Source organism: Microcebus murinus, chromosome 14 (assembly GCF_040939455.1).
Source record: "Microcebus murinus isolate Inina chromosome 14, M.murinus_Inina_mat1.0, whole genome shotgun sequence".
In the NCBI taxonomy this organism is placed as follows: Eukaryota; Metazoa; Chordata; class Mammalia; order Primates; family Cheirogaleidae; genus Microcebus; species Microcebus murinus.
Genome location: NC_134117.1, coordinates 73617674 through 73689762, shown reverse-complemented (window position 1 = coordinate 73689762; position 72089 = coordinate 73617674). Strand labels below are relative to the sequence as shown.

The following is a 72089-nucleotide window of genomic DNA, read 5'->3' as shown; positions in this document are numbered from 1 at the left end:
CTCAGATGGAAAACAGGTAAAAATTATTGTGACATTGAATTAGGCAACAACTTCTTACATATAAAACCAAACACACAGGGAATCAGGGGAAAACAGATAAACTGAATCTCATCAAAATTAAAACCATTTGCATGTCAAAGAACAATATCAATAGAGTAAAAAGACAGCCTATAGAATGAGAGAAAACATGTGCAAATCCTATATCTAATAAAGGCATACAATCCAGAATATATAAAGAACTATTACAACTCAGCAACAAAAAAACAAAAACCATTAAAAAATGGACAAATAATCTGAAGAGACATTTCTCCAAAGAAGATAAACTAATTATCAACGTTTCATAAAAAGATGTTTAACATTCACTAGTTATCAGGGAAATATAAATCAAAACCAAAAAAAGATATGCATATACCCTAGGATGGCTAAAATTCTAAAAACAGATATTGATAATAACAAGTGTTACCAACAATTGGAGAAAATACAACCTTCATATATGGCTGGCAAAAATGTAAAAACGTTGCAGCTGATGTGAAAAAGTTTGGCACTTTCTTAAAAAGTTAAACATAAAATTACCTTATGACCCAGAAGTTCCATTCCTAGTTAAAACAAATATTCACACAAAAACCAGTAATATAAATGTTCATAGCAACATTATTCATAATAGTCAAAACATATTATAGAAATAGCCCAAATGTCCATGAAATGAAAAATAGATGAACAAAATGTGACATATCCATATAATGAAATACTATTCAGCCATAAAAAAGAATCAACTATTCTTACATGCTAAAAGGATGTTCCTTAAAAACATCATGCTAAGTGAAAGAAGCCAGAAACAAACAGCCACATAGTATACAATTCCATTTATATAAAATTTCCACTATAGGCAACTCCATAGAAATGGAAAGTAGATTTAGTAGCTGTCAGAGATAAGAGTGAAGGAATAATTGGGATTAGCTACTAATAGTTATGGGGTCCTGAAATAGAAAAAGGACATTAAGTTTTGAGAAAATTAAATAAAATTGGACTTTAGTTAATAATAATTTGTTAATATCAGTGCTCTAATTGTAAGAAATATAACATTTTAATGTATTACATCAATAGGGAAACTGGATATGGAGTATATGGGAACTCTCTGTACTAGCTTCACAACTTTTGTAAATCTAAATTAAAACTTATTTTAAAACTTTTAATTTAAAACTACTAAAGATGGTAAGAAGTATAAAAAGTGATCCATAATCTGTACAAAAAGCAGAAAATAAAAACAAAAAATGGGGGGAAATGATGGTGTTAATTTTTTATAAAAAATTTAAATCACCTATTATAAATATGCTACATATGTTCAAGAACTAAAAGAAAAACAATGATGACAGGAAAGAAAAATAAAAAACAGGAACCAGATGGAACTTTCAGAGGTTTTATGAAATCACTAAGTGTAATTAATGTAAAAGAAAAGCCTTGTGAGCTCGATGACAGAGTAGATGTCCAAAATTTTAAAATATAGAAAAACTTTTAAAAAATAAAATTAGAAACCAAAGCCTCAGTGTCCATGACACAATGGTTAGTCATCAAAAATATATGTGAGGTCCCAGAAAGAGAGAAGGGAGAAAGAGGAAAATATTTTTAAAATAATAGCAAATCATTCCCAAAATTGATAAAAACTATGACTGAAAAGGATCCAAGAACCTTAAGCACAATAAAAACAAAGAGAAAATACACAAAGGCACATAACTAAATTCCTTAAATAGTTATGGGAAAAAAATGTTTAAAGGAGCCAGGGAAAAAGCACACATGTCCAAAGGAACAAAGATTTAAAAATTATCTCTGACTTCTCATCACAAACTATCCAAGCCAAAAGAAAATGGAATGGGCTGGGCAAAGTGGCTCACACCTGTAATCCTAGCACTCTGGGAGGCCAAGGCAGGAGGATCGCCTGTGGTCAGGAGTTTGAGACCAGCCTGAGGAAGGGCAAGACCCTATTTCTTTTATTTTTAATAGAAAAAATTAGCCAAGCATGGTGGTGCACACCTGTAGTCCCAGCTACTTGGGAGGCTGAGGCAGGAGGATCTCTTGAGTCAAGAAGTTTGAGGTTGCTGTGAGCTAGGCTGGCACCACAGCACTCTAGGCAGGGCAACAGAGTGACACTCTGTCTCAAAACAAAAACAAAAACAAGACAATGGAATGTCATCTTAACAGTATTAAAAAAATAACTACCAACATACAATTCTATATCCAGCTAAAATATCCTTCACAAAAAGCAAAACATATAAAACCAAAGTCTGAGAGAATTCATCATCAGAAAAGCTGCATTAACTTGACTAGCTTTAAAAAAGAAAAGAAAACTGCATTACCAGAAATGTTAAATGGAATTCTCTTAGGCAAAAACTAAAAATAAAGAAAAAAAAAAGAAAATTTAAATATCCATAAAAGAATGAAGAATTCACCAGAAATGTTAAATAAGAAGACACACACAGGCCGGGCGCGGTGGCTCACGCCTGTAATCCTAGCTCTCTGGGAGGCTGAGGCGGGTGGATTGCTCGAGGTCGGGAGTTCGAAACCAGCCTGAGCAAGAGCGAGACCCCGTCTCTACTATAAATATAGAAAGAAACTAATAGGCCAACTAATATATATAAAAAAATTTGCCGGGCATGGTGGCTCATGCCTGTAGTCCCAGCTACTTGGGAGGCTGAGACAGAAGGATCGCTTGAGCCCGGGAGTTTGAGGTTGCTGTGAGCTAGGCTGACACCATGGCACTCACTCTAGCCTGGGCAACAAAGCGAGACTCTGTCTCAAAAAAAAAAAAAAAAAAAAAAAGAAGACACACACAAAATATTTCTGATTTTAAAATTTGTTTAAAGAAGTAATTTGTTGATGGATTTTTTTGTTTGTCTGTTTGAGACAGTGTCTCACAATGTTTCTCAGGCTGGTTCAAAACTCCTGGCCTCAAGGGATCCTTCTACCTCAGCCTCCTGAGTAGCTGGGATTTTATGCACGTGCCACCATGTCTGGCTAAAAAGGTAATTGTTGAAAGCAAGTACAAAAGTATATTTTTGGATTTATAAGAAACATAGAAATAGAAATTATCACCGTAGTGTAAAGTAGGAGAGGGGACACATAAGTATACTTTTTTGTACTTTTTGTACTTTAAGGTTAAATTATTTATTTGAAGATAGACTGATAAATTTTAAAAACATAATGTAAATTTCAAATAAAGACCTACATGATGATTTTTTAAGTCAAGCCAATATTACTAAAAAAATGGAATATGAAAAAAACACATTTAAAAAGGCAGATAAGGAGGAAAAAATAGATGAGGCAAATAAAAAACAAAAGCAAATTATTGGTCTGGACAAAATGACATATTCCTCCTTCTCCCTGTTCCTCCTTGCTAAACATTTCCTCTGGAAATAACAGACAAGCAAAGAAAGACTCTGCAAAGTACAAAGGTAAACTGTCATATGATCCCAGAACTGGAGGAATGACTCAACAGTCAGCACTTGATCTCCCTCCACTCAACAGAATAAGGCAACCAAGACCCAGCATTTCCCAACTCCCAATCTAGCAACAGAAAGCAGTACTAGTAAGCTCATTCTCCCTGAAGTAAAAGGGAGTCCCTTTTTACAACTTTAGGCCAGCCTGAAACCCTGGCAAGGGCACTGATCTGGATAACCCCCCAACAATAAACAGGCTGGGAAGTGCTTCCCTTTCCCAAGAGACTGAGGCAGGTGAGACCCAGCCAAGACAAGTATCGCCCAGGAAGCCTCTTGGTCTTCAGGAGGCCTAAGAATCTCCCTCATCTCCATCAGGGGTCATCTCAGGGCCTGGCCTGGAGAAACCCTTTGGCTCCCTCAGGCAGCAGCACCACCAGAGCAGTGGGAGAACCAGCCACACTAGATAAAACAAACAGAGCAAAGTAACATGAGAAAGACTCTGAAAACTGTACTTTCATTGGAACCACAGACCACAAAGAAACAATCACCAAAATGAAAAGGCAACCTATGGATTAGGGAAAAACCATATATCTGATAAGGGATTACTATAAAAAATTTGTAAAGCTACATGAGTCGATTAATAAAATGTGGTATATGTATACCATGGAGTACTACTCAGCCATAAGAAACAATAGTGAACTAGCACCTATTGTATTATCCTGGATGAAGCTAGAGGCCACACACTAAGTACCACAAGAATGGAAAAACAAGCACCACATGTACTAACCATCAAATTGGCACTAATGGATCAACACTTCCATGCATGAATGGAAGTAGCATTCATCAGGTGCTGGGCAGGTGGGAGGGAGGTGGAGGGGATGCGTAAATTCACAACTAATGGGTGCGGAGCACACTGCCTGGGGGATGGGCACGCTTGTAGCTCTGGCTTGGTTGGTGCAGAGACAATATATGTAATCAAAATGTTTGTACCCCCATAATATTCTGAAATTTAAAAATTAAAAAATTAATTTTAACAAAGACCAAAAAGATTAGAATAAATTTAAGAAAAAAACTTGTAAAGAACCGATACAACTCAATGGCAGAAAATGAGTCAACCTGGTCAAAAATGCACAAAGGACCTGAAAAGACTTTTCTCCAAAGACATAAAAATAGTCAAGAAGTACATTAAAAATTGTTCAACATCAGTAATCATCAGGAAAATACAAATCAAAACCACTAAGAGATAGCACCTCACACCAGTTAGGATAGCTATTATCAAAAAGACAAGAGAGGGATCCATCAACACAGGCCTTTACTTGAAACCTATACCATGCTCATGGGTAGGCAGAATCAACATTGTTAAAATGTCTATACTACCCAAAGTGATCTACAGATTCAATGCAATCCCTATTAAAATACTAACATAATTTTTCACAGATATAAAAAAAATAATTTTATGCTTCGTATGAAACCAGAGAAGACCCTGTATAGCAAAAGTAATTCTAGGCAATAAAAAAAATGGGAGGTATCAATTTTCCAGATTTCAAACTATATTACAAGACTATAGCAATTAAGTCAGCCTGGCACTAGCATAAGAATAGGGACATTGACCAGTGGAACAGAACAGAGAACCCAGATATAAAACGATCCTCATGTAGCCATCTAATCTTTGACAAAGCAGACAAAAACATACACTGGGGAAAAGGATCCTTATTCAATAAATGGTGCTGGGAAAACTGGATAGCCACATGTAGAAGATTGAAACAGGACCCACACCTTTCCCCTCTCACAAAAATCAACTCACGCTGGGTAACAGACTTAAACCTAAGGTGTGAAACTAAGAATTCTAGAGAAAAACATTGGAAATACTCTTCTAGAGATGGGCCTAGGCAAAGAATTTATGAAGAAGATGCCAAAGGCAATCACAGCAACAACAAAAATTAAAACATGGGACATGATCACATTAAAAAGCTTCTGCACAGCCAAAGAAACTGTCACGAGAGCAAACAGACAACCTATAGAATGGTAGAAATTTTTGCATGCTACACATCCAATAAGGGGCTGATAACTAGAATCTATTTAGAACTCAGGAAAATCAGCAAGAAAAAAATTAAACAACCCTATCAAAAAGCGGGCTAAGGACATGAACAGAAACTTTTCAAAAGAAGACAGAATAATGGCCAACAAACATATGAAAAGATGCTCAACATCTCTAATCATCAGGGAAATGCAAATCAAAACCACAATGAGATATCACTTAACTCCAGTGAGAATGGCCTTTATCAAAAAGTCCCCAAACAATAAATGTTGGCATGGATGTGGAGAGAGAGGAACATTCCTACACCACTGGTGGGACTGCAAACTAGTGCAACATCTGTGGAAAGCAATATGGAGATACCTCAAAGTGATACACGTAGATCTACCATTTGATCCAGCAATCCCATTACTGAGCATCTACCCAACAGAACAAAAGACACTCTATAAGGAAGACATCGGCACTCAAATGTTTACAGCAGCACAGTTCACAATTGCAAAGCTGTGGAAACAACCCAAGTGCCCATCAATACATGAGTGGATTAATAAAATACGGTATATGTACACCATGGAGTACTATTCAGCTATAAGAAACAATGGTGATATAGCACCTCTTATATTTTCCTGAATAGAGCTAGAACCCATTCTACTAACTGAAGTAACCCAACAATGGAAAAATAAGCACCACATGTACTCACCAGCAAATTGGTTTCACTGATCAACACCTAAGTGGATGTATAGGAATAACACTTATTGGGCATCGGGAGGGTGGGAGGGGGGAGGAGGTGATGGGTATATACATACATAATGAGTGTGATGCGCACTATCTAGGGGATGGACATGCATGAAGCTCTAACTCTAGGGGGAAGGGGGACGTGGGCAATATACATGACCTTAACACTTGTACCCCCATAATACACTAAAATAAAAAAATAAAAGACGAGAGATAACAAGTGTTGGTAAAAGTGTGAATAAAAGGGAACCCTTTTTCACTGTTGGTGGGAACATACATTGCTGCAGCCATTATAGAAGACAGTATGCAAGTTCCTAAAGCAATTAAAAGTAGAACTACAATATGACCCAGCAATTCTTCTTTGGGGTATATACTCAAAGGAGATGAAATATGACCTCATAAAGGTATCTGCAGTCCCTGTTCATTGTAGCATTATTCACTATAGCCAAGACATAGAAATCAGAGAAATGCAAATAAAAACCACAATGAGATATCACCTAACCCCAGTGAGATTGGCCTCTATCAAAAAATCCCAAAACAACAAATACTGGCGAGGATGTGGAGACACAGGAACACTCTTACACTGCTGGTGGGACTGCAAATTAGTACAATCTCTGTTCGAAAGAATTTAGAAATACTTAAAAGAGCTAAAAATAGAAATACCATTAGATCCAGCAATAAATAGCATTATTAGGCATCTACCCAAAAGAGCATAAGACATTCTATAATAAAGACATCTGCACCTGAATGTTTATGGCAGCACAATTCACTATTGCAAGGACATGGAAACAACCCAAGTGCCTGCCAATTCATGAGTGGATTATTAAAATTTATTATATGTATACAATGGAATATTACTCAATTATAAGAAATGACAGTGATCTAGCACCACTTATATTTTCCTGGATTGAGCTTGAGCCCATTATCCAAAGTGAGGTAACACAAGATCGGAAGAATGGGCTCCACATGTACTCGCCATCAAATTGGTACTGACTGATTAACACTACAAGTGCTCAGATGGTGGTAGTGCTCACCAGGGATTAGGGGGTTGGGTGGGTAGACTCACAATTGAGGGATACAGTGAGCATTGTGGAGGGGAGGGCATACCTCTAACCCGTGCTAGGGAGAGGCAAAGATATAAAAATGTAACCAAAATGTTTGTACTCTCATATTTTCCTGAAATTAAAAAAAATTTAAAGAAAATAAATTGTGGTATATTTATACAATGAAATATCACTCAGCGATAAGAAAGGTCTTGCTACTTGCTACACCATGAATGAAACTGGAGGACATTAAGCTAAGTGAAATAAGTCACATACAGACATAAAAATATTGCATGATCTCACTTAAATGTGGAATGAAAAGAAAGTTGACTATAGAGACAGAGAATAAAATAGTGATCACCAGGGGCAGGGATGGGGGGAAATAAATGGGGAGATGTGGGTCAAAGGATATAAAGTAGCAGATATGTAGGATGAACAAGTCTAGAGGTCTGATATATAATATGAGAACTATACTTAATAATATAAGATTGCGTTTGACAATTTTGCTAAATGGAATTTAGCTGCTCTTGCCACAAAAAAAATGGGTATGTGATATGATGGATATATTAATTTATTACTGTAATCATTTTACCATCTACATATATCTCATAACATTATTCTGTATACCTTAAATATATAGTTGGCCCTTGAACTACGTGGGTTTAAATTGCCTGGATCCACTTAAAGGTAGATTTTCTTCCACCTCTGTCACCCCTGAGACGGCAAGGCCAACCCCCCCTCTTCCTCCTCGGCCTACCCAACATGAAGATGACAAGGATGAAGACCTTCATGATAATCCACTTACACTTAATTAACAGTAAATATATTTTCCCTTATGATTTTCTTAATATTTTTCCTAGCTTATTTTATTGTAAAAAGACAGTATATCATACATATAACATAAAAAATATGTGTTAATTGACATTTTATATTAGCAGTAAGGCTTCTGGTTCAACATTAGGCTATTAGTAGTTAAGTTTGGGGGAATGAAAAGTTATATATACATGAATTTGCAACTACACAGGGGTCCATTCCCCCAACCCCTGCATTGTTCAAGGGTCAACTCTACTTATAAAAGAAAAAATTAACTATATAACAGCCTCAGACAGGGCTTTCAGGAAGTATTCCAGAAGAAGGCCTTGTTATAGATGACAGTTCCACACTGTTACTACTCCTGAAGACCTCAATGGAACAAGATGTAGAGGTGGAAGACGGTGATATTGATGATCCTGACCCTGTGTAGGCCTAGGCTAATGTGTATGTGTCTTCATTTTTTACAAAATTTTAAAAAGTGAAAAAAAAACAGTAATAGAAAAAAGCTTATAGAAGATGCAAAGAATGAAAATATTTGTGTACAGCTGATAATGTGTCTGGTTTTTAAGCTAAGTGTGATAACATAGTCAAAAAGTTTTAAAATATTAAAAAGTTTATAAAATAAAAGAGTTATAGTAAGATAAGTTTCATTTGTTATTAAAGAGAAACATTCGTTATAAATTTAGTGTAGCCTAATTGTACGTGTTTATAAAGTCTACAGTAGTGTACAGTAAAGTCTTAGGCCATCATATTCATTCACCACTCACTCACTGACTCACTCAGAGCAACTTCCAGTTCTCTAAGGTCCATTCATGGTGAGTGCCCTATACAGGTGTACCATTTTTTATAATTTATACAATATCTTTACTATACCTTGTTTAGATATCCAAATACTTGCCATTGTGTTACAATTGCCTCAATATTCAGGACAGTAACATGCCATACAGGTTTGTAGCCAAGGAGCAATAGGATATACCATATACCCTAGATGTGTAAGTATACTATATGATGTTTGCACTATGAAAATTGCCTAATAACACATTTCTCAGAGCATATCCTCATTGTAAAGTGATGCATGAATGTACATAGAAAATCTTAGGGATTTAAAACAGCTACCAAAACTAAGTTTGTTTATCAAGCTTAATGGAAATAATCTCAGTATACAAAGATCAACTGTATCTCTGTATAATAACAAGGAACTGGAAATTAAAATTAAATAAACAATGTTATTTACAAAAGCATCCAAAACCAAGATATATTTAGGGATAAATTGACCAAAACATGTGCAATATCTGTACACTGGCAACTACAAAATATTGCTGAGAAAAAAATTAAAGATACAGGGAGGGGGAAGGGGGAGGGGTATATACAACCACAACGAGTAAGATGTGCAACGTTTGGGGGATGGATATGCTTGAAGCTCTTACTCGAGGGGGGAGGAGGGCATGGGCAATATAAGTAACCTTAACACTTGTACCCCCATAATATGCTAAAATAAAAAAAAATTAAAGATGCAATTAAAGACACAATTAAATGGATATATCATATTCATGGATAAGAAGCATCAATGTTAAGATGTCAATTTTCCCAAAACTGACTTAGAGAATAAATGAAATCCTACTTGAAGCAGCCTTTGTTTTTGTTTTTCTTGGGGTTTTTTTGTTCTTGTTGTTTTTAGAACAACAAGCTCGGCCAGGCGTGGTGGCTCATGCCTGTAATCCTAGCACTCTGGGAGGCCGAGGCGGGAGGATTGCTTGAGGTCAGGAGTTCAAAACCAGCCTAAGCAAGAGCGAGACCCTGTCTCTACTATAAACAGAAAGAAATTAATTGGCCAACGATTATATATAGAAAAAAAATAGCTGGGCATGGTGGCACATGCCTGTAGTCCCAGCTACTTGGGAGGCTGAGGCAGAAGGATTGCTTCAGCCCAGGAGTTTGAGGTTTCTGTGAGCTAGGCTGATGCCACGGCACTCACTCTAGCCTGGGCAACAAAGTGAGACTCTGTCTCAAAAAAAAGAAAAAAACAAAAACAAAGAATTTGACAAGCTCATTCCAACATTTATGTGGAAATGCAAAGGACTTAGAAAAGTCAAAACAATTTTGAAATAGGACAAATTTGGAGAACTTATACTACCATAATTAAGAATGTACTTGGCCGGGCGCGGTGGCTCACGCCTGTAATCCTAGCACTCTGGGAGGCCGAGGCGGGCGGATTGCTCAAGGTCAGGAGTTCAAAACCAGCCTGAGCGAGACCCCGTCTCTACCATAAAAATAGAAAGAAATTAATTGGCCAACTAATATATATAATATAAAAATCAGCCGGGCATGGTGGCTCATGCTTGTAGTCCCAGCTACGCGGGAGGCTGAGGCAGCAGGATCGCTTGAGCCCAGGAGTTTGAGGTTGCTGTGAGCTAGGCTAACGCCACGGCACTCACTCTAGCCTAGGCAAGAAAGCGAGACTCTGTCTCAAAAAAAAAAAAAAGAATGTACTTTAAGGCTAAGGTGATTCAGTGTAAGGAAGATATACAGGTCAGTATAAGAGAATCAAGAATAAAGAGAGAGAAGCAAGATAGCGGATGAGAAACAAGGCCAGACACAGTGTCTCTGCAGAAAAGACAGATTCTAGCAGAAATTAGAAGAAGCAAGAAGATGAGAATACATCACATAAGGGTTGGAAAGAGGGATACCTGAGACCACGGGAGGAGGTTGCGGAGGAGAACTGGAAGCAGAGACCTCCGGATCAGCCCAGAGACCAGTGGCAAGGGTAGGTGAAGTAGTTTAACTTCCCCCTTCCTTGCATCTCGGACTGCTGGTGGGCTCCCCAGTGGGTGGAGAGAACTGTGGACACCAGCCCAGAGACAGCCACCGCCAGTGAGTGGTAAGCCTGTAGCAGACGTGGCACCAGGCTCCCAACTCCCTCCCGGCACCTCCCTGTGCACAGACCCGAGCCATGCGGCAGGTGCCATATTGCCTCCTTCTCCCCTCCCTCAACCCTATCCGTGGCTGCGAAGAGAGACAATATACCCACCAGCCAGAGGCACCTCCAGGGAATGGGACCTTCCCTTTTGGGGCCATACAGCTCACTGAGGGGAACTCAGACTGTGAGCTCCCTGCCCACCAGCCCTCCCAGGTGCTCCTAGCATGGTGATCCCAGGAAAACAGGGCAGACCCCAAGGCTGAGAGTCATAGACCCAGCGTGGGCTCCCCATGGGTGAATTGGGACTGGCACTGCTCTCCCTGGTGGGGATATAGTTTGAACTCTGGGGCCCAGAGGTCAGACCTGCAGACCAGATCCCATGCACCCAGGTCTCTCATTGCCCAGGGCACAGAAAGGATATATGCAAACAGCCTACTGAGGTGTGTGTGCCTTAAGGGGCAGATCAGCATCCTAGGGGCAGATCAGCAACTCTCCTCCCAAAGAAGGGCCGTGCATCCAGCCCAAGTGGTGTTCCTGCGCAGGGAACATCCCAGCTGGCATCACAGCCAGGGGGGGCTCGGTGGCGTGAGGTCTGGTCTGCTGGCAGAGGCCCATGAGTAGCTGTGGAGTTGGGGAGGGTGGAAAAGAGCGAGGCCTACTCCAGACTGCAGGTCTCAGATGGCCCCACCCCACACGTAGACTTTCTGGCTGAGCGAGGCCATTCCAGCCCCTCCTTGGCAGCTTTTCCTGGAAGCAGAGAACAGAACTTTGACCCCTACTAATGGCATTTGTGGTGCCTCAGGGCAGGCTTAACCAACCCAGCTCCGCCCAGACTCATTCCTAGACCAGCTCTCACACAGGGGGAGAAAAGGACACACCTGGAAGTCTGAGGGCCCCATCCACCACCTGAGGCACTAGAGTGCCTCTCTAGAGGAACAAGAGCTGGTTACAGGACACAAAAACAACAGCGTACCCTGTTCCTCCAAGCAAGTGCCACCTACTGACAGGGAGGACACTCTGCACACCCCTTCCATGGCACCTACTGACTCAACATACAGGGAGTGGTTGAATCTCATCCACAGACACCACCTACCAGCCAAGAAACTAAATAAGGCGTGTAAATACCCAAATGAAAACCTAAAGGAAAGAAGCAACAATTGATTGACATGAGAATAAATCAGTGAAGGAACTCCAGAAATATGAAGAGCCAAACAGAAACCACACCCCCAAAGAGGAGCACCAGCCCCTTGGAAACAGACACCAACCAAAATCAGGCAACCAAAATGACAGAAGCAGAATTTCAAATGTGGATCATAAGAAAATTCAACGACCAGCCAGAACAACTCAATAACCAACACAAAGAAACAACAAAAAGCCCCCAGAAGCTAGAATAAAAGTTCACTAAAGAAATAGACACAATGAAAAAAAGTTTAACTGAACTCCTGGAAATGAAGAATCAATTCAGAGAACTACAAAATACAGTGGAAAGTCTCAAGAACAGGGTAGATCAAACAGAAGAAAGAATCTCAGAGATTGAAGATAACATCCTCCAACTAAAAAAAACCATCACAGAGATAGAGCAGAGAAACAAGAGAAAAGAGCAAAGCCTACAAGAGATGTGGGATTATGTGAAGAAACCTATTGTGAGGGTCACAGGGTTACCAGAAGGGGAAGAAGACAACATTCAAGGGTTGGACAAGCTGTTTGAAGATATAATAGAGGAAAATTTCCCAGACCTTGCTCAAAATCTTGATATACAAGTTCAAGAAGCTCAGAGGACCCCTGGGTCAATGCAAATAGGAAGACCTCACGACATGCAGTCATCAGACTGACCAAAATATCAACTAAAGAGGCCCTTCTAAGAGCTGTAAGACAAAAGAAGCAAGTAACATACAAAGGAAAGCCAATCCAAATAACACCAGACTTCTCTACTGACACTCTACAAGCAAGGAGAGACTGGGGCCCCATTCTCACTCTCCTGAAACAAAACAATGCCCAGCCTAGAATCTTATTCCCTACAAAACTAAGTTTTGTATATGAAGGAGAAATCAAGACATTCTCAGATAAGGAAAGACTGACGGAATCCACCAAGACAAGACCAGCCCTTCAAGAAGTACTCAAAACCCATGGATCAGCACAATAAACACTCATGAATGTAAATCTACTCGAAGCCAAAGATCAAAGCCCAGATACTACAATGGCTCAAGAGAAAAAACAAACCAACAAAGTTCAACCCAACATAATGAACAGATATCTGCCTATCAGTTATCTCAATAAATAACTGATAATCTATCAGTTATCTCAATAAATGTGAATGGCTTGAACTCCCAACTCAAGAGACATGGCTGGCTGAATGGATAATAAAAATAAACAAGCCAAGTATCTGCTGCCTTCAGGAAACACATCTAACCTGGAAGGATGCAATTAGACTAAAGGTAAAGGAGGGGAGAACAATATTTCAAGCAAACGGCAGCCAAAAGAAAACTGGCATCAAGTTGCTGATTACAAATAACTTAATTTTTAAATCAACAAAAGTAATAAAAGACAAAGAAGGTCAGTATATAATGGTGAAGTGTACAGTTCAACAAGAGGACATAACAATTCTAAATATATATGCACCCAACCTTGGGGCACCCAGATTCATAAATCAAACTCTACTGGATCTAAACAAATGGATAAACAACAACACCATAATAGTTGGAGACTTTAACACCCCACTGACAGCACAGGACAGATCCTCCAAACAGAAAATCAACAAAGAAATAATGGATGTAAACAGAACCCTAGAACACATGGGCCTGACTGACGTTTACAGGACATTCTACCCTAAAACCACTGAACATACATTCTTCTCATCAGCTCATGGGTGATTCTCTAAGATTGACCATATCCTAGGCCACAAAGCATGTCTCAAAAAATTTTAAAAAATATAAATTATACCATGTATTTTTTCAGACTACAATGGAATAAATGTAGATATCGATCCTAACAGGAGTCCCCGTTTCCACACAAAGTCATGGAAACTAAAAAACCTTCTGCTGAATGATCACTTCATAAATGAGGAAATCAAGATGGACATCAAAAGACTCTTTGAACTAAATGGCAAAGGTGACACAAGTTACCAATACCTGTGGACACAGCTAAAGCACTCCTGATAGGAAAGTTTATTTCCATAAATGCCTATATCTAAAAGTCAAAAATATCACAAATAGACAACCTAATGAATCATCTCAAAGAGTGGGAAAAAGAAGAAAAGACCAACACCAAACCCAGCAGAAGAAGTGAAAACAATTAAGATCAAATCAGAACTAAACGAAATTGACAACCAGGAAACTATACGGAAGATTAATAAAACAAAAAGTTGGGGGGCGGAGCAAGATGGCGGACGAATAACACCGCCAGACAGAGGGTCTCTGCAGAAAAGACAGATTCTAGCAGAAACTAGAGGAAAGAAGCAAGAAGACGAGCATACAGCGGACAAGGGCCGGAAGGAGGGGTACCTGAGACCCCGGGAGACTCCACGGGAGGAGGCTGCGGAGGAGAACTGGAGGCTGAGACCACCAGAGCAGCACGGAGAACAGCGGCAAGGGTAGGTGGATCTGCTGTTTTCCCTCCCCTGCATTCGGGACTGCTGGTGGGCTCCCCAGCAGGTGGAGAGACCTGCGGACACCAGCCCAGAGACTGCCGCCGCCTGCCAACGGTGAGCCTGTAGCAGACGTGGCACCAGGTTCCCAACTTCCTCCGGGCACCTCCGTGTGCACGGACCCGAGCCGCGCGGCAGGCGCCATATTGCCTCCTCCTCCCCTCCCCTGACCCTACCCGCAGCTGCCCAGAGAGACAATACAGCCACCAGCCGGAGGCACCTCCAGGGAACGGGACCTTCCCGTTTGGGACCCCGCCCGCCCTCCCAGGTGCTGCTGGCATCGTGTTCCCTGGAAAACGGTGCCGACTCAGAGGCTGAGAGACATAGACCCAGTTTGGGCTCCCTGTGGGTGAATTAGGACCGGAAATCCTCTCCCTGGTGGGAATACAGTTTGAACTCTGGGACCCAGAGGTCAGACCTGCAGACCAGATCCCCTGCACCGAGGGCTAGCATTGCCCGGGGCACAGAAGGGTTATACGTCAACAGCCTACTGAGGTCTGTGTGCCTCCAGGGGCAGATCGGAGTCCTAGAGGGCAACCCTCCTCCCAGGAGGAGGCCGTGCGCCCAACCCAGGTGGCGTTCCTGTGCAGGGAACCTCCCCGCCGGCATCACAGTCCGGGGAGGCCTGGTGGCTTGTGGTCTGGCCTGCTGGCAGAGGCCCAGGAGTAGCTGCGGAGTTGGGGAGGGTGGAAAGAAGCGAGGCCTGCTGCAGACTGCGGGTCTCAGACAGCCCCACCCCCACACCCAGACTTTCTGGCTGAGCAGGACCATTCCAGCCCTGCCCTGACAGCTTTCCCTGGAAGCAGAGAACAGAACTTTGACCCCTGCTAACGGCCTGAGGGCAGGCTTACCCAACCCAACTCCGCCCAGAACAAGAGCTGATAACAGGACTCAAAATGAACACCATAGCCTGTTCCTCCAAGCAAACGCCACCTACTGACAGGGACGGTATCTTGCACAGCCTTTCCACGGCACCCACTGACTCAATATACAGGGAGTGGTCCAATTTAACCCACAGGCACCACCTAACGCCTCAGAAACTAAACAAGGTGTGTGAATACCCAAAAAATAACCTAAGGAAAGAAACAACAACTGATCGACATGGGAAGAAATCAGCGAAAGAACTCAGGAAATATGAAGAACCAAACGGAAAACACACCCCCAAAGAGGAGCACCAGCCCCCTAGAAATGGACACCGACCAAAATCAGGCAACCAATATGACAGAAGAGGAATTTCGTATGTGGAACATAAGAACACTCACCCAGCTGCAACAACAACTCAACAACCAACACCAAGAAACCACAAAAAGTCTCCAGGATATGAGAAAAGAAATAGACACATTGAAGAAAAGTGTAACCGAACTCCTGGAAATGAAGAATCAATTCAAGGAACTACAAAATACAGTGGAAAGTCTCAAGAACAGGGTAGATCAAACAGAAGAAAGAATCTCAGACCTTGAAGAAAACCCCCTCCAAATAAATAAATCAGTCACAGAAATAGAGCAGAGAAACAAGAGAAAAGAGCAAAGCCTACAAGAGCTGTGGGATTATGTGAAGAAACCTAATGTGAGGGTCATAGGGTTACCAGAAGGGGAAGAAGACAACACTCAAGGGTTGGACAAGCTGTTTGAAGATGTAATAGAGGAAAATTTCCCAGACCTTGCTCAAAATCTTGATATACAAGTTCAAGAAGCTCAGAGGACCCCTGGGAGATTCAACGCAAACAGGAAGACGTCACGACATGCAGTCATCAGACTGACCAAAGTATCAACTAAAGAGGCCCTTCTAAGAGCTGTAAGACAAAAGAAGCAAGTAACATACAAGGGAAAGCCAATTCGAATAACATCAGACTTCTCTAATGAGACTTTACAAGCAAGGAGAGACTGGGGCCCCATTCTCACTCTTTTGAAACAAAACAATGCCCAGCCTAGAATATTATTCCCTGAAAAACTAAGCTTCATATATGAAGGAGAAATAAAAACATTCTCAGACAAGCAAAGGCTCAGAGAATTCACCAAGACAAGACCAGCCCTACAAGAAGTACTTAAAACAGCGTTATGCACGGAACATCATAATAATAACCCACGAATATAAAAACAACCAAAACCCAAAGATATTAAAGGCCACATATTACAATGGCTCAAGACAGAAATCATAGCAACAACATCCAACCCAACAGAAGGATCAGTAATCTACCTTACCTATCAGTTCTCTCAATAAATGTGAATGGCTTAAACTCTCCACTCAAGAGACATAGGCTAGCTGAATGGATAAGAAAATACAGGCCAAGTATATGCTGTCTTCAGGAAACACATCTAACCTGCAAGGATGCATATAGACTAAAAATAAAAGGGTGGAGATCAATATTCCAAGCAAATAGAAGCCAAAAGAAGGCTGGTGTGGCAGTTCTAATTTCAGATGATTTACTTTTTAAACCAACAAAAGTAGTGAAAGACAAAGAGGGTCATTATATAATGGTGAAAGGCACAGTCCAACAAGAAGAGATAACAATTTTAAATATATATGCACCCAACTTAGGTGCACCCAGATTCATAAAGCAAACCTTACTGGAGCTAAGCAAATGGATTAATAGCAACTCCATAATCGCCGGAGATTTCAACACCCCACTGACGGCATGAGACAGATCCTCCAAACAGAAAATTAATAAAGAAATAATGGACTTAAACAAAACTCTAGAACAATTGGGTCTTACAGACATTTACAGAACATTCTACCCAAAATCCACTGAATATACGTTCTTCTCATCAGCTCACGGGACATTCTCTAAGATTGACCATATCCTAGGACACAAAGAAAATCTCAAGAAATTTAAAAAAATAGAAATCATACCATGTACCTTCTCAGATCACAGTGGAATAAAACTAGAAATCAACCCTAACAGAAACTCACATTTCTACACAACAACGTGGAAATTAAACAACCTCCTACTAAATGATTACTTCGTAAATGAAGAAATCAAGACGGAAATAAAAAAGTTCTATGAAGAAAACGACAATGGAGAGACAAGTTATCAACTCATCTGGGACACAGCTAAAGCAGTTCTGAGAGGAAAGTTTATCTCCACAAATGCCTATAACCAAAAGACAAGAAGATCACAAATAGACAATCTAATGAAATGACTCAAAGAGCTGGAAAAAGAAGAACAGACCAACCCCAAACCCAGCAGAAGAAGTGAAATCAACAAGATCAAATCAGAACTAAATGAAATTGAAAACAGGAAAGCTATTCAGGAGATTAATAAAATAAACAGTTGGTTCTTTGAAAAAATAAACAAAATTGACACACCATTGGCTAAGCTAACGAAAAGCAGAAAAGAGAAATCTCTAATAAGCTCCATCAGGAATAAAAAAGGAGATATCACAACTGATCCCAAAGAGATACAAGATATAATTTATGAGTACTACAAAGATATTTTTCACACAAACTGGAAAATGTGGAGGAAATGGACAAATTTCTAGAAACACACAGCCTCCCTAGGCTCAACCAGGAAGAAATAGATTCCCTGAACAGACCAATCTCAACAGCTGAAATAGAAACAGCAATTAAAAATCTCGCTAAATGAAAAGTGTCAGTCCAGATGGCGTCACACCCAAATTTTACCACACTTACAAAGAAGAACTACTACCTATCTTGCAGAAACTATTCCACAACATCGAGAAGAACGGAAACCTCCCCGACACCTTTTATGAAGCGAATATTACTCTGATACCAAAACTAGGAAAGGATGCAACAAAAAAAGAAAACTACAGACCAATATCCCTAATGAATATAGATGCAAAAATTTTCAACAAAATCTTAGCTAACCGAATCCAGACACTTATCAAAAAAATAATCCACCACGACCAAGTGGGCTTCATCCCAGGGATGCAGGCATGGTTCAACATACATAAATCTATAAATGCAATTCACCACATAAACAGAAGCAAAAACAAAGACCACATGATTCTTTCAATAGATGCAGAAAAAGCTTTTGACAAAATTCAACACCCTTTCATGATACGAACACTTAAGAAAATAGGGATAGAAGGGACATACCTAAAAATGACACAAGCCATATATTACAGACCCATAGCCAACATCATACTAAATGGGGAAAAATTGAAATCATTCCCACTTAGAACGGGAAAAAGACAAGGCTGCCCACTATCTCCACTTCTGTTCAACATAGTGCTGGAAGTCTTGGCTACAGCAATCAGACAGGAAAATGGAATCAAAGGTATCCAAATAGGGGCAGAAGAGATCAAACTTTCACTGTTTGCTGATGATATGATATTGTATCTAGAAAACCCCAAAGATTCAACCAAGAAACTCCTGGAACTGATCCATGAATTTAGTAAAGTCTCAGGATACAAAATCAATACACAGAAATAAGAGGCATTCATATATGCCAACAACAATCTAATTGAGAACCAAATCAAAGACTCAATTCCCTTCACGATAGCAACAAAGAAATTAAAGTACCTAGGAATATACTTAACCAAGGACGTAAAAGACCTCTACAGGGAGAACTATGAAACACTGAGGAAGGAAATAGCAGAGGATGTAAACAGATGGAAATCCATACCATGCTTGTGGATTGGTAGACTCAATATCATCAAAATGTCTATACTACCCAAACTGATCTACAGATTCAATGCAATACCTATGAAAATCCCATCAGCATTCTTCACAGATATAGAAAAAATAATTTTATGCTTCGTATGGAACCAAAGAACACCCCAAATATCTAGAGCAATTCTAGGCAACAAAAACAAAATGGGAGGCATTAATATGCCAGATATCAAACTATACTACAAAGCTGTAGTAATCAAATCAATATAGTATTGGCACAAAAATAGGAATATTGACCAGTGGAACAGATGTGAGAATCCTGATATAAAACCATCCTCATATAGCCATCTCATCTTTGACAAAGCAGACAAAAATATATGCTGGGGAAAAGAATCCCTTTTCAATAAATGGTGCTGGGAAAACTGGATAGCCACCTGTAGAAGGCTAAAACAGGACCCACACCTTTCACCGCTCACAAAAATCAACTCACGCTGGATAACAGACTTAAACCTAAGGTATGAAACTATTAGAACTCTAGAGGAAAAAGTTGGAAACACTCTCCTAGACATCGGCCTGGGCAAAGAGTTTATGAAGAAGTCCCCAAAGGCAATCACAGCAGCAACAAAAATAAATAAATGGGACATGATCAAACTACAAAGCTTCTGCACAGCCAAAGAAATAGTCATGAAAGTAAACAGACAACCTAGAGAATGGGAGAAAATTTTTGCTTCCTATGCATCCGATAAGGGACTGATAACTAGAATATACTTAGAACTCACGAAAATCAGGAAGAAAAAATCAAATAACCCCATTAAAAAGTGGGCAAAGGACTTGAACAGAAACTTTTCTAAAGAAGACAGAAGAATGGCCAGCAAACATATGAAGAAATGCTCAACATCTCTAATCATCAGGGAAATGCAAATCAAAACCACAATGAGGTATCACTTAACCCCAGTGAGAATGGCCTTTATCAAAAAATCTCAAACAACAAATGCTGGCGTGGTTGTGGAGAGAGAGGAACACTCCTACACTGCTGGTGGGACTGCAAACTAGTTCAACCTCTGTGGAAAGCAATATGGAGATATCTTAAAGCAATACAAGTGATTCTACCATTTGATCCAGCAATCCCATTGCTGGGCATCTACCCAAAAGATCCAATGACACTCTACAAGAAAGACACCTGCACTCAAATGTTTATAGCAGCACAATTCATAATTGCAGGGCTGTGGAAACAGCCCAAGTGTCCATCAATCCAAGAATGGATTTTTAAAATGTGGTATATGTATACCATGGAGTACTATTCAGCTCTAAGAAACAATGGTGACATAGCACATCTTATATTTTCCTGGTTAGAGCTGGAACCCATACTATTAAGTGAAGTTTCCCAAGAATGGAAAAACAAGCACCACATATACTCACCAGCAAATTGGTATTAACTGAACAGCACCTAAGTGGTCATATAGGTACTACAGTAATAGGGTATTGGGCAGGTGGGAGGGGGGAGGGGGCATGTATACACATATATAATGAGTGAGTTGTGCACCATCTGGGGGATGGTCATGATGGAGACTCAGACTTGTGGGGGGCAGGGGGAAATGGGCATTTATTGAAACTTTAAAATCTGTACCTTCATAATATGCTGAAATAAAAAAATAAATAAATAAAAAATAAAATACTCCTCTCCCCTAAAAAATAAAAAAAAAAGAGACCTAAACAAAGAAAGTCAAACTCTTTTGAACAACTCTCTCTCTCAGGAACTATTTCATTCTCTCAAGAACTAATCTATTCTGCCAGAACAAGAACCCACTACAACAAGAACAGCACCAAACCATTGGTGAAGAATCTGCCTCCATGACTGAAACACCTTCTACTGGTCCCCACCACCCAACACTGCTACATCTTGGACCAAATTTCAACATGAGTTTTGGTGGGGACAAATAACCCATATCCAAATCATAGTAGAGTCATTATGCAGAGACCTAAAGAATTTTTTTCCTGATTTCAGACAATTAAGAATATTTATGTCTACCAAGAAAAAAAAGAATAGAAAACTTCAGAGACCACACACATAAGGAATACAATCTTTGCAAACTTGTTTGAAAAAATAACTAAACAAACACATGACTGCAGACCTCAACAAGTAAGAAAAACAAACCCTAGGGAGGTGTGAGGATCTAATTTCCAAAGTGATCACTTTGTAATATTTAAAATACTTAGCATCAACAAATATTAAAAGACATGCAAATAATCAAGAGTATGTGGCCCATTCAAAGAAAAAAAAAAGAAAGAAATTAACAGAAACCATCCCTGAGAAAGACCATATTGGACTTACTAGACAAAGAATTTAAATTATGTAACTTAAATAAGCTCCATGAGCTAAAGACAACCATAGACAAAGAAGGAAAGAAAACCAGGGGAATCATATATGAACAAATAGGCAAAGTCAATAAAGAGAAATTATAAAGAGGAACCAAACAAATTCTGAACCTGAAAAGTATAACAGCTGAAATTAAAAATTCATCAGAGGGGTTCAACAGAAGATTTAAGCAGGGAGAAAAAGGGATCAGTGAACATGGAGATAGCATATTATACCAACAGTGAAAAACTGAAAGAATCACCGCTCTTACCACTTCTATTCTACATAGTACTGTAAGTCCTGGACAGAGAAATTAGTTAAGAAAAAGAAATAAAAAGAATCCAAACTAAACAGGAAGAAGTAAAATTGTCCCTGTTTGCAGATGGCATGATCTTATATGTAGAAAACCTTAAAGAGTCCATAAAAAAACTTTTAGAGCTAATGTATGAATTCAGTAAAATTTCAGCATATAAAATCAACATACAAACATCAGTTGCATTCCTATGCACTACCAAGGAACTAACTGAAAAGAATTTTTTAAAAAAATCCTATTTATAGGCCGGGCGCTGTGGCTCACGCCTGTAATCCTAGCTCTTGGGAGGCCTAGGCGGGCGGATTGCTCAAGGTCAGGAGTTCAAAACCAGCCTGAGCAAGAGCGAGACCCCGTCTCTACTATAAATAGAAAGAAATTAATTGGCCAACTGATATATATATAAAAAATTAGCCGGGCATGGTGGCGCATGCCTGTAGTCCCAGCTACTCGGGAGGCTGAGGCAGAAGGATCACTCAAGCCCAGGAGATTGAGGTTGCTGTGAGCTAGGCTAACGCCACGGCACTCACTCTAGCCTGGGCAACAAAGTGAGACTCTGTCTCAAAAAAAAAAAAAAAAAAAATCCTATTTATAATAGGACTAAGAAGAATAAAATGCCTAGGAATAAACTTAATTGAGGAAGTAAAAGACTTGTATACTGAAAAATACAAAGCATTGATGAAAGAAATTGAAGAAGACACAACAAACAAATGGAAAAACATCCCATGTTCATAGATTAGAAGACAATATTGTTAAAATGCCCATAATTCCCAAAGTTATCAAAGATTTCATGCAATTCCTATGAAAATCTAAATGACAGTTTTTACAGACATGGAAAAAACAATTTTAAATTCATACATACCAATAAAAGACATATAGCCAATTAACCTTGAGAAAGAAAAACAAAGCCGAAAGCATTATGCTTCCTGGTTTTGAAATATATTACAAAGCTATAGCAATCAAAACAGTATGGTACTGGCAGAAAGACAAACATAAAGACCAATGGAATGGAATAGAGATCCTAGAAATAAATCCATACATATATGGTCAACTGACTTTCAACAAGGGTGCTAAGAATACACAATGAGGAAACAATAGTCTCCTATTGTTTCCCAGTGGTGCTGGGAAAACTGGATATCCATGTGCAAAAAAATGAAATTGAATCCTTATCTTACACCATACACAATTCAAAATGGATTAAAAACGTTAATCTGAAACTGTGATACCAGAAGAAAATAGTTGAAAAGCTTCATGACATCAGTCTTGGCAATGTCACGTTTATGACATCAAAACCATAATAAACAACGGGGACTATGCAAAAGTAAAAAACTTCTGACCAACAGAGGGAACAATGAACTGAGTGAAAAGACAGTATATAGAATGGGGGACAAGTTTTGTAAACCATATATCTGATAACGGATTAATCTCCAACATAGATAAAGAACTCCTCCTATTAAATAGTAAAAAACAAAAAAACAAAAACTAATGACCCAATTAAAAATGAGCTAAAGCCTTGAATAGACATGTCTCCAAAGAAGAAATACAATGGCCAACAGGTATATTAAAAAATGATCAATGTCACTAATCAGAGAAATGTAAATCAAAACAATAATTAGATATCTCACACCTGTCAGGATGGTTATTACTAAAACAACAGAGACAACAGGTGTTGGTGAGGATGTGGAGAAATTGGAACCCTTGTACACTGTTGGTAGACTGCAAAATGGTGCATTCATTATAGAAAAGAGTATAGAAATTTCTTTAAAAATTAAAATTAGAATTACGATATGATCCACAATCCCGTTTCTGGATATTTATCCAAATGTACTGAAATCAGGATCTTGAAGAAATGTTAGCACTCGTATGCTCATTGCAGCATTATCTATAATAGCCAAGATGTGTGAAGAACCTAAATATTCATGGGCCCCACATCTACTCGCCATCAAATTAGTACTGACTGATTAAAACTATGGTTTTCAAATGGTGGCAATGCTCATCAGGGATTCGGGGGAGGGACCCAATCTTAGGGATGTGGTGAGCATTTTAGAGGGGAAGGGCATAACTCTAACCCTTCTTAGGGAAAGGCAAGGATATACAATGTAACCAAAATGTCAAAAAAACAAAAAACAAAAACAAAAAAACAAAAAACAAGCAAATGAAAACGGAGGAAAAAAAAACTTTTTATCGGGTGGTGGGCAGGCGGGAGGCAGGAGGAGGAAAGGGGTGTATGCTTACATGGTGTGTGTGGTGCACACCACCCGGGGATTGGACACATGGGGGGATAGGGGGCAGGGGCAATGTTTGTAACCCTAGCAATATTTGTACCTCCATAATATGATGAAATAAAAGGGAAAAAATATTCATCAACAGATGAGTATATAAAGAAAATGTGGCATGCAAATACCATTCAGCCTTAAAGAAAAGAAGGAAATTCTGCAATATGTGACAACATGGATAAATTGTAAGGACATTATTCTAGGTGAAATAATCTAGTCACAGAAAGACAAATACTACATGGTTCTGGTAATATAAGATATCTAAAATTGTCAAATTCATAGAATCAAAGAGTATCATGGTAGGTGTCAGGGGTTGAGGGCAGGGAGAAATGAGGAGTTGCTATGCAACAGGTTTCAGTTCTGCAAAATGACTAATCCTAAAGATCTCCTGTGCAACGTTGTGCCTATAGTTAGCAATACTATATTGTAATCTTTGTTACAATGGTATATCTCATGTTAAATGTTCTTACAATAAAAAAAGTTGTGTAAGGCTGGGGGAAGTGGCTCATACCTGTAATCCTAGCACTCTGGGAGGCAGAGGTGGGAGAATCGTGAGGTTGGGGTTTGAGACAAGCCTGAGCAACAGTGAGACCCCGTCTCTACTAAAAATAGAAAAATTAGCCAGGTGTGGTGGTGTGTACCTGTAGTCACAGCTATTTGGGAGGCTGAAGCAGGAGGATCACTTGAGCTCAGGAGTTTGAGATTGCTAGGCTGATGCCACAGCACTCGAACCTGGACAACAGAGAGAGACTCTGTCTGCAGAAAGAAGAAGAAAGAATAAGATACACAGTTGGCATATAAGCATGTGAAAAGATGCACAAAAATATTAGTTATTAGAGAAATGCAAATTAAAACCACAAGACCTTCATACTCCTATTAGAATGGGGGAAAAAACAAAGAAAAACAACTGAAAATATGAAATGGGGCTGTGAATGTTGGCCAATGGGAACACTCATTCATTGATAGAATGCAAAAGAAATACAGGAAATACAGGAAAACAGTTTTACAATTTCTTATAAATTGAAACATACACTTACCATACAATCAAGAAATCCTGCTCAACCCCATTACTACGTATACCCACATGAATTGAAAAAACTGTCAACACATAAACTTCCACGCAAATGTTTAGAGTATCTTTATTCATAATCACTAAAACAGGTAACAATTCAAATGTCCTTCAACAGATAAATAGACAATTGTGGAACATCTATAAATGGAATACAACTCAGCAATAAAAATGAACGAACTAATACCTCACACCACAATATGAATAAATCGTAAGTGACGTTCGCTGAGTCAAAGAAGCTAACCCCCTAAGCTGCATAACACTACAGTTATTTGAGAGTCTGATAAATGTAAAATTATGGGACAGAGAACAGATTAGTGGATGTCAAGGGCTGGGGGAGAAAGGAGGAGTTGAGTAACCCTGGATTGCCAAGGGAATTTCTATGGTAGTAGATCTGTCATGGGTGGTACCGCTCTGATGGACACTTGCCTGCGAATTCATCAAAAGCCACAGACCTTGGCTCAGTGTGGTGGTTTATGACTGTGATTCTAGCACTCTGGGAGGCTGAGCCTGGAGGATTGCATGAGACCAGGAGTTTGAGATCAGCCTGGACAACACAGCCAGACCTTGTCTCTGCAAAAATCCACAAACAGTAGCCGGGTGTGGTGGCGCATGCCTGTAATCTCAGCTACTCAGGAGGCTGAGATGGGAGGGTTGCTTGAGCCCAGGCATTCAAAGTTGCAGTGAGCTATTATTATGCCACTGTACTCCAGCCTGGGCAACAGACGGAGATCACTGTCTCAAAAACAAAACAAAACAAAAAACACGCAGAAAAAACAAAAACGACAAAACCAAACCCCCAAAAAACAAAACACACACACACACACACACACAGAACTGCACACCACCAAGAATAAATTTAACTCTATTAAAATGAAAAGGTCAAACAGGGTATAGGTGGTATGCTACTGTGACAAATGATTCTATATTATAGATAAATGTACCACACAATCTGAATGAAAAGAGTGGAGGAAAGGACATTTTCAGAGGATACTGAAAGATTGACAATAAAAAGAACTGTACATAGATACTAGCCTAGTTGGTAAATTGTCACAAGGGTTAGCAATTTTAACCTACTCTACATGTATACCATTATCTCAGTATCTAAGTAAGAAGTTAAAAATAAGCAAGGAGCTGGGGAAAAGGCTAGAAGGAAGCCTGGATTAGAGTAAAAGATACCAGGGTGAATTCGTATTAACTTTAACGTATATACATGGATACAAAAACATAGACATAGTAATACAGATTACTGGCATGGGCTAGTAAACATACATTTATCTCTTAGCTCTGTCTGCTTAGTCTAGAAACAGGTACACCATCAACAGCAGTGATCACACCTGGAGCTCAGATCTTGAATTCTCTGATGAAAGGTGCCAGTGTTCCTTGGAAAAATGGCTAAATCTTGGGTTAGCACAGTGAAACATAAAGCAAGTCTGGGGTACCTTGTGGTGTCAGAAAGTAAGGAGTGCTGTAGTACAATGATAATCGTGTATTAAAAAGATCCAAAAGCTAACCTATGATAGCTCTCAATGCCCCAAACTGAAACAATTTGAGGAAAGTAATAACATAATAGCCCTAGATGAAATGAAAATTGTAGGGGGAAAGGAGCTGACCTAATCAAAGGAGCAACAACATGAATGAATCTTAAATGAATTCTGGTAAGTAAAAGAAGACAAGCCCAGAAGCTGCACAATATATAATTCCATTTATTTGACATTCTTAAAAAGTTAAATGTATAAGACAGAATAGAACAGTGGGTGCCAGGAGCTAGAGGAGAAAAGAGGGGTTGTCTAACAATGGTTAAGAACAAAATAAATGCCCACATGTCCATACTGATATAAATAAATGATTGAATAAATACATGTGTAAAATAAAATGTGTTCCATACAGAAGAATCCCACTTAATATAGAAGGAACAAGTAAAACAGAAAATCACCATTAAGAACACCACAATAATAATTGTTGTAGGTAAGATCCACCAAAGAAGACTAAAATAAGTGGAAAAATAAAAACAGGACTGTCCCTTACTCATTTACAAATTGATATTGCCAACAAAGCTCTCCTTTCTACTATTTAGCCACCCTGGAGGTCTTTTGGACATTATAAAATAATATGCCCATATGATCATAGTGTGCTAACAAAGTCAGGAAGACATACACAGAAGAATTTATGTTTGCTTTTGGGTAAAGTATGGTTGGTTTCAGGAGATGAGAGTGTGCTTTAAGTCTGGTATATAAGTAGCTTTTTAACATATAAACAATCTTCTTTTATTATCATTTAGCACTGAATTACTAGCTTATCTCTTTCCTTATTCCATGCTGGTCACAGATGTTATTTTAGTTTAGATCACTTTATTTTTTGTATTTCAAATAGTAGTTTGCATGTAAAAGTCACAGTGGTTTGATCACAACCTCTGGGTCACCACCAGAATGCTGGTTCCAGGCAGGAGAAACTGAGATAATAACTGTTAGGTCCAGAGCGGAGAGGGAGACACGCGGAGCTTCATGTGTAGCAAATGCTGTTTATTTGAGCATCTGGGTGCAGACGGGTGGAGGCCAAAAAGAGCGTCCACTAGAGAAAAGGGAGAGCCGGGGGTTTATAGGTTTGGATGGAAGTCTGGGGAGGGTGAATTTTTTGCTCTGAACATTAAGCGGTCTGCAGCCGCCTGCGGTCAGAGTGAGATTTACAACCTCTGGACTCCAGACCCCTACGCCTATTGTTTCACAGGCTTTGTGATCACTCTGAGTTTTCCATTAACCGCTTTCCATCCTATACATTCTTCCCTGCTCCCACCCAAAGCAAACCTAACAGTAACCTCCCAACCCACTGCACAAGACTGATTTCTAAAAGATGGAGCGTGGTGTATGTTAGGTTTGTTCCAGGTGAGAACTCTAAAAGCATGTATGGGACAAAATGCGGTTAATGGAAAACTGAGGTTTGTGAAACGATAGCGGCAGGAGTCTGGAAGAGTTTGCAGAGGTTATAAATTTAACAAACGGCTACACCCAACATTCCTATCCCCCTGATAAGGACGGAACTACCCTCCTCCCTTATGTCCACAGGATGAGACTGACCCAGAGGTCCCAGATATTGGTTATTAAAAACCTTTGTTATTACAATGGCTATTCTGGCCCAGGTACTCACTGCCCCCTGAGAAGCCCTCTATAAAACCTAAGGCTCTCCCCTTTTCTCTCGCAGATACTCTTTGGCCTCCACCCATCTACACCCAGATGCTCAAAATAAACAGCATTTTCCTGCACAGGAGACGTGTGTGTGTGTGTGTGTGTGTGTGTGTGTGTGTGTGTGTGTGTCTCTCTCTCTCTCTGCTCCCGACCAAACAGTGTACACATGGAAGGGGACACTCCAGAAATACACTGAACAATTTATATGCCAGATTCCGTTTGGAGTGTTTACAATGTAAACGCCTTTAATTCTCATCAAAACCCTGCCACTTGGCACTGCCACCAGCCCCAGGGCACCACCGAGGAGAGCGGCCAGCTCCCGCTGCGCATGCGCACCCGCTCTTGCCCCCAGGTAGGCCTTCCCCGGCCTTCAGACCCCGCGGGGAAGAAACCCTGGCCTCTGGGTCCGCGAGGCGAGGGGGCGCGCGTGGGCGCCGGAGCGTGGGGCGACGCCGAGGCGGACTGGCGCTGCCCGGGTGCGGGCGGCCGAGGCACCCGATGGAGCGGGACCCCGGCGCCGGCGGAGTTGAAGGGGCGGCGAGGCGGGGACGCCTCAGTCAGAAAGGGCGCGAGTACAGCGTGGAAACACCAACGCCCGCTTTGTAGGGCCCGCACACTTCCAGCCCCGAAACCTGCCCGGCAGCGCCGCTGCGTGGGCACAGGTAGGGAGTGCGCATGCGCGCCGCGTGCGCTCGGTCCCGAGGAAGGGGAGCGGTGCTGCGGGGCAGGGTGGCGGCGCGCGCGCATACTGCGTGTGACGTGTGCGCGACGTGCACTTGCGCATGGCGTTGTGGCGTGTGCGCTTTTTGTGCGCAGGGCCCCGGGGGCGGAGCTGCCGCGAGAACCTCTGCGCCAAGTCCGCTGGGAATGAATTAATGAGACAGAACGGCCGCCGCGAGATGCGTCTTCCTCTGCTATAAAATATGGACATCGGGAATACTTGCCGCCTTGGGCTGCTTTGAGCGCTTTCGTGTTTTTAGCTACTCCGGTGTTTATTTGGTGCGTGTAGTGCACGGAGCCCTGGGAGGGCCCCGGAAGACCGCCGTGGCTGCCGGCGCTTACACCGGTCCCTGGGGCCCGGTGTTCTCAGAGCGAGAGGGAAGGGCATGGCCGGCCTAGCCACCTAGCTCCTGTCCTGGCTCCGAAGTTAGTATTTGTTATGTGTTCATTTGCTGATATATATAGTCATGACACAGTATCCTGAAGCCATCGAAGTCTGTGTGCTGGTGGACGGTCTGGGACAAGTTTAAGAAGAGAGAGGTGAGCTGGAGCTGAGAGGGGTGGGAGATGTCACCTGTTTGAAGAGTTTGTGAGGGCGTGGTGGGCGTGAAAGGCTCACCAGCGACAGCTAAGGAAAGCCTGTCATCAGTCCTCCCTCAACTGCCCTACACCGTTAATGTCCCGTTCACTTTTCACCGAGGAGAGCTGCTGTTAGTGGCACATATAGAAGATGCTGAGGTTCCTGCTCCCGGCCTTGTAGACCCACAGGATGGTAGCGCAGGCAGGTCCTCTTCAGATGATCTGTTTTGACATTGTTTGGAAGATGGGGGTGGCGGGGAGTCTGAGAAGGTGACTCGCTCAGGTCATTTAATTTGTTAGTGACAGAACCAAGATTAGAAGTCGGATGTGCAGATTCCTGGGCCACTGCTGTCCATTTTGTTATTCTTTGATCAAAGTTAGTTTCTTATTAAAAGATCCTTTTTAGAAATTGTAAGCAAGTTAGAACAAACTTTTTAAAAAATTTATCTTGCCTTAAACACCCCCATCTCTTTTTCCAGAGGTTTCTTGGGTTATCAAACCTCAAGGGATCAAGGGTGTTAGCAGGTAAATTGGTAAACAATATGGCCTGAGGGTTTTTCCTACAGCAAATTTTGACAAATCCATTGTGTTTCCTCTTTTAGATTATTATCATTTGTTAAACTCATCTTTTCATGTTTTTAATTTTTCTGTGTCACAGAACCTAAATTGGTAATAAATCAATAAGAAACAAATGTTTACATTCACTCAGTGAAAAGTATCATGTCTAAGCTCAACAGATATCGGAGCCACACGTGGACACGTGAGTATCTTGTGTGTGGAGCTGTATAGGCAGGTGAATCCAGGAACTGCAAGGCAGGCCGTCTCTCCTGACATTCTTCCTTCCTTCTCCCTCAGCTCTCCCTCCTCCGCTAAAGAGCAGAAAATGAACAAATCCCAGGTAAGTTTTTGCTTATTTATTCCCACTTTGTTTTAAATGGATTTTCTGAATTTTATAGGATTTATATTGTTTCAAATGGAAAAATAGAAACAGGCAAAAATTTACATCAAGGGAAATAAAGCTAGAGTAGCAGATCCAAAGTGAGGCATTTAGCAAATTAGGTGCAGGATTTTTAATTTTACAGAATTATCTAAGTCATTTAAAGTTTTCTCTGATTTTTCTAATAACACCCCCAAAATAAATGCAGTAAATTGTCTATAATCATTTCTTGGTAGAAACAAAAAACACAGTACCTGAGAACTCGGTATGTATACTTTTCAGGGAACCAAACATTGAGGTTTAAGAGGCAAATCCTCTGATGGCCCTGCTTGATCTGGGAATAAAAATTTGAAGATGTGGAGTGATGGAGGGACTGCATGTCCTCAGAGCAACTCTCCCTAAGTGTTTGTGTCAGCTCATTTGTATTTCTAGGTTGAGTCACAGACAGTTCTCGCTTATGTTTCTGCAGCCTTGGTCCCTCACCACCGCTCACGTGAGTCAGTTCTGGAAAAGACCACTACAGTTGTAGTCAAGGCCAGTTGATGTTTTGTCATTCTGTTACTAGCTGTTTGGCAGCTTTTGATATTATTAACCACGGTCTCTGTTTTGAAAGTCTCCTCTATTGGTGTCTGAGATGCCAGCCTGCAGAGCGATCCTTTCCTAACTTTGATTTCCTCTCTAACTCTCAAGGAGATGTCTTTTCCGTTTGCCCCCAGACACTGCTTATCCCTGGGTTTCCATCCTTAGCCTGCTGCTCTTCTCAGTCTGTTTTTCCTGACTGGTTTCATGTGTTTTTTGTTTTTTTCTTAATGAAGTGCTTTTGAATTGGTAATATGTTAACATGTTTAAAGAAGTGATACAAAAAATCTAAGTAAAAATTTGCACTCCTGTTCTCTGTTCCTGTTGTTCCTCTAGATAGGGTGTCATTTACTTATGATCCAAACTGAGACATTTTTCACTAAGTGAAAGAGGTTCCATGAATAATTGTGCTGAGACGAGTGGCATATATTGGGACAATTCCAAACAAACTGGAATTGTTACCCTATGTACAACAGATACCTATTTTTTTCTAGTTTCTTATTTATCTTCTTAGTGTTTCTTTATCCAGGTAAAAGAATATATGTATGTTTATTCTTGCTGGTCCCTGCCCTTTACTTAAAAGTGAACATTATCCTTAGGGTTTCTCAACTTAAATGCACCTTGGCATCTTGTTAACATTCAGATTCTGATTTAGTAAGTATGGATAGGGCCCTCAATTCTGAATGTCTGATAAAAGTCCTGGCTGAGGCCTATTCTGCAGCTCAGGGATCCATCCTTGGAGTAGCAAACTTACACACTATTTTCCATTCTTCCTTTTTCATTTAGCAACATGTTCCAGAGATTTCTGTGACAGAACGTGGATTACCTCTTCTCTCTTTTGTCACAACTGCATGGTAACTTAAGTGTGGATGTCCATAGTTTATTAAACTACTTCTAACTTTTTGCTCTTATGAAGCATGTTGTAATGAATAAGCTTATAAATTTATAATTTTGTATGTATGTATAGGTTTGTATATTTGAATTCCCATGAGTTGATCAGCATAGTGGTACTGCCTTGTTCTAGTGTCATTTTGTTTTCCGTTTGGTAATGTATGAGAGTGCTTGTTTTTCCACAGCTTCTCCTATAGAATATGTGGTTCAACTTTTGGATTTTGGGCAACTGATAGTAGTATTGCATAAAATTTGCATCTACAGTTTTACTCACTATGAGTGAGGTTGGATATCTTTTCATGTGTCTAAGGGTGTCTTATATTTATTTTTCTTTGAATTATTAATATCTTTTGCCCATTTTTCTCTTAGGTTTCTGGTCTTTTTCCCCCAGTGTCTGGTTACCTCTGTGTATATTAGCAATAACACTGCTCATTTATTATGTGAGCTACAAACCATTATTTTCTGATATATTGTTTGTCTTTTAAAAATTGCTCATGGTGCTTTTTTCCCCCTGCAGAAATATTTTATTGTTTTTGTTGTCTAGTTTATCAATATTTGCTTTATGGCTTTGGACTTATTTTATAATAGCATTTGGAGGCATAGTTTGAAAGTCCTTCCCACTTCGTGATTATAAAGAATCTGCCCATGTATTCTAGTACTTTTATATGTTTTAATTTTTAATCCGTTTGGACTTTACCTTGGTATGCAAGAACTGAACAATTAAATTATCACAATATCCTTCTATTTACCACTTCTACCCTGTGTGTTGATATATTTTTTCCTCCTCCCTGTGTTCTGAACCCCACAAAACATCTTTAGTATTGTGGCTTTAGACAGTTGGTAGGCTTTTATATTTATTGAAATATTTGCCTTTTCCTGTGCTCTCACTCCTTCTTACAGTTTCATGATTCATCTCTAACCTGCAGTGTAGACAGGGTACTCTAATAGTACTTCAGCAAACTATAAAATCATTTGAAAACATCCAAAAATATAAATTCCAAGTAGAAACAGTATACAAATTTGTGTTCTTTTATTTTAAATATTATAATTTCTACTTGGAATGAATTATTTTTTCTCAAAACAGAGTCACAAAGAAAGCAGTGACCTCAACAAGAAACTAAAACTGCGTCTTGAAATCAGAGAAACTAGAACAAAATCATTAGAATATAACCAGGAAGACAGGATAAAATACCTGTTTCTGACACAGGGAAAAATAAAATTCTTCATGCTTCATGTTTCAGTTTCTTACATATGTTGAGTACTTATTTTTTTTAATAACAAAATATTTACTTCATAAAAATTACATCCTTACATGTGGTTGCTCATGTCTGTAATCCCAGCACTTTGGGAGGCTGAGGCAGGAGGTTCACTTGAGGCCAGAATTCGGAGACCAGCCCTGGACAGCATAGTTTGACCCCACCTATACAAAAAAAAAAAAATAGCCAGGTGTAGTGGCACACACCTGTAGTCCTAGCTACTTAGCAGGTTGCAGTGAACTGTGATCATGACACTGTACTCCAGTGTGGGTGGCAGAGCAGGCCCTGTCTCTAAAAAATAATTACATACATATATTTGTATATATATAAGAAAAGATTCCATGATACAAGTGTAAGATGCAAGTTAAAAATTGAGAGAATTATATAACAAATTTTTTTCCTTCTTTTATTTTTTCCAGCATATTGTGGGGGTGCAAATGTTAAGGTTACATATATTACCCTTGCCCCTCTCCCCCATCGAGTCTGAGCTTCAAGTGTGTCCATCCCCCAGTTGGTGCGCATCATACTCATTATGTATGTGTATACCCATTTATATAACAATTTTTAAAAATTTCAGTCCATATTAAATATAATACAAATAAAAAGGGTAAATTGAAATCCATTAAAAAGAGCAAAGTAGTCGAATAGTAGGCAAAGGATATGAGTACGCAACTGACTGAAGAATAAATGAAAATGGCTATTTTAATAATCCTTAACTGAAGGTTTTTTTAATTTAACTTTCTATTGTGAGATAATTGTAGATCCACATTCGTTTGTAAGAAATAATATACAGGGAAATCCTGTGTACCCTTTACATAGTTTTTCCTAGTAATAACATGCAAAACTGTGGTACTGCCACCAATCTTACTCATATTTCCCCAGTTTTACTCATTCGTGTATGCACACGGGTGTGTAGTGTTGGTTATATGTGGTTTTTACCATGTGTGTAGTTTCATGTATTCACCACCACAGTCAAGATACAGAACAGTCCATCACCAAGAAGATCCCTCCTGTTGCCCTTTCATAGCCATACCCACGTCCATCCTGGCCTTGTCATTCCCCCACCCTCACTCCTACATCCTCATCCCTAAACCCTAGCAACTACTAATCTGTTTCTGTTCTTTCAAAAATATTATAGAAAAGGAATCATGCAGTATGTAACCTTTTGGGATTAGCTTTTATCACTTCTCTGGTGATTCATCCAGGTTGTATGTGTATCAATAGTTCATTGCTTCTTGTTACTTACTAATATTCCATGATGTGAATGTACCACAGTTTAACCATTCACCTGTTCAAGAGCATCTGGGTTATTTCCAGTTGTTGGCTATTAAAAATAAAGCTGCTATGAATATACCATCTTACATTTCCACCAGCAATGTGTGCATGATCCAGTTTCTCTCCATCCTTGCCATCATTTTGTATTATCGCTGTTCTTCTGTTTTAGCCATTCTGATGGGTATGTAGTGGTATCTCATTGTGGTATTAATTTGCATCAAAATCTTTTAGTGTATATTTGCTGTCTGTATATTCTCTTCATTGAAATAGTTCTTCATGTCTTTTAACTGTAGGAAAGAATATTAATTTTTTCTTGAACTCCTCCATAGATTTTTAGTTGGAGTGGTCTCCTATAACAATAGATAGATTAATAAGAGGAAAACAAACAAGTTTATTAACATGTATATTTTCATAACTACATGAGAGACCCCAGAGAATAAGTAGGAAGAAAGTGAGCCTTAAAACTGTGTAGAGAGATTCCTTTCACTCTGTTCTTCTTTTTTAAAATTGCTTTAGGTATTCTTGTGGCCTGTGCCTTCCATTGTAAGTTTCAGGATAAGCCAGCCTTTGTTTATAAAAGCCCTTGTTGGGATATTGATGGAAATTTCATCAAGATACTGATTTTAAGGGTAAGAAATTTATTGACTGACTCAATTAGTCATCTTTGTTAGCTAATAGCTTCCTTTCCCTGAATTTAGTGTTCCTTGTAATCTTACTTAATCCAGTCATTCATTCATTCATTCATTCATTTAACAACTATTTATGATTGTTCTGTGTCTTAATACATGTTGTTGAATTGCCAACTCTGTTCTAAGAGAATTGCTAAATTTTAAATTGCCCACTTGGAATAAGAGAACTATTTGGTACATAAGAAGTTTAAGGTTCCCCATGCTGAGCATTTGGGATAGAAGAAAATGACCCTGAAGTGCTTTGTTAGCCATTGCTTGTTGTATTACCTCATTTCAGCTTGCTTGTTAGTAAACTACAATGTCCTGCTGGAACTTCTCAGTTGGAGTAGTAGTGCCGCGTGATATTTTAGCTTTAGCTATAATTGGATATTAAAAACTTGGTTTATATATCCCTTAAAACTAACATAAGTTCTTCTAACTTGTGTTCTGAGTTACATAAGCACTTTCCTTTCCCAGTTTTTAAAAGAAATCCATTTAAACTCCCAGAATCATCTGCTGTGGCTTCTCCAAAAGCTATTTTATGCTGATCTCTTACATTAGTTTACCACTGTTACTTGTATGCTATTGTCCACTTTTGAATTCCTTTTTTTAAAAAACATAGATGATATTTTTGTCATTTTGATGGAGTATAAGAGTGATATCCTCTCTAGGGTTTGGCCTGCCTGAATGTTTTCGGGCTTCTTGCAAATGAGACTTTGCCTTTAGAAGGCTCTATCCAGATCCTTGCCCAGACTTTTCTCTGTTGTTTCTCTTGGAGCTACAGATGCAAAGTCAGGTTCTGACATTTGCATCCACTTGCATTCTTTTAGGGCTGTTGTTTTTTTATTTTATTTGTATTGGTATTTTGAAGGATGTATTTTTATTTTTGGAGTTTAGAAATTCCTTCTGCTCAGAGACATTTTGGTAAATATAGTTATTATCCTTTTTCTGATTGTTTCTTTTCCTGTGTTTTCCCCTGGAATTTCTTCAGGTATAATATTATATCTCCAGAATCCATCATTTGTGTTCTTAACTTGTTTATCTTCATTTCCATTTTTCTTTTTGTACTATCTTCCATGTTCATTCTATTTCCAAGCCTTATTTTAAGGTCTTTTCTTCCTTTTTTTATTTTATTTTTTATTTTTTTTTTACATTTTCACAATTTGGGAACCATGTTTTTAATTTCTCAGTACTCTTTCTTTCTCTCTGATGGTTTCTGTCATTGTAGGCTATTCTCAGTTTAGATGTAATAGTCTTAAAAATATGTTTGAGGATGTTAGAATTATATTGATTTTGGTTTCTTAGCATTTACTTCTAGTCATCTTGATACTTATACTTTATGCTATTGATTTCCTCAAATATCTGGTGTTTGTTTTCTGTTCCATGTATAAACGTGAAGAAATAGTTTGATCAGCACAGGTAGCTAATGTGAATTTACTCAGCTGATGAGAAACCTGTCCTCTATTATTCTCTCCCACAATGGAAAGGCTCATTCAAGGACAGTAGGTAAATTGGTAAGGAAACATACATAGATTAGAAATATAACAGGCTTCCCACCAGAACCCACAAAGATTTCCCTACTCATTGCTATGCTTGAAATGGTCATTATGCCTCTGACTTCTGTTTGATCTTGCTGATTCTGTATCTTTCAGAAATTACTCAAAATTTTTCTTCTGCTGAGGTGCCTCTTTCCAGGAGTATTCTCCTGTCATTATATATTTATACCTTTATGTTTTGACACTGATTTTTTTGGAGTTAGGAGAGATACATATTTACCTCAGACTAGAAATGTCAATTCTTTTTAGCTTTTTATTTTGAAAAATTGCAGACTCACACAAAAATAAGAAAATCGTATATTAATCCCCATGTACCCATTTTCAGCTTCACCAGTTATCAACTCAGAGCCAATACTGCTTCCTTTTTACTTTCATCCATTTCTGCTGAGATTATTTTGAAGCAAATTCATGATAAATTATTTTCTTTGTAAATATATTGTTATGGATCTTTAAAAGATGTGGTCTCTTTTTCTTAACCTTTAGTATGAAAATTTTCAAACAAAATAAACACCAATATAATTTTTACCTAGATTTATCAGTTAACATTTTTGCCTTGTTTTATCTCCTCCTATATATATATATTATTCTGAAATGTATTTGAAAATAAGTTATAAACATTATAACACTTTCCCCTAATTACATTTCTTCTGAATAAGGACATTTACTCACCTAACCACAATACCATTATCATGCTAAGAAAATTTATAGTTATCCATAATATCTAAATCCACTGTACTGTAAACTTTCCCAAAATGAGACAGTATTTTTAAATAAGAAATAACTAGCCAGGTACTATGGTAATCTCACTGGTAATCTCAGTGAGTGAGGAGGCTCAGGCAAGAGGATCACTTAAGCCCAGAAGTAAGCAATATAGTGAGACCCTGTCTCTTAAAAAAAGAAAAGAAAAGAAAAGAAAAAAAATTAGGCATGGGGGGGTGTACCTGTATTCCCAGCTACTCAGGAGGTTGAGGTGAGAGAATCACTTGAGCCCAGGAATTTGAGGCTGCAGTGAGCTATGATGGTGCCACTGTACTCCTGCACTTCAGCCTGGGCAACACAGCAAGACCCTATCTCTTTAAAAAAAAAAAAAAGAAAGAAAGAACTAAGTTATTATTGGAAGAGGTTATAGTAAGGAACCATATCCACAAAATATGTACATGTAATAGTAATCATTTAAAAATATCTCCCCCTAATTTTTTACTTAAAACAGTCTCAAACCTGCAGAAAAGTTGAGAGTATAATATAGTGAAAACTTGACTATACTTCACCTAGATAAACCAATTATTAACTAATTACCACATTTGCTTTTTCTACTGAGCTATCTATTCTATACCCTTTTGCTGAACCTTTTGAAAATAAGTTGTGTAAGCATCATGACACTTCGGCATGTTTCTCCTGAGAACAAGGTTTTCCTTATATTGAGATGGTATTATTTAGGGTACACTCCAAATTGAAATTTCTCCAGATGTTAAAAAATGTATTTTTTTCCAAGGCATTGTCCAATGAATGATGTCACAGTATGTTCAGTTCTCATGTCCTTTTACTTTTCTCTAATCTAGAGCAGATTCCTGCCCTTTTTGTCTTTCCTGAAATTGACATTTTTAGTCTAGAGAATCTGAACCTGTCTGATTACGTCAGCATGGTTGTTTCATGTTAAACATTATTGGCTGGTATACTACATAGGTGATGATGCTGGGTTTTCATTTCAAGGGTATTCTTCCCAACAACTTCACTTATCCAGTGTTTTTAGCATCTACTGATAATACTTTGTCTCAATTAGCTCTCATACTGGTGGTTGCAAAATGATGATTTTCACATTTTCTCATTCCTTCTACATTTATTAGCTGGCTTTCTCATACAAAAATGCTCTTATATAGCTGCATTCATTCCCTTATGTTGTTTTGTCATAAGTTACATCTTTGTACATTGTATGCCCAATAACATAGATTTAAAATTACCATTTATGCATTTGTCTTAAATTCCTTTAGGAAGAAAAAACTGGAGTTCCAAACCCAAATACAAAATGCTGGCTTTTGTGCTTATATAGTTAACCTTTACCAGAGATCTTTATTTCTTCATACAGCTTTTAGTACTAAGATCTTTTCATTTCAACCTGAAGGATTCCATTCAGTATAATATTTATTTCCTGTAGGGCAGGACTTGTAATAATGAACTCTCTCAACTTTTGTTTATCTGGAATGATATCTTAATTTCTCTTTCCTTTTTGAAGAATAGATTTGCCAGTTTTACGATTCTTAGTTGGCAGTTTTTTTGGTTTTGTTTTTTCCTCTTACAGTACTATAAAGATGTCATCCCACTGCTTTCTGGCCTCCATGGTATCTTTAACATTCATTGTTTTTATTTGGCTTTTGACAGTTTGACTATAATGTGCCTTAGTGAAATCTCTTTGAGTTTTATTCCTTGGAGTTTGTTGAGCTTTCTGGGTATAAGATCTGTGTCTTTAATAAAGTTTGGGTAGATTTTAGCCATTATTTCTTTAAATATCTTTCTGCCTCTTTCCCTCTTCTTCTGGGACTCCTGTAATGTATATGATAGCCCACTCAAAGGTCCATTAGGGTCTATTCATGTTTTTTTTTTCTTCTTCTTCTTCTTCTCCTTCCTGTTCTCCTCATACTAAATTGTTTCAGTTATTCTGTCATCCAGTTCATGAGTCTTTCTGCTGTCTGCTCAAATGGGCTATTGAATCCTCTAGTGAATTTTTTACTTCACTCATTTTATTTTTCAGCCTTATAATTTCTATTTTTTTAATATATAACTTCTAAGTTAGTTTATACATTGTTTTCCTCATTTCCTTTAGCTTTTTGTCCATGATTTTCTTTACCTTTTTGAGCATATTTAAGACAGTTTATTTAAGGTCTTTATCTAGTCCAATGTCGGGGCTTCCTCAAGGAGGGGTTTGTTTTTTTCCTTTGAGTGGGCTATATGTTCTTGTATCTTTTAATACCTTTTACTTTTTTGTTGAAAACTGGACATTTGAATAATGTGGTAACTGGAAATTAGATTCCTACCCTTCCCCAGGGTTTGCTGTTTTTCATTCTTGAAGGCTGCATTTGTCTATTAGTTTAATAGCCTTTCCATACTATTTCTGTAAAGACTTGTTTCCTTGTTGTGTGTGGTCTAAGTCTCTGTTCCTGGGCTTGTATTGAGCTAATGTTTTTACAGAGATTTCTTTGAATACCAGTTGCTAAAAAGAACAGCAAACAAACAAAAACCCCACTTCTCCCTGTGTTGGCAGCTTGGCTCTAAGCTGAGGTGTTCTTCAATGCTTACTTAGCCAGGCTCTTTATAGCCTGCTTTAGCCTTCACATCCTGATCACGCTGAACATAGAGGTCTGCCAGAGGTGACAGCTTAGGTCTTCTTAAGGCTTGTGGGTTTCCATCCTGCCCTAGGTATATACATTGCTTTCCACATTCCCCAGTATCTGGGGTTTTTTGAAAGCTCTGATTTCACAAAGAATCTTTCCCCCAGTTTTCTTCCCAGGCTTCAGGTAGCATACTGTATATCTCAACCATAATCTTTTGCCCCAGGTGGCTGCAGGTAATTTGTTCCCCTTACAATATTTTCAAACAATGCCTGTTTCTTTTCTGCCCTAAGTGAGTTCTGAGTTAGGTGAAACAGAAGCGAGCGTCTTACATCTGTTCTTCAGGTAGTTCCCACACAGGTTAGAACAGACAAACACAATTTTGTGAATAAGGTCTGCTATGATCCCTCCAGAATCAAGGACCAGGGTCCCACACTTGGAGCATGGGCTGCCATCTCAAGGCTGCCACCAACCAAGGAGGGTTGGGTAACCTAGGAGGGTTGTAGCAAATAGAAATGCCACAAAGCTTTCCTATCATTTTGAAGCTGTCTTTTTCTTGATTCAGCATTCACTTGGTTGCAGTGAGCCTTTGACCTTCTTAGAGTTGTGACAAAGTTTATTCTGACAGTTCCTGCTTGTTGTTTGATGTCTCCGAGAGGGCCCTGAGCATCATGCTGCCCAATTCTCCATTTTGCTGGCATCACTCCACTTCATTAATCTTGTCCTCTTATTTGTTCAGTATTTTTACTAATAAACTTTTCTGCTTTAGAAGAGTTTTAGATTTATGGAAAAGTTGTGAAATAGTAGAGAGTTCCCATATACATCCCCACAGACATAGTTTCTTCTGTTATTAACATCTTAATACAGTACATTTGTCACAACTAATGTGACAATATTGATTTATTAAGTAATGACTACTTTATTGAGATTTTCTTAATTTTTCCTTAATACAATTTTTCTATTTCAGGATATCCATATTCTATTTAGTTATCTTGTCTCCTTAGACTTCTTGACTGGAACAGGTTCTCAGACTTTCTTTGTTTTGATGACCTTGATAGTTTTGAAAAGTATAAATCCAGTGTTTTGTAAAATGTCCCTCAGTTGATATTTTTCTGCTGTTTTTCTCAGGATTAGACTGGGGTTAGAGTTTCTTAGAGGAAGACCACAGAGGTAATGTGCCATTTGGTAACATCATATCAAGGGAAAATGCTATCAACTTGACTTATCACTGTTGATATGTTACTGTTAGTTACCTGGTTGAGATAGTGTGGTCACATTTCTTCACTGTAAAGTTACCCTTTCTTCCTCTGTTTTCATACTATATTCTTTGGAAGGAAGTGGAGAGTTATACCTCCTTGATGGCAGAGTATCCACATAAATTGTTAGTAATTCTGCATAGTAGATTTATCTGTTCTCTCCCATTTATTTAATCATTTATTTATTTTTTATTTATTTATACATTATCATATATTTATATTATGAGTAGTTTAGATTTAACCCTTCTAATAAATGTCATTGTATCTCATTTTGGTATCCATAATGGCAAATGATATTGAATGTTTATTCATTATTTATTTGCTGTATGTATGTCTTTGTTTACGTGTGTTCAGATCTTTTGCACATTTTTCAAGTGGGTTGCTTGTATATTTATTATTGAGTTTTGAGAGTTCTTTTGTATATTTTGGATATAACTCCTTTATTAGACATGTGTTTTGTAAATATTTTCATCCAGTCTTTGGCTTGTCTTCTCATTTTTGTAGAAGGGTCTTTTGGAGAACAAAATATACATTTGATGCTATACATTTCCCTATATATGCTACTTTCTCAGCATCCCACAAATTTTGAACACTGATATTTTCATTTATATTTCATTTAAAATATTTAAAAATTTGAGACTTCTTCTTTGGCCTATAGATTATTTATAAGTATATTGTTTAGTTTTCAAGTTTTAGAGGGATTTTCTAGCTATTTCTTGCTTTATTGGTTTCTGTTCAATTCCATTGTGGTCTGAAAACCTACTTTGTATGATAGCTATTTCTTCAAGTTCATTAAGGTGTGTTTTATAGGCCAGAATATGGTCTATGTTGGTGAATGTTCCGTGTGAGTACAAAACACTGGATTTATACTTCTCAAAACTGTCAAGGTCATCAAAACAAGGAAAGTCTGAGAACCTGTTCCAAGCAATAGAATGTATATTTTATTGATTAGAGTGGGAAGTATTTTATAAATGTCAGATCAAGTTGATTGATAGTGCCATTCAGGTTATCTATATACTTACTGATTATCAGCCTGCTGATCTATCAGTACTGACAGAGGAGAGTTGAAGTCTCCAGCTGTGGTATAGATTTCTAAGCTTTCCTTTCAGTTCTGTTTTTACCTTATATATACACTTTGACAGTCTTTTGTTAGATGCATACATGTTTCAGATTTTGTTTTCTTTTTCGAATATGATTTTGAAACCATCTAATTAGCTCTTAATTCCAGATATTTTATTTTTCAGCTCTAGAATACCCATTTTATGCCTGTATATATATATATATATATATGTATGGTCTATGTTGGTGAATGTTCCATGTGAGTACAAATAAAATGATAGAATGTATATTTTATTGTTTAGGGTGTGTGTCTATGTATACATGTATAATAGGTCCTCAAGACCATACCCAGGTCTAATGATTCCCTGGGACGACTCAGCATATAGTGAAAAGAGACAAAGCAAAATCAGCAAGATTCTAAGTCTTCTCCCAGTGGAGTCTCACAGAACACACTTAAGTCCTCTAACTGTGACATATGACAACATATCTGAAATGTATACCAGGGAAGCTCAGTAGATAGTTGGTGTCCAGAATTTTGATCAGGGGCTGATCACATAGGTACTCTTGGCCTGGCACATACCAAAATTCTAGACTCCCAGAAGGAATGCACATATTTTGCATAAACCATATTGTTTACACAAACAGTTCAGGCTCAGTGAGCCATTCTTATCAGAAAATTATAAGAACCCCCCTGAAATCCAAGTTTCCAGATGCCAGTCAAACATGATCACTTGCTATCCTTTCAAAGGATAGCAGTTTCAGGCCTTCTCTATTAACCCTTTTTCTGTACAACACACATACCATACACTGTTGAACTTCTCCCATCTTCTTGTTTATTTTCATATTTTCCTTTGTTTTATGGAACATATTAATCATTCATTTTGAAGTTCTTGTTTATTAATTATGGTGTCTGGGTAACCTATGTGTCTGCTTTTGTAATCTGTTTTTTTTCTTGGTCCCTTTTTCTTTACATACCATGAAATTTTTTACTAGATGCCAAATATTGTGTTTAAAACCAAAAAAAATTATTAAAGGCTCCAGAAAATGATCTCTTCAAGCATAGAGGATTCAGTCTTTTCTCTGATGGGCAGATAGACTGCAGGGCAGTCACTTTAATCAGTCATGTGTTGAGTGTGATCAGGGCCTGTGCCATATTCACCTCAATCCCGTTATTTATTTTAACAACTGAAAGTATTAACTTCCTTGATGAAACTTGATAATGTAAAAGATAATGTGAAAGAACTGACTTTTCCCCTGAAACTCTAGTCTACCTTTTACACACTGCTACTTCCTACGATGTCCAATTTAATAACTGTGAATATATATTTCTTCTTTTTTTTTTTTTTTTTTTTTGAGACAGAGTCTCGCTTTGTTGCACAGGCTAGAGTGAGTGCTGTGGCGTCAGCCTAGCTCACAGCAACCTCAAACTCCTGGGCTCAAGCAATCCTTCTGCCTCAGCCTCCCGAGTAGCTGGGACTACAGGCATGCGCCACCACGCCCGGCTAATTTTATATATATATATTAGTTGGCCAATTAATTTCTTTCTATTTATAGTAGAGACGGGGGTCTCGCTCTTGCTCAGGCTGGTTTCGAACTCCTGACCTCGAGCAATCCGCCCGCCTCGGCCTCCCAGAGTGCTAGGATTACAGGCTTGAGCCACCGCGCCCGGCCTATATTTCTTCTTATCAGGTCATAAGCACTTTGAGAACAGGAACCATTTTGTTTTCATCAATACCATTCACAGCACTTAGGACAATTCTAAGCCCTTAGTGGAAACTGAATTTGTACAAGATATTTTGTATTATTCTTTTATTTATTTATTTATTTTTGAGACAGAGTCTTACTCTGTGCCATGGCGTCAGCCTAGCTCACAGCAACCTCAAATTATTGGGCTTAGGCGATCCTCCTACCTCAGCCTCCCAAGCAGCTGGGACTACAGGCATGCGCCACCATGCCCAGCTAATTTTTTCTATTTTTTAGTAGAGATGGAGTCTTGCTCTTGCTCAGGCGGGTCTCGAACTCCTGAGCTCAAATGATCCAATCCACCCACCTCAGCCTCCCAGAGTGCTTGGATTACAGGCGTGAGCCTCCCCATCCAGCCTGTATTATGCTATATAGTATAGCACAAAGGGAGATATCCTATATGTCATTTTTCAGTAAACTATAAAGAGATTAGTTCTCTTAAATCTTTTCTACATTATTTAGTTATGACTACTTCATATTGATAAGGAATATACTGTTACAGGAACAAGTGTCATTCACGGATGTATGTGTGGACTTCACCCAGGAAGAATGGTCTCTTCTGGACCCTGCTCAGAAGATATTATACAGAGATGTGATCCTGGAAAATTATAGCAACCTTGTCTCTGTAGGTAAGGATTTTTTCCCCACATGGCGGCCAATAGCATCCATTTCTTAGTTGCTCAAACATATGAATGCCCTGTAGTTTTCTGATTTGAAGCTTGAGATTCAAGGCTCTAGGATGACCAATACCTTTTGGCCCCCATGAAGAATGTCCTCTTCCCTCCTTAGGGATTGGTTCATTTGTGTACCTTCCTTGAGCTCCTGGAGCTATATCTTTCTTCTCTATCATTTTTTTCTGCTTTTGAAGCTTTAGCCCAGTCCTGTGTTATTTTCTCTTAACAGGGCATTGTGTTACTAAGCCAGAAGTGATCCTCAAGATAGAGCAAGGAGAAGAGCCCTGGATCTTAGAGAAAGGATTCCCAAGGCAGTGCTATCCAGGTGAGTTAGTGAGTTCAAGGCAGATGAAAGCCAGAGGAAATTAGAAAATAGATCATTGGTTTAGGGTTTGTCACCTTTGCAATATTTTTAAGAAATTTCTACTTTTAGTCTCAGACCTTTGGAAATAACGAGGGATACTTGGTCCACATCCCTATTACCTTGTCATTCCTCCATACATTACTCTCACTATAATGCTTTTCCTTTTCCTTCGACATTTTCAGAATGACTTACCTCTTAGGCTTAGTGGGCCACATATAGTCTTGGTTGCTGTTGCTGCTGTTCGTTTTTCTTACTGTTTATTCCTCTTTTTCCTTCTCTTCCTCTTTCTCATTCCTCTCTCTTTCTTTCCTCTTCCCTACTGCTACTTCCATCTTTTTCCCTTTAAAAATGTAAAAATGTTGTTAGCTCAAGGGCCATTGCCTTGCCGTCATAGTTTGCCAATCCCTTTTCTAGAGTGTGGTTGTATATAGGTCAGAGTAGTCCTGGAACAGTACCACCTTTAGAAGGCATTAAATTCCTCCATTAGAGGAGATTGAGGAGGAGCAACTGTGCACTATACAAAAACCAGAGAGTCTAATTCCCAGGAGTCAAATAAGGTGCATCCTGCTGTCCTAATGCTGCCTTAAATGGCAGCAGTGGGCTCACTGTACGAAACCTCTTACTGGTCTCTTCATGATCTCATTGTTATTTTCCATTCAAAACCATCTTCTCCATCTCTTTATATTCTCTCTCTTCACTGATACCATTCAAAAGCAGAATTATGTGTTTTCTGATTCCTAACTTGATCTCATTCTTCATTAGTTATTTTTCTTTTTAACCAAATCATTTGATTTATCATCACTAGCCTGACAAAGGAACCTATAGTTGCTACTTAATGAATGAAAATCCCCTTTTATTGACTATTACATTGTGGTCTTATTCTGCCTGTCTTAAAATTTTTTTCTTTCTGCTCTGGAGAATTTATATTAAATAAACCCCATCCTATATATTAAATTTTGTTTATATTTTCTCACTTATATGAAATTTTCATTCTTGTTTTCTTTGCCTTTTTTCAGATAATTAATATTGCATATAAAATGTTTAGACATTGCATGGTGCATGGTAATGGCTTATTGGTGGTATTTCACTTGTTTTAAGTTAGAGCTCAGTGTTTTACTATAAGTTAAATTGTTCATATTGTATGACTGAATTACTGGTGGTTGTATGCCAAGAACTCAGGCCTGATCATATGGCTGCTGATTAGGGGTTCTCTATTGAGATTTTTGTCTCTAAAAAAAAAAGGCCCTTTCTTACTTTGCCTAAATCTGGTATTTTGATAATTACTTTGTTGATTGTCTGGGGAGCCAGATTTAGGAGAGGCCATTCTTTTTCATTCAGTCAGATAGCATTCTGTGATACTCTTTCTACATGCACATTCCTATTTTTGTCCTCATGTATAATAGCTCATCAGGTGCAGGTTGGAAATGATTTGCATGCACATTACTATGAAGAACCATTAATGTACTGCCTCCTCAGTGGGGTCAGAGGAGACAAGACTGTAGTAACATCTGCCAAGAACCAGATTCTGGTCACAGCAGAGGCTGTAGCATTGAGCAAGGTATTTATTTTATGTTACAATGAATGATATGGGCAGTAACTTCTAAAGGACAGAGAAAGTGGAGCCATGAAGTGGTAGGGATGCTGTAGATATTATTTGTTTTATTATTATTGTTTTTTTTTTATTTCAGAATATTATCAGGGTACAGATGTTTAGATTACATATATTGCCCTTGCCCCACCCAAGTTAGAGCTTCAAGCATGTCTATGCCGCAGGCGGTGCACATTGCACCCATTAGGTGTGAATATACCCATCCCCTCCTCCCCCACCCATCTGCCGGACGCGTGATGAATGTTATTAGTATATGTGGGCTTAAGTGTTGATCAGTTAATACCAATTTGATGGTGAGTACATGTGGTACTTGTTTTTCCATTCTTGTGATACTTCACTTAGTAGAATGGGCTCCAGCTCTATCCAGGTTAATACAAGAGGTGCTATATCACCATTGTTTCTTATAGCTGAATAGTACTCCATGGTATACATATACCACATTTTATTAATCCACTCATGTATTGATGGGCACTTCAGTTGTTTCCACATCGTTGCAGTTGCGAATTGTGCTGCTATAAACATTCGAGTGCAGATGTCTTTTTGTAAAGAATGTTTTTGTTCTTTGGGTAGATGCCCAGTAATGGGATTGCTGGATCAGATGGTAGTTATACTTGGGTCTCTTTGAGGTATCTCCATATTGCTTTCCACAGAGGCTGCACTAGTTTGCAGTCCCAGCTGTGTATGAATGTTCCTATCTGTCCACATCCACACCTACATTTACTGTTTGGGGACTTTTTTGATAAAGGCCATTCTCACTTGGGATACGTGATATCTCATTGTGGTTTTAATTTGCATTCTGATGATTTGAGATGTTGAGCATTTTTTTCATACGGTTGTTAGCCATTAGTCTATCTTTTAAAAGTTTCTGTTCATGTCCTTTGCCCACTTATTGATAGGGTTGTTTGATTTTTTCTTGCTGATTTTCCTGAGTTCCATATAGCTTCTAGTTATCAGCCCTTTATCGGATGTGTAATATGTGAAAATTTTCTCCCATTCTGTAGGTTGTCTATTTGCTGTCATGATAGTTTCTTTGGCTGTGCAGAAGCTTTTTAATTTGATCCGATCCCATTTATTTATTTTTATTGTTGCTGTGATTGCCTTTAAGGTCTCTTTCATAAATGTTTTTGCTTACACCATTGTGTATAAGAGTTTTTTTGACATTTTCTTATAGAATTCTTACAGTTTCACACCATAGGTTTATGTCTGTTATCCACCATGAGTTAATTTTTGTGAGAGGTGAAAGGTGTGGATCCTGTTTCAGTCTTCTATATGTGACTATCCAGTTTTCCCACTACCATTTATTGAATAAGGATTTTTTTCCCAGTGTATGTTTTTGTCTGCTTTCTCAAAGATTAGATGGCTATATGAGGATGGTTTGATATCTCAGTTCTCAGTTCTGTTCCATTGGTCTATGTCTCTGTTATTATGCTTGTCACAAGCTGTTTTAATTACTATAGCCGTGTAGTATAGCTTGAAGTCTGGTAAATTGATGCCTACCAATTTGCTCTTTTTTGCTTAAGATTGCAGGGTCTTCTCTGGTTCCATACGAAGCACAGTATTATTTTTTCTATATCTGTGAAAAATGATGTTGGTATTTTAATAGGGATTGCATTGCATCTGTAGATCATTTGGATAACGTAGACATTTTAACAATGTTGATTCTGCTGACCCATGAGCATGGTATGGTTTTCCATCTGTTTAAGTCCTCTACTATTTCCTTCCTCAGTGTTTCATAGTTCTCCCTGTAGTGCTCTTTTACCTACTTAGTTGAATATATTCATATGTATTTTACTTTTTTATTGCTATTGTGAAAGGTATTGCATTTTGATTTGGTTCTCAGTTTGACTGTTGTTGGCATATAGGAATGCTACCTATTTCTGTACATTGATTTTGTGACCTGAGACTTTGCTCCAGCCTGCTCCTCCCAGCAAGCACCACCTACTGACAGGGAGGTCACTCTGCACACCCTTTAAGTGTATCTACTGACTCATCATACTGGGTGTGGTCCAATCTCACCCACAAACACCACCTACTGGCTCAGGGACTTAACAGGGTATGTCATTAGTCAAACAAAAATCTAAAGGTAAGAAGCAACAGACTATCCAGATGGGAAGGAATCAGTGAAAGAACTCTGGAAGTCTGAAGAATCAAATGCAAAGCACACTCCCAAAAGGGAACACCAGATCTTTAGCAATTGACATCAACCACATTCAGGAAACTAAAATGACAGAAGAATTTTGAACATGGATTGTAAGAAAACTCAGTGATATGCAAAAAAAAAAAATGGATAATCAATGCAAAGAAACCACACACACACACACAAAAATCCAGGACTTGGAAGAAAAATTCACTAAAGAAATTGAAATATTAAAGAAAAATCAAACTGAACTCTTGGAAATGAAGAATTTGTTCAAGGAATTGCAAAACACAGTGGAAAGCCTCAAGAACAGGGTAGATCAAATAGAAGACAGAATCTCAGGGATTGAAGGTAACACCTTTCAATTAAATAAATCAATCAATCAATCACAGAGATCGAACAGAGAAATAAAAGAGCAAAGCCTAAAGAAATGTGGGATTATATGAAGAGGCCTAACGTGAGAATCATAGACATCCATGAGGGTGAAGAAGAAAATACACAAGGTTTAGATAAGTTATTTGAGGATATAATAGAGGAAAATTTCCCAGGCCTTGCTAAAAATCTAGATATCCAGGTACAAGAAGCTCAAAAGACTCCTGGGAGATTCATTGCAAACAGGAAGACACCATGACACACAGTCATCAAATTGACCAAAATAACCACCAAAGAGGCCCTCCTTTGAGCTGTAAGGCAAAAGAAGCACAGGTAAACAACAAAGGAAAACCCATCAGAATAACATCAGACTTCTCAACTGAAACCTTACAAGTAAGAAGAAACTGGGGCCCCATTTTCACTCTTCTCAAACAGAATAATGCCCTGCCTACAATCTTGTACCCTGCAAAACTAAGTTTTGTATATGAAGGTGAAATAAAGACCTTCTCAGACGGGCAAAGACTGAGGGAATTCATCAAGACAATACCTGCCCTCCAGGATTTACTTAAAACAGTGTTACACATGGATGAGCACAGTAAACATTCAGCAATGTAAAATCATCCAAAAGCTAAAGATCACAGACCAGCTACCACAGTGGCTCAAGAGAGAAAACAAAGCAACGAAGTTCAACTCAACAGGATGTACAGAAATCTACCCCATTTATCAATTCTCTCAATAAATGTGAATGGCTTGAACTGCCCACTGAAGAGACATAGGCTGGGTGAATGGATAAATACACATAAGCCAAGTATCTGCTGTCTTCAGGAAACACATCTAAACCACAAAGATGCATTCAGACTTAAGGTGAAGGGATGGAGAACAGTATTTCAAGCAAACGGAAGCCAAAAGAAAGCTGCCATGGCGTTTCTGATTTCAGATAACTTAGTCTTCAAATCAACAAAAGTGATGAAAGACAAAGAGGGTCACTATATAATGGTGAAGGGTACAATACAACAAGAAGACATAACTATTTTAAATATTTAAGCAGATAACTCAGGTGCATCCAGATTCATAAAGCAAATCCTACTTGATCTAAATGAATTGATAAACAGCAACACTGTAATAGCTGGAGACTTCAGAACTTCTCTGACAGAACAGGACAGATTCTCCAAACAGAAATTAAACAAAGAAACAATGGACTTAAACAGAACTCTGGAACAAATGGGTCTGACTGACATTTACAGAACATTCTACCCAAAAAACACTGAATGTACATTTTTCTCATCATGGAACATTCTCTAAGATTGACCATATCCTAGGCCACAATGCATGTCTCAAAAATTTTTAAAAATAGAAATTATACCATGCATCTTCTCAGACCACAGTGGAAAGAAATGAGAAATCAACTCCAACAGAAACTCTCTTCCCTACACAAAGTCATGGAAACTAAACAACCTTCTGCTGAACAATTACTGCATTAAGGAGTAAATCAAGATGGTAATCAAATGATTCTTTGAACTAAATGATACAGGAGACACAAGTTATCAAAATCTGTGGGACACAGCTAAAGCAGTCCTGAGAGGATTATTTATATCCATAAATGCCTACATCTAAAAGATGGAAGATCACAAATAAACAATCTAGTGAATCGTTTTAAAGGACTGGAAAAGGGTGAGCAAACCGGCCCCAAACCCAACAGAAGAAAAGAAATAACAAATATTATAGCAGAACAAAATGAAATTGATAACAAAAAACTATACAGAAGATTAATAAAGCAAAAAGTTGGTTCTTTGAAAAAATAAACAAAACTGACACTCCACTGGCTAGATTAATGAGATGCAGAAAAGAAAGTACTCTAATAAGCTCCATCAGGAATGAAAAAGGAGAAATTACAACTGATGCCAAGAAGATACAAAATATCTTGTATGAGTACTATAAAAATCTATATGCACATAAACTGGAAAATGTGGAGGAAATGGACAGATTCTTAGAAACACACAGCCTCTCTAGGCTCAATCAGGAAGAAATAGAATTCCTGAACAGACCAATATCAACTACTGAAATTGAAATAGCGGTTAAAATACCTTCCGATAAAGAAAAGTCCTGAACCAGGCGGTTTCACACTTGAATTTTACCAGACCTACAAAGAAAAACTGGTGCCTCTCCTGCAGCAATTATTCCACATCAAGAAGGAAGTATTCCTTCTCAACACATTTTATGAAGCCAACATCACCCTGACACCAAAACGATGAAAGGATGCAACAAAAAAAGAAAACTACAGACCAATATGCCTTATGAATATAGATGCAAAAATTCTCAACAAAATACTAGCAAACCAAATTCAGGTACTTATCAAAAAAATAATCCATCACAATGAAGTGGGCTTCATCCCAGACATGCAGGGATGGTTCAACATATGCAAACCTATAAATGTAATTCACCCCATAAATAGAAGCAAAAACAAAGACTATACGATCCTCTCAATAGACATGGAAAAAGCATTCGACAAGATTCAACACCCTTGTATGATAAGAACACTTATTAACAAAATAGGCATAGATGGGACTTAACTAAAAATGATACAAGCCATATATGACAAACCCACAGCCAATATCATACTGAATGGGGAAAAATTAAAAGCATTCCCACTTCGAACTGGAATCAGATAAGGTTGCCCTTTATCACCACTTCTATTCAACATAGGGCTGGAAGTCCTAGCCAGAGCAGTCAGACAAGAGAAAGAAATCAAGGGCATCCAAATAAGGGCAGAAGAGGTCCAACTATTGCTCTTTGTTCATGATATGATCTCATATCTAGAAAACCCCAAAGATTCTGCCATTCGGCTACTGGAATTGATAGTGGTTTGTTTTTTTTTTAATTAAGGGAAGCAGTAGTTCACTGAAGGATGTCCAGGTTCTAAGGATAGCCAAGGGTGGAATGCTTCTAGTTGAGTAAAAAGGTGTTTTGTTGGGAATGAGCTAATACCTGGCCAGAGTTGCACAGAGATACTTTTAGTGGACTTGCGGAATATTGGCTTGAACACTTAATGAGAATCAGTTGGTGTAAAGGTTTGTTTATCCTGTTTTGATTTGTTTTTGCCAGGATAATAACTTTAATCTGTTGGTCTTTGGGCCAATGAGCTCAGGGCTGTCATTCATTTTCTTTTTAGTGTGATTAACATCCCTTGGGGTAGCTACAATGAAGTGTACCCAAGAAGTTTTATGATAAAGTTTATTGAATGTCTCAGTACCATATAGAGAAATATGATCCTTATGGGCCTCACAAGTTGGTAAGAGCCCCAGATGAGGCTAAATGTTAAAGCAGAGAAACCTAGATATGAGAGAAAAACCTAGATATAAAATCAGATTTAAAAACCCAAATGTATAAGCAGACATAAATAATACAGTAATCAATCTAGGAGAGGATGAAGATGGAAACCATGCTTTGCCTCTCTCAAACCTCATATTTCTCAAATGTTTTTTCTATTTTCGTATAAAAAACAACTCTCTTGTTGAACTCATTCTCTATGAGGTTCTGTTCTTTGAATGAACAACTCAGAAAATCTCCATCCCCTGTTCATCATGTCTTGAGTTTATTTACTACAGCATATAAAAAAAGTATTCCTTGTCAATAAAATTAAAGAATATAGGGCCAGGCGTGGTGGCTCACGCCTGTAATCCTAGCACTCTGGGAGGCCAAGGCGGGCAGATCGCTCAGGGTCAGGAGTTGGAAACCAGCCTGAGCGAGACCCTGTCTCTACTAAAAATGGAAAGAAATTAATTGACCAACTAAAAATATATATACAAAAAAATTAGCTGGGCATGGTGGCGCATGCCAGCTACTCGGGAGGCTGAGGCAGTAGAATTGCTTGAGCCCAGGATATTGAGGTTGCTGTGAGCTAGGCTGATGCCACGGCACTCATTCCAGCCTGAGCAACAAAGTGAGACTCTGTCTCAAAAAAATAAAAAATAAAATAAAGAATATGTTAGATCCAAAGTACAGAACATTTCTTTTGAACCTAAGAAGTTGATGTTTTAGGACATTAATTTTTTTTTTTTTTTGAGACAGAGTCTCGCTTTGTTGCCCAGGCTAGAGTGAGTGCCGTGGCGTCAGCCTAGCTCACAGCAACCTCAAACTCCTGGGCTCGAGCGATCCTTCTGCCTCAGCCTCCTGGGTAGCTGGGACTACAGGCATGCGCCACCATGCCCGGCTAATTTTTTATATATATATCAGTTGGCCAATTAGTTTCTTTCTATTTATAGTAGAGACGGGGTCTCGCTCTTGCTCAGGCTGGTTTTGAACTCCTGACCTTGAGCAATCCGCCCGCCTCGGCCTCCCAGAGAGCTAGGATTACAGGCGTGAGCCACCGCGCCCGGCCATTAGGACATTAATTTGATGTTCATGTGTAGAATAGAAAAGAAGCTTGTACTCTGGTGGGAATCCTAGCCCAGTAATTGTATTAGAGGATTAGGACTAACATCTGTTTTGTCTCTACCAAACATAATTCAGCCTCTGAAACCCTTTGTCTACTAATCTTTACTATCACTTTATTCATTGTTTATTGTCTCTGTTCGGCCCACCCCATTCTCTCTTAATCAGCCACTCTGGTTCGCTGTGTTGTGAATTTTATTTCACCTGTTTATTTCCAGTTTTAAAGGTTATTATAAAGTGTTAAATGTCAGTTTCCCCTCCTGTTTGTATTGCAGCATATTTGTGTTTTCCACTTAAACCAGAAGGATAAAGGAAATGTATACTTGAATTCAGCTCATGCCAGGAAACTGAGGCTAAAACAAAAGAATTGACTGTGTACTGGGGCATTTGTGTAAAAGTCCAATTCCATCAGAATGTATTAAGATTGATAAGATGTGGTTATTTTTCTCATTTCTAGAAAGTAAATGGAAAGTTGATGTCCTACTAGAGAACAGCCAGGAAAATCAAGATGAACATTTTTGGGAACTTATATTCACCAACAACAAGATAGTAAGTGTAGAAAGTGGTGATAGAGGAAGGAAAACTTTTGATCTTGTCACAGACCCTGTTTCTTCAAGAAATTTTCCCTATAAAATATGTGACTCATGTGAAATGAGTTTGAAAAATATTTCAGGCTTAATTATTAGTAAAAAGAACTGTTCCAGAAAGAAGCCTGATAAATTTAATGTATATGAGAAATTGCTCCTTGATATTAGACATGAGAAAATTCCTGTTGGTGAGAAATCTTATAAATATGATCAAAAAAGAAATGTTCTTAATCATTGCCAGGCTCTCACTCAGCCAATTTTTGACCAGCCTTTCCAGTATAATGAAAATGGGCAAAGCCTCCATGAGGAGGCAGCCTTTTTAACAAATAAGAGATCTCAGATAGGAGAGACACTATGTAAATATAATGAATGTGGAAGAACCTTCGTTGAAAGTTTAAAGTTCAACATATCTCAGAGAGCTCATTTGGAAATGGAACCATATGAATGTGGTATTTGTGGGAAGTCCTTCTGTATGGATTTAAGATTTGGACATCAGAAAGCTCTTACAGGGGGCAATCCTTATGAATGTAATGAATACGGGGAAATCTTCTGTGACAATTCAACTTTCATTATCCATCAGGGAGCTTACACAAAAAGGATTCCCCATGAATATAAAGTGAGTGACAAAAGTTGGGAAAAGTCAGCTCTCTTTAAACATCAGATAGTACACATGGGGAAAAAACCCTATGAATACAATGAAAATGGGAATAATTTTAGTAAGAAATCACATCTCACCCAACTTCGGAGAACTCACTCAGGAGAAAAAACCTTTGAATGTGGTGAATGTGGGAAAACCTTCTGGGAGAAGTCAAACCTCACTCAACATCAGAGAACACACACAGGAGAGAAGCCCTATGAATGTACTGAATGTGGGAAAGCCTTTTGCCAGAAACCACACCTTACCAACCATCAGCGAACGCATACAGGAGAAAAACCCTATGAATGTAAGCAGTGTGGAAAAACATTCTGTGTGAAATCAAACCTCACTGAACACCAGAGAACACACACAGGAGAGAAACCCTACAAATGTAATGCTTGCGGAAAATCCTTCTGCCACAGGTCTGCACTAACTGTCCATCAGAGAACACACACAGGGGAGAAACCCTTTATATGTAATGAATGTGGAAAATCCTTCTGTGTGAAGTCAAATCTCATTGTACATCAAAGAACTCACACTGGAGAGAAACCCTATAAATGTAATGAATGTGGGAAAACGTTCTGTGAAAAATCTGCTCTCACTAAACATCAGAGAACTCACACAGGGGAGAAGCCCTATGAGTGTGATGCATGTGGGAAGACCTTTAGTCAGAGGTCAGTACTCACCAAACATCAGAGAATTCACACAAGGGCAAAAGCTCATTCCACATCCTGAATGTTCAGAAACCTTCATACACCTGTCAAATTTGTTGTACAGTTAAACAAAATGAAATTAGAGAAAGCCAAAGAATACCACAAATTACTAGAAAATGGTATCTCATTTGAATAATGAAAACTTTCAAGAAAAATAAAAACTTTTCATTGGAAAATTTGTATTGAGGGAAAATCTATTCATTTAAGTAATATGGTAAAATCTTTATCTAGAATTTATGTTGTTTAGTGTCATTCCAGTTGTGATACCAAAATTTTATTGTAAACATAATGGACAGTTTTCATTTATACCCATATTTACAGTGGAATCTAAAGCTTAAAGTGAATGACAGCAGCATTAAGCACATGTGTGAGGAGCCCCTCATGTTTGTAGACCTTATGTGAGTGTGCTCATATAACAGAAATTTGGGTGTGCTTGATGTGTATATTATGGCCCAACATGGTTGTGAGGAGAAAATACTTATACTTAGTTTAGTAACTATTATGGTATATATTAATATTTTCCACACTAAATGCCATTGGTGTTTGGTGTCTTTATAAGTTGATACAATTGTATATGTACATATGTATGTGTATGTAAATATATTTGTTCACATGTATAATGATTTGCTACCTTCACCTCATACTGATTTAAAAGTGCTGTTGATTGTTAAAATTTCAGGAGTTTTGTGAGCCAGTTATTATACACAGTCATTATTTAAAATTATATAAATTTACAATTTATTCATATTAAAAACAAAGTTATTAAATATTCAACACTCATCACTTCCAAATTATTTTGCTACATTTTACTTTTATCTTTGTGGTTTAGGTTACTCATATTATTGAATCTGTATGGTGAAAATACTATATCTTGGAGTGCCACTGCACATCTCTTCCTGACTCCACATTCAGTGCTACCCTGTTGGTAGTTTAATGGGAGTATTTACACTATGGAAACTGGCAAAGTCTATAAATCAAGGTCTTCATTTTCTCAGAGAACCTGTTGTGAAATATTTACCAGCATACCACTGTGTATATATAAGAAATATATAGCAGATTTAAAGTACAAACCACATACCCATTTTTCTATTTCCTGACATAAATAAATGGCTACAGCCATTATTGCTGAGTTGCCTCTTCAGGATAGAAGCCAAAAAATGTTTTTGCGAGGTTTTTAACTACCTCTGAATCAGTCCTATTGTAAATGCTACCAGAGTCTTTTTTTAGCTTGGCCAGTATATGTCTTAAGTGAAATATTATTTCACAGAGAATCATATCACATAACCTTTCCTGTTTCCTGCCATATATGAATGAGTATGGCCATTATTACTGAACTACCAGTTCAATAAACAAGTCAAACACTATTTTTTCTGAGGTTTTTGAGCTACCTCTGAGTTAGTTGATAATGTAAATGCTGTTAATAAGAATGATATTTACATAAATTATGTAAAGGTTAACATCAGTTATAAATAGTAATAGTTTGCTCTCTACATATAAAAAGTGATGGTATGTAATGAAATGTTCTTTTCATACTTGGTACTTCAATGTGCATCTATTTAGGCATGATATATGTAACTCTAGGTCTATGTAACCCAGAAACTATGTTTTTGTATTTAGTATTGTAGAATGTCATATAGTGTCTCTACCTCTTTTGTCCTTGTTTCCTACACTTCATTAGAACACATTGGTCAGCAGTTCTGAGAGACACTGCTCACCCAATGGCCATTCCCTATGTCTTCCTTGCTGAGCTAAGTTTTATATCTTTGTCCATCCTTCTCCCAGATGATTTAGGGGATAAGTCCAGATTAGTCACAGCTAATGGAAATTCCATTCTAATGCTTTTTTGTTGGGGTGAACCTGTGAGCAATGAGGTGTTGGAAAATATTCTACAATACTTCTGGGAAAGATCTCCCTGATAATACATTGTCAGGACATGAGAAGAGATTGTCTATCTTCTGCTGGACTTTTTCATGTCTGTATGTGATACTAGCTTACAGTTTGTAGCTCTGAAGGGCAGTAGCCTGAAGATGACAGTGCACAAGGTGGAAAAGCCATCTCAGAGGTGATGTTGCTGAGCTTCTCAGATCTCCACACTTGCTTTCTACTGGGACTTTGTATTACCGTGATAATAACTGTCTCTTATTTATTCTTAGGGCTGTCTGATACTTAGAGCTGAAGGCATTCCACCTGACACAGAAAAATTTTGCTAAGTGTTAATGTTCTATACATTGCTTTTGGGGAAAGAATTGTTTCTTTTGACAGGTTGATATAGGGATTGCTATTTGTATCAGCCATGGATCTTTCTGGTGGACAACAGAATTCTCTAAACAGATTTTAATGGCAGACTTACCACAGTGGTGCCTGACAGAAACAAGGGATATTGAAACACCTAGAGACTAGCGTCAGCAGGAAGCCATCACCATTCTGAGGCCTCAAGGGGCAAGGATGGAAGCAGTGTTACCTGACCCCAGCAAGAGCTGCTGTCATGGAGGAAGGGCCACTGTGTCAGAAACATTGTCACCACCAGAATTGTGGCACCAAATTGCCAGTGCCTCCCTTTTTGTGAACCCAACGAGATGCATCTGTAGGAGAGCCCAGGTGGGTTCAGAGAAAGGTGGAGAGAATCTGGGTAAAGTACATGGAGAATAAGTAGCACAGTGTTTTTCATTTCTGTAAATTCCTATGTAGAATGCTCAGAATTAAAAATAAAGTTATTCTGCTAGCTGAAAGTTAAGTGTTTCTCGTTCATTGTGCTTTTGTGTTGGCATAAGGAAATTCTCTTTGGAACCAAGCATTGTGGCAGGTATGTCTCCTTTGACATGATAAAGTAGACATTATTTGAAATTGCACTATTCTCATCTCTGGTGTTCCTTGTCATATGTGATAGAGGTAAGCAGCTTTATTTTCCCACATAGCCAGTTTTCCCTGCATTGAATAATTCAGCCCTTTCCTTGATTTAATATGGCATTTTTATTATGTACTTAAATATGCACTGGGACTATTTGCTCAATGCAACTTTTCTACATTATTCTATTAATGGAACCTGTCCTTGTGATCATAGGGTTGGCATTTACCCTAGCCCTGGCCTCACATTTTGTATTGATCCAGGAATAATTATTTGTTACAAATAGGCCATTGGGAGGTTGTCGTAGATCAGATAGCTTGTAGCTTTGTTGCTGCCATCAGTCTTATTGAGAAAATACACTTGTGGTGTGATCTATTAAAAGACAGTCCTCAACACACACACACAAAAATGCTATAAAGTGCTATAAAGAAAAATGAAAAGTCTACAGCCATACCACCCTGAATGTGCCCAATCTCGTCAGATCTTGGAAGCTAAGCAGAGTTAGGCCTGGTTAGTACTTGGATGAGAGACCGCCTGGAACTACTGGGTGCTGTTGGTTTTTTTTTTTTTTCCTTTTGAGACAGAGTCTCACTCTGTTGCCTGGGCTAGAGTGCCGTGGCATCAACCTAGCTCACAGCAGCCTCAAACTCCTGCGCTCAAGCAATCCTCCTGCCTCAGCCTCCCAAATAGCTGGGACTACAGGCATGCGCCACCATGCCCAGCTAATTTTTTCTGTATATTTTTAGTTGACCAATTAATTTGTTTCTTTTTTTAGTAGAGACATGGTCTTGCTCTTTCTCAGGCATATCTCAAACTCCTGACCTCGAGCGATCCTCCCGCCTCGGCCTCCCAGAGTGCTAGGATTATAGGCAGGTAGGCTTTTTTTTTTTAATTAAAAAAAAAATGAAAACAGGAAAAGTTGTCAGAGGAATGGTGTGATTTTATATAGGATGGTGTCCTAGTCTGTGTGCATTGCTATAAAGAAGTACCTGAGACTGGGTAATTTACAATGAAGAGGTTTGTTTGGCTCATGGCTTTGCAGGTTGTATAGGAAACATGGCGCCAGCAACTGCTTCTGGTGAGGGCTTCAGGGAACTCCCACTGGTGGTTGAAGGCAAAGGGGGAGCAAGCATCACATGGAGAGAAACAGACAGATCCTTCAACAGAATGGCAGCAAGCATTCATGAAGGAACTGGCTCCGTGACCCAAACACCTCCCATCAGGCGCCACTTCCAACATTGGGGATCCAATTTCAACAATAAGGTTTGGAGGGGACAAATACCCAAACTATATCAGGTGGATACAAAAAGAGCTCACTGAGGAGGCCACACGGAGGGTAGAGCTGTGTGGATGTTTGAGTGTGCCTGCATGTGTACATCCAGCACACATGCATGTGTGACCAACACCTTCATGTCAGTTTCTGCTTCATGAAACACTTACTGTAAGTACCTGCAATATACATTGATATTTTCTTCTGCATAATACTACATTTCATTTAAAGAAATACTTTTTCACACATACTAAACTGATTTCACTACCAAACATATGCCACAGGGCACTAGTGTTTAAACCAGGATGGGAATTGCTGGGTTATCAGTTTGTACTTTGTGAAATGACTAAGTAATCACTTCTAGTGCCTGCAAATTGTTTTCTGATTAACTGTTTCAAGCCTATTTCTGGAATTGGGCCTATTTTCTGTCTTCAACTCATCCTCCCTGGTCTGGTGTGCCCTGTCACTTCATACCCAGCTTGTAGTTGGCATGGAAGTGAGGAGCTGTTGCTTCTAGGAGGGTTCAGCCCCTGGGTATCCTTGATGCCCTCAGCCAGACACTGCAGCTGCAACGGCCCTGGACCTCTCCACTGCATCTCTGTCTGCCTGAGGAAGACTTACCTATTCCAAGTCCTGCATTTCTACTGAATCCTCACCTGCCACTCAATGACTGGAAAGTGCACAATCTCAGCCTCCTTTTATTTGAGGAACTTCACCTCACTTTTCCTAGCCTGCCCCTCCTGTCATATCTTGCATTCCCAGGCTTCTCTTTCAGATGAGGAACTGAATTCTCTCAGATACAACTTCTTAAGAGCAAGATCTCCTCAGATTCTTTGGGAGGTGAGAAGAGATTACTATCCAGTTCTCTCATGTCTCGAGTCCATACTTTGGGGTGGTCAATTCTCTCTCGGATTGGTTTCCTCATCTACAAAATGGGGGTAGTTATCCCATCTACCCTCCCCCCAATGTCCTCCCCCCCGTGTTCCCCCATCCCTCACCCGTCCCTGCCCCGCATCCTCCCCCCTTGTCCTCCCCCTATGTCCTACCCCCGTGTCCTCCCCTCCGTCCTCCCCCCCCCTTGCTCCTCCTCCCTGGGTCCTCCCCCCGCATCCTCCCCACTGTTCTTCCCCCGTGTCCTCCCTGTGCTCCCCCCACGTCCTCCCCCCTGCGTCCCCCATGTCTTCCCCTCGTGCTCCCCCCACGTCCTCCCCCTGTGCTCCCCAGTGTCCTCCCCCCCCCGTGCTCCCCCGCGTCCTCCCCCGTGCTCCCCCGCGTCCTCCCCCGTGCTCCCCCGCGTCCTCCCCCCCGTGCTCCCCCCCGCGTCCTCCCCCCTGTGCTCCCCCTGCCCCGCGTGCTCCCCCCACATCCTCCCCATGCTCCCCCTGCCCCGTGTGCTCCCCCTGCCCCATGTGCTCCCCCTACGTCCTCCCCCGTGCTCCCTCTGCCCCACGTGCTCCCCCCACATCCTCCCCCGTGCTCCCCCTGCCCCGTGTGCTCCCCCCACGTCCTCCCCTCGCGTCCCCTGGCGTCCTCCCCCTGTGCTCCCCCCACGTCCCCCCATCCTCCCCTGTGTCCTCCCCCGTGCTCCCCCCGCATCCCTCCCACATCCCCCTGTGCTCCCCCCACATCCCCCCGTCCTCCCCCCACCCTGAGTCCTCCCCCCGTGCTCCCCCCACGTCCTCCCCATGCATCCCCCCCGTGCTCCCCCCACGTCCTCCCCCACGTCCCCCCTGCGTCCTCCCCCCTGCGCTCCCTGCGTGTCCTCCCCTGTGCTCCCCCCACGTCCTCCCCTCATGTCCCCCCACGTCCTCCAATGTCCTCCCCCCTGTGCTCCCCCCGCGTCCCCCCCACGTCCTCCCCCCGTGTCCCCCCCACGTCCTCCCCCCACGTCCCCCCCACGTCCTCCCCCCATTCTCCCCCACGTCCTCCCCTGTGCTCCCCCCATGTCCTCCCCACGTCCTCCCCCCTGTGCTCCCCCTGCGTCCCCCCCACGTCCTCCCATGTGTCCTCCCCCCTGTGGCCCCCCGCATCCCCCCGTGGCCCCCCCGCATCCCTCCGTGCCCCCCCGCATCCCCCCATCCTTCCACGTGTCCTCCCCCGTGTCCCCACCCCCGTCCTCCCACGTGTCCTCCCCCTGTGCTCCCCCACCTCCCCCCCACGTCCTCCCACATGCCCTCCCCCGCGTCCTCCCCCTGCATCCCACGTGTCTTCCCACGTGTCCTCCCCCCACGTCCTTCCCCTGCATCCTCCCCCGTGTCCTCCCCCCTGTGCTCCCCCCACGTCTCCCCCATCCTCCCCCGTGCCCCCCATGTCCTCCCCTGTGTCCTCCCCCCTGTGCTCCCCCCATGTCCTCCCCCCATTCTCCACCCACGTCTCCCCCACGTCCTCCCCTGTGGCCCCCCGTGCCCCCATCCTCCCCCCATCCTGTGGCCTTCCTTGTGCTCCCCCCACGTCCTCCCCCGTGTCCTCCCCCGTGCTCCCCCTGCATCCCCCCCGCATCCTCCCCCGTTCTCCCCCGTCCCCCCCGTCCTCCCCCCGCATACTCCCCCGTGCTCCCCCGTCCCCCCGCGTCCTCCCCCCCCCCGCGTCCTCCCTCGTGCTCTGAAGTATCCTAATTATGGACAGCATTAATCTTAGTTGAAGTACATCCTGCATCCTGTGATCTAAGCCCGAGGGCATTCCACTGGGTACACGAAGCATGTCAGGCGCCTCAGGGGTCCAGGGCCCTTGCACCCTGGGCTAGCGGCTATATCTTGTGGGAAGTTGTGCCGTGCACCACCGCCCTTCCCCTTAGTTTCTAAACTTAATCACACTAGCAGAGGCGAGATAGCAGGTGCGGAGTCAGATAAGGGTCAACTGGAAATTTCCCACTCTCCTAAGCCAGCAAGCAAGCTTAATACAGAAGGTAATGGCTGGTTATTGGCTACCTACGGGCCCTAAGCCCTAACAGAGTATATTTATATTTCGATGTTTTTTCCACCAGAGATCTTTAGTGTTGCCAAACCCACAAGAAGGTTCAATTTTGCCAGGGGCACAAAAAGCCAATTACTGGGACAGTGAGGATTGTCAGGAGGAAAGCATTTATTTCCAGGACTGGTCAAGGGAGGCAGGAACTGCCTGGGATCCGCCTCCCCACCAAGAGGGCTGGAGTTCTTCTGTAGGTGGGATGAATAATGCAGAAGGGGTGTGAGCATCCTCCTGTGTTTGGGGTGGAGTGCAGGGCGGAAGCACAGCGAGAAATCATGTTAGCACATAGGTCCCATGATCAAAAAGTGGCGGATAAGTCCCTCGCTGGGTGGAGATTTTAGTATTATAATGAGCCAGGGTTAATATTGGTTGTTAGTTCAGCATTGTGTGCAGGCTCAGTGAGTCTTCCCGCATCTTCTGTGGTGGAGTATGGCTTACCTTGTCTTCTCTGGACAAGCAGGTGGTGTGAAGCTTTGTAGGAGGGTCCACTGGTTCCTGGGAAAGAAACTCAAAAGAAAATGCATCAGTACAACAGAAAGTTATAATGTTCTGGTTAGCAAATTTTGCTAAAGAGTTCTCTATTTTCTGCCTAATTGAGACGGCAACTGCTAAATAAATCTTGTCAAGGCCACTTAGAGCTGCCAGCTCCAGCCATAATGTGAATACCGAAAACTTACTTGAAATATGAGGCAACCAAAAACATTATGAGAAAACATTTTTTGTTTTTTGCTTACAGAACTGGTTGAAAGGAAAACTGTGGACTAATATCTTTTATAGACAGAGAAGCAAAATCCTTAACAAAATATTAGCAAATTGAATGCAACATTGTATAAAAATAATTATACATCACAGCAAGTGAGATTTATTCCAGGTATGCAAGGCTAGTTCAACATTTGAAAATCAATTAAAGTAATCCACCATATCAAAAAGAAAAATCATGTGGTCATATCAATAAATGCAGAAAAAGCACATGATAAAATCCAACAGCCATTCATGATGAAAACTCTTAGGAAACTTGGAACAGAACGAAACTTCAAGTTGATAAAGAAAATCTACGAAAACAACCATGCAGCTTCTCACTTCATGGTGAGAAGCTAGATGCTTTTACCCTAAAATTTGAAACAAGGCAAGGATATCACCCCCATCCCTTCTATTCATTATCATATTGGAAGTCTTAGCAAATGTGATAAGACAAGAAAAGAAAAGAAAATATGTATAGATTAGGAAGGAACAAATAAAACTGTCTCTCTTCACAGATGATATGATTCTCTACACATTTAATCCCAAAGAATAAAAAAAAAAAAAAAAAAAAACCCAACCTGGAACTAATAAGTGATTATAGCAAGGTTGTAGCTTAGAAAGTTAACATTAAAAGTTCATTGCTTTCTTATATATCAGCAATGAACAATTTGAATTTGAAATTAAAAATGCAGTACTATTTACATTAGTACCCCTAAAATGAAATGCTTAGGCATAAAGTTAAAATATGTACAGGATCTATATGAGGGAAACTTCAAAACTTTGATTAAAGAAATCAAAGAAGATCTAAATAAATTGATAGATATTTCATGTTCAAGGATAGCAAGACTTAATATTGTTAATATGTTAACACTCCCTGTCTTGACCTATTGATTCAACTCAATTCAAATCAAAATCCTAACAAGTTATTTTGGAGATATTAACACATTCATTCTAAAGTTTATATGAAAAGGCAAAAGACTCAGAATAGTCAACACAGTAGTGAAGAAGGAAAACTCAGAAGACTGACATTACTCAACTTTAAGACTTACTATACAGCTACAGTAAACAGCTACAGTAAACAAGACAACATGACATTGATGAAAAAATAGACAAATTGATCAATGAAAACAGAGCCCGGAAATAGACCCATGCAAATATAGTCAGCTGATCTTTAGCAAAGAATTGAAGGCAATGGTCTTTTCAACAAGTGGTACTTAAACAACTGGACACCCACACATACACACACACACACACACACACACACAAATACAGAATCTAGGTTCAGACCTTACTCTATTAAAAAAAAAATTAGGCCGGGCGCTGTGGCTCACGCCTGTAATCCTAGCTCTTGGGAGGCCGAGGCGGGCGGATTGCTCAACGTCAGGAGTTCAAAACCAGCCTGAGCAAGAGCGAGACCCCGTCTCTACTATAAATAGAAAGAAATTAATTGGCCAACTGATATATATATATAAAAAATTAGCCGGGCATGGTGGCGCATGCCTGTAGTCCCAGCTACTCGGGAGGCTGAGGCAGAAGGATCACTCAAGCCCAGGAGTTTGAGGTTGCTGTGAGCTAGGCTGACGCCACGGCACTCACTCTAGCCTGGACAACAAAGCGAGACTCTGTCTCAAAAAAAAAAAAAAAAAAAAAATTAACTCAAAATGGATCGAAGATCTAAATGTAGAATCCAGAAGCATATAACTTCTAGAAGATAACACAGAAGAACATCTAGGTGACGTTGAGTTTGGTGATGAGTTTTTAGATACAACACCAAAGTACAATGCATGAAAGAAAAAATTGGTAATTTGGACTTTATTAAAATTAAAAACTTCTGCTAAAGAAACTGTTAAGAGAATGAAGATTGAAGCCACAGATGAGAAAAATATTTCCAAAATATATATTCAGTAAAGGACTATATTCAAAATACACAAAGGACTCTTAAAACTTGACAATGAAAATGAGCAAGATGATTAAAAAATGGTAAAAGATCTGAACATCCACCTGACTGAAGAAGATATATAGATGGTAAATTAATCAGATGAAAAGATGCTCAATATCATATGTCATTAGGGAACTGCAAACTAAAACAACAATGAGACACCACTATATACCCATTAGAATGGCTAACAACAACAATTGCAACAACAACAAAAACCCAGCAATGCCAAATTCTGGGCAAGATGCAGAACAATAGGAACACTCATTGATTGCTGGTGGAAATGGAAAATTGTACTTTGAAAGACAGTTTAGCAGTTACAAACCTAAACACACTCTTACCATCCATACAAACCAGCAGTTGTGCTCCTAGTTATTTACTCAAGTGAGTTGGAAATTTGTGTCTACACAAAAACAGGACATGAACATTTATGTCAGCTTTAATCATCATTGCCCCAAACCAGAACCAATCAAGATGTATTTCAATAGCTGGCTGGATAAACAAGCTGTTACATCCATACAATGGAATATTATTCGGGAATAAAAAGAAATGAGCTATTAAGCCATGAGAAGACATAGAGGAGCCTCAAATGCCTATTGCTGAGTGAAAGAAGCCAATCTGAAAAGGTAACATACTATATGGGTCCAACATAGGACAAAGTGGGAAAGGTAAAACTATACAGATGGTATAAAGATCAGTGGTTGCCAGAAATTTGGGGGGAAGGAGGAGAGGAGAGGTATAAATGATTGAAGCCCAGGGAATTTTCATGGTGGTAAAATTAACTGTAAAGGTAGCTACATTTATTTATTTGTCAAAGCCAGAGAATTGTACAACACAGAGTGAACCTTAATGTAGACTATGAACTATAGTTAATGTGTCAGTAATAGTTCATTAATTGTAACAAATATTCCACCAGGATGCCAGAGTTAACAATAGGGGAAACTGGCAGGGGAGTGCCATGGGTGTATGGAACTCTATATGCTATGTGCTCAGTTTTTCTGTAAATCTAAAACTGTACTAAAGTATAAAGAGTTTTACTTAAAATACTCAACTAATAGGCTCCACAATAGGATGGAAGTGACAAGAAAAGAACTGGTGAACTTGAAGATAGACCAATATGAACAACAGAGAAAAACAGGGTGAAAAAAAATGAACAGAGCTGCAGGGCCAGGTGAGACTATATCTAATATTTCTGCCATTGGAGTCACAGAAGGAGAGTAGGTGGTCCTGAAAAAAGTATTTGAAGAAGTAATGACTGAAAACTTACCAAATTGGGCAAAAGACAAACCTTAAACCTATGGATTTAAGAAGCTTAGTTTAGCAAACACCAAACAGGATAAACACAAAGACACTCCAAGAGACATCACAGTCAAACTTCTGAAAGCTATGAGAAAGAAATGACACCTAGAGGGGGAAGACATTGCAAGTGACGATAGACTTCTCATAAGAAACTGATGGCCAAGAGGAAGTAGCACATTTTTCCATTACTGAGAGAAAACCATCAACAGAAAAAATACGTTTCAAGAATTAAGGACAAAAGAGACAACGTCACAGGAAGGAAAAATAAGAGAATTTGTTGCTAAGATCCCGCCCTTAAGAATGGCCCAGGAAGGGAAGAGGGTATACTTACATAATGGGTGTGGTGTTGGCACAGAGGGGAGGAGGGGTGGCAGGGGCAATAGATGTAACCCCAACAATGTTTGTTATCCCATAATATAATGAAATAAAAGGAGAAAAAAAGAGTGGCCCAGACCAGAGAATACAGGCGCCCCTCGCCCCGCGGGCAGCCGCGCTGGGCGCCGCCTGCCGGCGGGGGGACCGCGTGGAGGCGGGAGCGCCCGGCCTGCGCGTGCGTGCGGAGGGCCGGAACAGGCGCCTCGCGCTCTCGCCGCCGCCGCAGCCGCGGCCTCCCCTGCCCGGCGGCCCGCGGCCGGCCACCCGGCCACGGCGGCTGCTGAGCAGCGGGGTCCCCACAGTGGACGGGGACCAGCCCCTGCTCCTCTGGGACCCCACGGAAACCCGCAAACATGGCTGGGCTTGACGTAGGTTCTGAACATAAAGTTACGTGAGATTTCTGAACGTGAGGGTCATGGAGCAAATGTCATACCTGATGTCTGTGTGTCCCATTTAAGAGACAAATGGCAAGGCTGGACACTGAGACTTTACCTGCCTGCTACCCGGCCTCCCAGCCTGGGCGTGGCCGGACTCCGGTTCGTGCGGATCTTGCTCTGCAGCTGCCAGCCCCGTCCTCTTGGGAAGTCAGCACCTACTCCCAGGGCTGCTGAGGGGCGAGCAGTGGTTTATTTTTTCTTTAGTGTTTGCATTTTGACTATCACTCTCTGCTGAATTCATTCCGAGGCCGAGGACTGAGTTCCTCCTCACCTCTTGGTGTTACACCCTGAGGAACCAGCTCTGAACTGTGGAGCCGCGGGCCCCACACAGCGCCCCTCCCCAAGTGTCCCAGGACGTCCCTCACCACAGGTGAGGCACACCCGCATGGCTGCAGAACACGGCAACACACAGAACGGGCCGAGAGAAAACGGGTCACCGGGATCTGGGATTCAAAGGCAAATTTGACCGGAACAGTTCTTCAGCCACCAAGGCATTAGGCTGAAACTCCTGCGCACCCTTCCCTGCTGATTTCAGGACCCAAACCTCACCTCTCACGGGGTCTGACCACCCCCGGGGGCCGGTGCCCTCTGCCATACCAGGTCTTTTCTCCCGGCCTGCCTTCCTAGCACGCACAGCCTTGCCCCACCCCCAGGCAGCCCCTGCGATTTGCCCTGCTCCTCACCAGGTCCCCAGCGTCTCCCGAACTGGCTGCTCCCAGTGCAAACAGACGCAAGGTCTTAAACCATGGCAAAAGACATATTAAGAGTTTTCCTTTGTTGTGACCTCGTTATGACAGAAAAATATAAATTTTTAACTGGGCTTTCCTTATTCCTTGTGACAGCCTGTCAGCCCAATGAGATTGATAGAAGATTGGTTCACAGTTCCATTGACAGTGGAAATGAAAGGCCCTCCCCAAAATCCCTGTGAATTCTCAAGGAACTAATGTGCTCATGGTCACTTCTGTGTGAAATGTTGGCCTGGCAAGTTCCCAGCACTTACCAGATGGAAAATCTCTACCCTTCCACTGCACCCTACCATCCTTGCCCTTCGTGGAGCCTGGCCTGAGCCCCAGCCCAGGTGTGCTGACCCAGACGGAACCCTGGAGACTGGCCAGGCCCTAGGTGTTTACAGCAGCCTGACCCCAAGGGCCTCAGTTTCCCAGGCACAGCATGGGGCTAAGGGGGTAGCTCAGTGCAGGCCTGGCCTGGCTGCTCCGTGGTATGGAGCTTGTATTCCTCAGCTTGGGCTGCCATGGAATATGCCACAGACTGGATGGCATAAACAACAGAAATTTATTTCTTCACGGTCTGGTGGCTGGGAATCTGAAATCAGGGTGTCTGCAAGCTCAGTTTCTTCCCAGGCCTCTCTCCTGGGCTCACACTTTCTCCCTGTGTCTTCATGTGGTCTTTCTCCCTGTGAGTCTGTGTCCTAACCTCTTCTTCTTATAGGAACACCAGTCATATTGAATTAAGACCCACTTTAATGACCTCATTGTAATGTAATTACTTCTTTAAAGACCCTGTTTCCAAATACAGTCTCATTCTGAGGTACTGTGAGTTAGAACTTCAACATAAGACTTTTGGGAGGACACACTCCAGAACACACCAGGGCTAAAGTGAGAAGGCTTTGGCTTTTAACCACACTCTTCATGAATTTCTAAGGCTCTAAGTCTAAAGTTGAAGATAAAGACGCCCAAGTAGAAGGCAGACATGCCAGAGCACGTTGAAACCCTATGTCCTTCAGGCTTCCTGCCTGTGTTAGGGAAGGCTGAGAGCAGCTGACATGATGCTGGCTGAGGGAATATTTAAATGTGAAATCAAGAACATCAACAAACCTGGGTACAATTCACAGCTGAAAATTATTGGTAGGGATGGGGCGATTGCAGTCCTCTGTCCTGGCTAGACCAGAAAGTGTGTGCAGCCTGCCTGAGAGAAAACAGCATTGGCTCTGCAGAAGCAGTGTGGGGTGAGGCTAAGGCATGTGTCGGGGCCACAGCACCTGGTGGCCCTTCCTGGGGGCCACTGCGGCCAAGTGGTCTCTTCATCAGGAAGTCAGAGCAGGGACCCTGAGTGGAGCCTCCCACAGGGGCCTGGGCAGGCGATGGACACCCTGGATGGGGATGGCAGTTATCACAGCTCTACCCACCCTCTCTGACCTCCATCTCCCCCAAGAGCGACAGCATTGGCCCAGGCCTGGGGCTCCTGCCCAGGAAATGTAAGGAGTGAAGAGTAGGGCCGAGGCCACAACTCTGAGGGAAACGGCCCCACAACCTATGGATTTCATAATTGTGTGGCTGCATAGCCATGACGTCCTCTTGTGTTATAGAAGGAAGCCGTGACCTTGAGAGGGAAAGCGATGTGCCTGAATCTAGTGGATCTGCAGCCCTACTAGAGCTACAACCTGTGTGCACAACTTTGTGCCTTTGCACACGCCCAGCCCTGGTAGGCAGGCCAGGTCAGAGGTGTGTGCTGCCCACATGCTGGGGACTAAAGGAAGCCTCCTCTGTGATGAAGAGGGTGGCTTCAGGAGAGGCATCTAGAATGTTGTGAGGCACAAGAGCAGAGAATAGCCCCAGTGGCCCAGAGGTGAGAAATCCAGTAAATGTGGGGCTGATCCTTCTAGAACTTTCCAGGGACAACCACCAGCATGTCGTTTACACAGTCAGGGGTCACTCTGGGCTCTTCTCCCTCTCTGATATCATATTCAATGATTTTAGGAGATAGACATCTGGAAAAGAAATTAGATTTCCAAAATGAGTTATAATGATTGCATATTTAATGCTGTATGTACAATGACCAAGTGTCTAAGGCCTAAGAGGCTCCAGGGCTGCCCTGCACCAGGCAGTATTACTCTGGGTCTCTAGTCAGGCCTTTCCTCCATCCATTCCTTTCCTGTTCTTCACAGGAAACTTCTTCCACCATTACCATCGTGCACCAGCCTCTAGAGCCGTGGCACTCAGACCCTGCTCCCTTAGAATGCTGGGTCTCCTTCTAAATAACAGAAAATAACAGCAGGGCTAGTATTTTCTTTCATTTTTTCATCTATGCAATTTTAAAACAAATGTTATGAGCTGACAACAGTAAGAAGGGAAGTTAGAAAGCAACTGCTACATCTGGTTGGATGGGCTTCAGTGCTACATGCTGATGATTTCACACACAACCTGCAACCCAAGAGTGTTACTTGCTCCTAAAGCCTCTCCTAGTCCATGGGAAAGAATGGCATCTGCAGGATAGTGAAGAGCACTTGGCTTCAGGCTCACCTAGACTCTAATTGTTACATGCTGAATCACTGGCACAAGTTTCTCTGATTTTTAATTTTCTCATCTGCAAAATACCAATGATAACACTTTACTCATAGGGCTTTGGTGAGAATTACTTGAGATAATGTAAAGTTCTTAGCAGACTCCCTAGCAAGATGGAAAGTATGCTATTGGTAGCTATTTTTTTTAATGGCTTTATTGAGGTAACACTGGTATATAAAAACCCAGCACATTATTAATGCATACAGTTTGATGAGTTTGTACATAGGTGTACATCTGTGGAACCATTGCCACAATCATGGCAACAGACATAGCAATTATCTCCAAAAGTGGTGTCCTTGTGCCTTTTTGGGTTTGCATGTGTGTGAGAACACTTAATATGAGACCTATCCTCTTAAAAAAATTTTGAGTGCACATTACAGTGCTGTTAACTGGAGGCATTGTGTGTTGTGTTGCAGGAATAATTATATACTTAAAAATGGATGTTTTTTTATGATCAGTCTGATGCAGACACAGAATAACACCTGGAGAGACATGTGGAGTGGGAGAGATTTATTACAGTCACAGGTCCTGGAGTGGGAGGCATGGCTTGCCATGTGGGGGGCCATCTGGGAGGAGCTCTTAGGGAGTGGCTCCACCAAGCAAGTGAGGAGCTGAGAGACAGTGAGGACCTGTGGGGACAGTGAGGACCTTTACTGGGCTCAGGGAGATGTACAAAAGCAAAAGGTGTAAAGGATTGCATTGGAGAGTTTAAATGTCCCTGGGTCCTAGGCAGGGGATGGCAATAAGAGGGATCTGGTGCATCTGGTTGCCTGGGTGGGTACTCAGTCTGTTTGTGGGGATGTTGAGGCATCAGGAAAATACCAAATTTTAAAAATTTATAATGCGATTAATCCCATCCTGCCTCAACATTGTTAACAATACTAACTGGAATGGATAACACTTGTCATCTGGGTTGTAGAGATGTTGAAAGGGATTGGAACACTGGACGTAGCCACCAAAGGAAAACTCTGGGAAGTTTGTGACAGGCAGGAAGAGTCCTGTTAGGCACATGGTCAGGTGTGGAACCCAGTCCACAGCCGGACACATTGGTGAGCAAGAGCCAAGAGAATAGGTCAGGCGCCTCTGAAGTTAAGGGAATCTGCTGGAAGATATTGGTTATATTGTGAAGGGTTTTGCCTTTTGTTCTGTTCTATGTATTTTGGCCTGCACCT

At 40.3% G+C, this 72089-nt stretch overlaps 1 protein-coding gene, 1 long non-coding RNA gene and 1 pseudogene across 8 annotated transcripts; 2 read left to right on the top strand and 1 right to left on the bottom strand.

Moving 5' to 3' along the window:
* Positions 1–29173: 29173 nt before the first annotated feature.
* On the top strand, positions 29174–58474 carry LOC142861045 (zinc finger protein 248-like). Of its 7 annotated transcripts, XM_076010274.1 has the most exons (8): positions 29174–29639; positions 30337–30438; positions 30534–30576; positions 31085–31108; positions 31981–32048; positions 44724–44850; positions 45125–45220; positions 54266–58474. In XM_076010274.1, exons 5-8 carry the CDS (start codon positions 32046–32048, stop codon positions 55765–55767), a joined length of 1728 nt encoding a protein of 575 aa, XP_075866389.1. In that variant the 5' UTR covers positions 29174–29639; positions 30337–30438; positions 30534–30576; positions 31085–31108; positions 31981–32045; the 3' UTR covers positions 55768–58474. The 7 variants fall into 7 exon arrangements, with proteins under 7 accessions (XP_075866389.1, XP_075866387.1, XP_075866385.1 ...); XM_076010272.1 differs by having other exon boundaries at positions 30337–30576; XM_076010270.1 differs by lacking the exons at positions 31085–31108; positions 31981–32048.
* A 556-nt stretch (positions 58475–59030) lies between these two features.
* On the top strand, positions 59031–59149 carry LOC142875696 (uncharacterized; annotated as a pseudogene).
* Positions 59150–62975: 3826 nt separating this feature from the next.
* Positions 62976–67302, bottom strand: LOC142875683 (uncharacterized). The gene is made up of 3 exons (XR_012922997.1): positions 67135–67302; positions 63266–63334; positions 62976–63058 (listed from the first exon to the last, which is right to left on the bottom strand). It is a non-coding gene; the product is annotated as an uncharacterized LOC142875683 (long non-coding RNA).
* Positions 67303–72089: the final 4787 nt, after the last annotated feature.

Bases quoted from the DNA above. Each gene is read 5' to 3' on its own strand.
- LOC142861045 (XM_076010271.1), top strand. The intron at 44,851-45,124 runs GTAAGGATTTTT...TTCTCTTAACAG, and splicing joins TAGCAACCTTGTCTCTGTAG to GGCATTGTGTTACTAAGCCA. The intron at 45,221-54,265 runs GTGAGTTAGTGA...TCTCATTTCTAG, and splicing joins CCCAAGGCAGTGCTATCCAG to AAAGTAAATGGAAAGTTGAT.